Source organism: Pteronotus mesoamericanus, unplaced genomic scaffold (assembly GCF_021234165.1).
Source record: "Pteronotus mesoamericanus isolate MK-2021 breed Mesoamerican mustached bat unplaced genomic scaffold, CSHL_Meso_final scaffold_167, whole genome shotgun sequence".
Lineage (NCBI taxonomy): Eukaryota > Metazoa > Chordata > Mammalia > Chiroptera > Mormoopidae > Pteronotus > Pteronotus mesoamericanus.
The window spans coordinates 2108909-2169856 of record NW_026555308.1 but is presented as its reverse complement, the minus strand read 5'-3'; the positions used below and the strand labels follow the sequence as shown (position 1 = coordinate 2169856).

General features: G+C 49.3%; 3 protein-coding genes and 3 non-coding genes across 9 annotated transcripts; 1 reads left to right on the top strand and 5 right to left on the bottom strand.

The window, feature by feature from the left end:
* Positions 1–2285: 2285 nt before the first annotated feature.
* On the bottom strand, positions 2286–2358 carry TRNAR-CCU (transfer RNA arginine (anticodon CCU)). Its single transcript has one exon. It is a non-coding gene; the product is annotated as a tRNA-Arg (tRNA).
* Positions 2359–3795: 1437 nt separating this feature from the next.
* On the bottom strand, positions 3796–3868 carry TRNAR-CCG (transfer RNA arginine (anticodon CCG)). The gene has a single exon. It is a non-coding gene; the product is annotated as a tRNA-Arg (tRNA).
* Positions 3869–4533: 665 nt separating this feature from the next.
* On the bottom strand, positions 4534–9822 carry LOC129083282 (caspase-2-like). Its single transcript, XM_054589135.1, has 11 exons — positions 9561–9822; positions 9336–9476; positions 9054–9249; positions 8858–8946; positions 7923–8033; positions 7634–7801; positions 6870–7092; positions 6432–6548; positions 5949–6023; positions 5312–5415; positions 4534–4808 (listed from the first exon to the last, which is right to left on the bottom strand). Exons 1-11 carry the CDS (start codon positions 9633–9635, stop codon positions 4683–4685), a joined length of 1425 nt encoding a protein of 474 aa, XP_054445110.1. The 5' UTR covers positions 9636–9822; the 3' UTR covers positions 4534–4682.
* A 919-nt stretch (positions 9823–10741) lies between these two features.
* On the bottom strand, positions 10742–34669 carry LOC129083634 (zinc finger protein 213-like). 4 transcript variants are annotated; one of them, XM_054589493.1, is made up of 8 exons: positions 31870–31965; positions 31048–31187; positions 28472–28685; positions 28086–28177; positions 27586–27706; positions 25735–25833; positions 24508–25484; positions 10742–12121 (listed from the first exon to the last, which is right to left on the bottom strand). In XM_054589493.1, exons 2-8 carry the CDS (start codon positions 31102–31104, stop codon positions 11687–11689), a joined length of 1995 nt encoding a protein of 664 aa, XP_054445468.1. In that variant the 5' UTR covers positions 31105–31187; positions 31870–31965; the 3' UTR covers positions 10742–11686. The 4 variants fall into 4 exon arrangements, with proteins under 4 accessions (XP_054445468.1, XP_054445467.1, XP_054445465.1 ...); XM_054589490.1 differs by lacking the exons at positions 10742–12121; positions 31870–31965 and adding exons at positions 34002–34107; positions 34584–34669 and having other exon boundaries at positions 24314–25484; XM_054589491.1 differs by lacking the exons at positions 10742–12121; positions 31870–31965 and adding an exon at positions 31672–31787 and having other exon boundaries at positions 24314–25484.
* Positions 34670–36066: 1397 nt separating this feature from the next.
* Positions 36067–36216, bottom strand: LOC129083994 (small nucleolar RNA SNORA62/SNORA6 family). Its single transcript, XR_008530557.1, has one exon. It is a non-coding gene; the product is annotated as a small nucleolar RNA SNORA62/SNORA6 family (small nucleolar RNA).
* Positions 36217–47610: 11394 nt separating this feature from the next.
* Positions 47611–51796, top strand: ZSCAN10 (zinc finger and SCAN domain containing 10). The gene is made up of 4 exons (XM_054589217.1): positions 47611–47875; positions 48570–48634; positions 48807–48864; positions 50238–51796. The coding sequence occupies exons 1-4, from the start codon at positions 47623–47625 to the stop codon at positions 51794–51796; spliced, it is 1935 nt and encodes a 644-aa protein (XP_054445192.1). The 5' UTR covers positions 47611–47622.
* The last annotated feature ends 9152 nt before the right edge of the window (positions 51797–60948 follow it).

The following is a 60948-nucleotide window of genomic DNA, read 5'->3' as shown; positions in this document are numbered from 1 at the left end:
TCGTGATCAAGCCATGTATCACCTGGCTGATAATGATAAAGTGCTGACTGAAACAAGTACCCTGGGGGACCACATGACTGCTGCCCTTGACTGTTATGGCAGTAAAGGTGACTACAAGGACTGTGGCATAGAAAGGATTCTGAGTGTACTGGCTTGCTTGTCAAAGAAAATGACAAGATCAGGCCTTTATACTTTCAGCCTAAGTCACGTTCAAATGCGGGGGCATTTTATGATAGCCATAAAATAATCTTATAGCTGCAGGTCTAATGTTGTTTAAAAATCCATTACATAATTGAATTATGCATGTTGCAGAATGACAATGTAAATGGAGTTCATAGCCTCTGGAAATCTTTCGTGTGGAAGAAATGACAGTGATTATGAAGGAGTAGAGTCAAAGTCTTGAGGACATCTGGTTGAGTTCAGACAAAGTTGAGAATCTTTAACCAACTTCTAAAGCGGCCCATCCTCTGGTATGTGAAGAGAGTAGCTTTCCTGTGTTTGAATATCCTATAATAATCTCACCTGGAGCAGTTGTCTTGCAAGAGGATGCCAGTTCTCCTCAAAGCCCGCACCAACCACCCGAGTTCCCACTTGCCTCATAACTAGTCAGATCAGCATGCTTCAGGCAGTGAGTACAAATGCTAACCCAGGAGGAAATAGCTTATATGCCAAAAGAATTGCAAGTTTTGCTCATTTGTGCCAGCAAAAACCTGGAGAATATGTGTGAAAATGGATCTAAGGGTGTTAAGAGTAAGAATGTGGGATATAATTTTGCACCTGGTGAATTTATTGATTTGGGTACAATTTCCAGAAAGCCTGTATTTAGCATGTTATCTATGCAGCTGAATATGGTTCTGCCAGTTTTCTTGGTTGGTTGGCTGAGCACTGAATTCAGTGGTGGCCTGGGTTTAATGACATTAAAATGCGAGAATGTCTCTAGCAGCATGTAGAGAAAGGAATCCAAAGACTGGGAGAACCCAGAGGACACTCCCATCAATGAGGCATTGAGAGACCACATGCATGAGGGAAGCACCTGCATCCTGAGATAGCTCTGTGTTCATCCCTCTCAGGCCATGGATGATTGTGGGTGATACTGCATTGAAATGAGGTCCATGATTTCAGTAGGGATGATGGGGTCCCGGGTGTTTAGGAAAAGGGGAGAAGTAAGGCCAGAGCTGGAGAAACACAGGAGTCCCATTCATGGTTTTTAAAGGTAAAAGAGAACAATGTTTGGCCCTGGCCAGATATATCAGTTGGTTAGAGTTTCATCCCAATATCGATATCTGGTCAGGGCACATACAAGAATCAACCAATGAATGCATAAATAAGTGGAACAACAAATTGATAGCTTGTTCTAGCTCTCCCTCCATCTCTCTCTCTCAAAATCAATAAATAAAAATTTTAAAAAGAGAGAACTATGTTTTTGTATATATGTATGGCAAAGCTCCAGTGGTCATCTCCTCTTCAGGCATGTGGTATATACAGGAGGCTTCTGATCTTATTCTGTTATGTCCTGTAGTTTGGGAGAATTTTATATGGATTGCTTGGATTAAAAAAAAAAAAAAAAAAAACCACTTCCTCATAAATTATTTCAAACATGCACTAGAGCACAGAAAATTTTATAACGTGCCCCCATGTCCCCCAGCTTAAGCCATTATCAACTAATGGATAAGCTTATTTTGTCTATACCTCCATTCAGCTCATTATATTTTTTCCAGGTTTATTGAGGAATAATTGACAAATAAAAATGATATATCTTGAAGGTGCATAGTGATGATTTGATATACATATACATTGTGAAATATTCACCACAGTCAAGTTAATGAACACATCTAGCAGCTCACGGTTACCTTTTTTGTGTGTGAGAACACTTACGATCTACTCTTGTAGCAAATATCAAGTATACAATACAGTATTATTAACTATAGTTACCACCTAGCCCATTAAAGTCAAACCAGTTGTCATATAACTGAATCTCTAAATAATTGTGTTTATAAAATGTGAGGACTTTTAAAAATATATGTAACCACAATACAATTAACACACCTAGAAAAATTAATGATTCCTATATCATCAAGTAGAACAGATGGTCATTAAAATGGGATAAATGAAGCCAGCATTTACTCTGAAAGTGTGTAACAACCCTTTTGAGAAAGTAAGAACTCACCAAGTTGAGATGAGAGGTGGGTCTGGGCCATAAAAACCCTTAGTTTCTTTTCTATCAGGTGTGGGTAATCTTCTGTTCACTTTTCACCATTGGGGGTGGATTAAAACTCAACCCTCCATACCCCAGGTGGGACTCGAACCCACAATCCCTGGCTTAGGAGGCCAATGCCTTATCCATTAGGCCACCGGGGCTGACAAGCACAGTCCTGCAATAATCTTAGGGCAGTCTCTCAATCATCTCTCCTCGTGTTTCCTGTAGGTTATATACAGTCCTCTAGTTTGATCCCAGCTTTTCTTCAGCCTCTCCACTTCCACTATCAGTCCGCACTCCTTCTCAGATCTTTTGCGACACCCTTGGTACAGAAGAGACTGTGCACGTGGGGACCGAGCCCAAAGACCTGGAGCAGCAGGCGTTAACTCGACTCATTGGATTGGGATACGATCCTCATTTAGGGTGCAAGAAGTGAGGGGATTAATCTCTGAAGAACTCTTCCCTCTTCCTTTTAGGAAAATCCGAGTCCTGGGATAACTAGCAGTAGGAAGGCATTTGCAAATGCAACATGTGAGAGCCAGAGGAGAGGGGAAACAATCAGAGGTTTGGAAACGGTACAGGTCTTTGTCTCCTTCGTACTCCCCACATGGCCCCTTAAACCCAAAGTGTTCCCCGGGCCCAGGTCTCCACGGTTTTTAGCTGAGCCCAATAGCCTTAGGTCTTTGTCCTCAGGACTCTCCATAATGGCTCTGTATCTGCCGGGCTAGCTCAGTAGCAGAACATGAGACTCTAATATCACCAGAGAACCCAGCCTTTACTTTCTTGCCATAAGATGGGTGTTCTTTCCCATCTTTAAAATGTTTATCTTAATGACATTTTTCTTCTTTATATTTATGAGCCCTCAATAAACCACTGAAACTTCACCAAAATGTATAAGAGAAAGTGATATTCCACATGACCCCAAGTCAGCTGCGCCGGCCATCGGGGTGCCATTCTCGTAGCGCCCTCCTGACATTCTCCTGCTGGGGGAAGTTCTCATCACCTTGGTAACACTCGCTTAGCCAGAATCCCTTGGAGAGAACTCGGTTCCGCAGGTAGAGAGATTTTTCCTGGATAAAACGATGACTCAATCCTGGGCATACTCTTCACATTTAAATTTTAATATATACATTCACATACTAATTTAAGGGTGCATTCTCAGTGCAAGAAATGTAAATAATGTATTAGATTTCCTAAACATACTCTATTGTGGTAAATATATATAACATTAAACTTGCCATTTTAACCATTCTTAAATGTACGATTCAGTGGCATCAGTTACAGTTGCAATATTGTGCAACTGCTATTTCCAAAGCTTTTTCCTCGCAATAATCTCTTACATTTTAATATGCATCCTAGGGCAACTCCCCTACCCGACCCGTACCCCAACAGTCCCAACCCTCGTCTGTCACGGTTTTCTTCGTCTGAAGTATATTTCATGTAAAAAAACTTCCAGTGGGCTCCCCGGCCCCTGGGCCGGTGGATTCAGGGCCCGCAGTTGTCTGGCTTCTTCCCACCAGCGTGTCCTAGAACCGCGTAGGGAGCTGTCCAGAGAGGAGGAAAATTTTCAGCAAAGGGAGAAAAACCAACCTCAACAGCGACCACGAAGGGACTTGAACCCTCAATCTTCTGATCCGGAATCAGACGCCTTATCCATTAGGCCACGCGGCCCTGTGGAAAAAGTGCTGTACAGCTTTTTCCATAAAGCTTGTCTAAGCGCCTGCGTGGCATGCATTAATGTGCGTTCTCAGAGTGGATAGGAGTTCTGCTCTCCCCCATCCCGCTTCGAGCTCCACGTGGGCGGGGCTCTGAGCTAGGCTACTCCACTCGATTTAGCTCAGCTGGCCGGAGGACCATCCACGCGATCGTGTTGTTGCAAATTCGAGACCCGGTCTGGCCCTGGGTGAGACCCTGTCCGGAGAGGTCCCTTCGGATCTCCTTCCCCACGTGCTTCCAGCCCGCGTTGGGTCAGGAGCTGCCCACCGCTCGCCCGGCCACTGTGCTTTCCCCATCACAGCACCGCTAATGCTTTGTTCCGGAACTGTGGTCCCAAACTGGACTGTGACAGCCGTGAAGGCGGAGCCCAGGTCTCCTGCTTTTCTAGCGCTCAGCGTGTAGGTGCTCTGGGGGAGCGATATGTACCCAAAGCTGCCCCTTTCCCAGGACATCCAGCCCAGCCTAGCCCATTTTGGGTTCCTTAGTCTCGGATGCTGCCCACCCCACCCACCACCTGTTTCCCTCAGGCCCAGCATCCGGTTCCCCGGGGCACGAATGTGCCCATACGAAGTGGAAGGCACTTTGCATACATTATTTCACTTACTCTCCCATCTCCCTGAAAGCAGGCACTATTCATGTGTGCAGTGATCGACAGATGTTTATTTCCTGCCAGCTGAGCCCAGCACGCTGCTGTAATGCCCTGTTTACAGGTAAGGTAACCAAGAAGTGGGTGGAGTCAGTGGTGGCACCAGGGTGTGGCCACCCACTGTCAGCACCGACTGGGTAGCTGCAGAAAAAGCCGGTGCCTCAGCGAGCTGCGGATCTCCAGACAGGTTTTGCGGTACTCATCGCAGTCAGGACCCAGCACGTCCAGCTCACACACCTGACGATTGACCTGTGAGGACCACACTCAGGCTGTGCCGGGTTTCCTGGTGCCCAGCCTCGCACCCAGTGCATTGTAAGGAGAGCTGCCTTGACTTCTTTGGGCCCCATAGGACCCCAAAGGACTAGCCTTGAGTCCCCCTGCTCTTGGCAGATATGCCCCCACACTCAGCATGAAAGGCTCTGCAACCAGCTAGCGCCCCCTCCAGCCTGACCAGCTGCATGCCACCCCAGCCTCAATCTGAGGGACTTCAGTTCCCTGCCAACCTGCAAAACTATTCAGACAAGCCAATCGCCTCCTCCTGCAGGAACCAGGATATACACCACCCCCCTTACTATAAGCGTGAACCCCGCAGCTCCTGCTGGTGCAACCCTGAGTGTCCCTGCCTGGTGGGCTGTGTACTCTCCCCAGGCTGGGAGGACGTGACCCAAAACTGCTGTGGGAATCATGTGTTTGTCTGAGAAGGATGACTCTAGCCTTTTTTCCCTGTGGCCAACCCACATCCCCCAACACACCTCAGTCAGCAGCTCCAGAAGTTCTCCCCCAGGGGCAGCCCTGAGGACCTCCACCAGCGTCCGGATAAAGTCTGAACCCTTCTCATCCCGATAAGCTACACAGCCTAAGCCAGGGAACCAGAACCAGAGCATGAGACTGGCTGACCAGCTACATTCCAATCCCCAAAGGCCTCTTGATGGTGGAAGTGGGGGCAAGTATACAAGACCCCAGGGAGTCAGGCAAGGGAATGAGGCAGGGAGCAGAAACTTCTTGTTTCTAAAACAAGTTGTTGCTCAATATTTGTGGAGTGACTATATCATGGATTCAATATTGAAAAAACATTTGCTGTGGACACACAATGTGCTAGGCACTGGGCAGAGCCCTGCGACAGGCAGAACTGCCCTGCCCTCATGAAACTTACAGTCTGGAGGGAATGATGCAGGTACAGTGCGTGGCACAGTCAGCCCGCAATGCATGCTCACCAGCATTACTATTATTATAAATAATAAACATAAAAGGAAAATGGCCTAATTGCAACCGGATGGGTACCCCTATGCCACAAACGCCAAGACCCAGTTGCCACTAAAATCACCCCAGACCTCCAGCCAGGATGCTGGGCCCTGTATAACAGGGCTTCTTGATGGCCCATCCCCTTACCCTCGGCCGCTGCATAAACCATTAGGATGTCTGCTTGGTCACAGCTCCCTGGAGTGGGGCCCCTGAAGGAACTGCCTGCAAGAGGGATCAACTCCATTTACCCAGCATCCCAAGGCTCTGCCAGCCGCAGGGCCTCCCTGAGTCTGGCACAAGGGCAGCACAAGACCGTGGAAAGAGTGCAGAGCAGGAAAGAGACATCGGAGTTCAAATCTCAGCCCTGCCACTTACCAGCTGTGTGACCTCAGAAAAGCTATTTTGCCTTCCTGACTCAAGGGTTCTTTCAAGGTTCAATTAGGGGAGAAGCCCTTGATTTTCAAAAGCCCTCATGGTTTAAGATGGTTTTTTCTTCCCATCCTCTTGGCAGAGAAAGGACAGAGGTTGCAGCAGGACCCCAGCTAAAAGCCCAGGGAATGTGCTCTGGGCAGACAGCTCCCCGCAACCAGCCCTGCCCAAGCCCAGGCTCCAGAAGGAAGATAGACCCACCTTGGGCATCTGCATAGATCTGGAGGACATCGGCGTGAGAGGGAATGGCTGGTGCTGCCCGCAGCCAGCGCCAGAACCAGGGGAGAGATGTGGGTCCCACACCAGCATCCCTGTGTCCTGGTGAAGAAGGGGGAAGGCAGGTCCTTTCATTCAGCAGATTCCTGGAGGTGCCTCCGGGGATCCAGTCCCCAGCACCCAGAACTCTAGGCAGGCCTGCCAGGTTGGAAACATTCTGAGCACCCAATGAAAAGTGCTGAGGGTGGGGTGCTCAAGTTCATGGACTTGACCTCTAGGAGACACTGGAAGAGGGGGCAGGAAAAGGGCTAGTACTGAGGCTTCTGAGAGGAGGTGGGCTGGGTGAGGAAATTTAGGGCAGGATGAGTCAGCCTGGTGGCCAGGACCCAGCCAAGCCTCCAGGGAGCCCCAGACCCCACTCACTCCCGCGGCAAGCCTGAAGCAGGAAGATCTTGGGGCAGCCCCGCAGGGCCCTGCAGCGACTCAGCTCCTGCACCAGTGCCTCTGGCTGTACCTCTTGCCCATCGGCCCCCAGAAGCTGCCCCTGGGGCCCCCCATGAGCCATCAGAGCCACAAGGGCACAGCTCACGGGGCTTCTGCGGGTGTCCAGCTGCTCCTGGAACTGGGCCAGCTCCTCCTGGAAAGCCTGACATGGGAAGAAGATTGAGGCCTGGGCCATAGCCACTGCCTCTCTGGTTCCTGGAGGCCCTCCAGGTAGGCTTCCCCAGCCCCCACCCACCCTTCATTCCACCTCCTGCAAGCCTCAGGACCAGGATGGAAGTCCTTCTAACCCCTGCTGCAAGGCCTGGCATGGCCTCATTGGAGGTAACATGTGGTTGGTTCTGCAGCTGGTTCTCTGGCACCGAAAAGTTAAGAAATATGAGGGGAGGGCAGTGAGTTGATGAGTTTCTGGGAAGGAAACTGAGACCCTTCCAGAAAAAGCCTGAGGGTCCAACTGGCGCCTTGAGCAGGATAGCCGAGAAACAGCCAGTCTAGAAGCCTGGAGACTGGGCATCCAGAGGCAGGGAAGTGGATTCCCAATTCATGCAGCAGGGAAGATGGAGGCTAGACTTAGGGGTGCACTTCCTGCCCACCATGGCAAGAGGCCCAGGAGAGAGGCCCCAGGATCCTGGGGTAGGGGATACCTTCCCTTAGGGCACCACCAGGAGGTTTGGGCTTCTGCTCACCTGAGCTGTAGGGTCTGTCCTCAGGGTGGTCTCAAAGCCCAGGGCCTGGCACAGGTCCCCCAGTGCATCCACATCGTGCTGGGCCCCAGGCCGGTCCCGCATCACAGCTAGAAGGAGGGCGGCCCTGTCCCTGGACAGGTCATATTGACTGCTGGGGCTGGGTTCTGGCTACAAACAAATTAAGGTGCATTGAAGGTGGTCTGAGGACCTTTCATCTCCTTGCCCCTTCCACCTAGGTCTCCCACTTGCCACTGCTGCCACATGGTTGGACACTCTTCTACCCCCTCACCTCAGGCCCGCAGGGCTCCGTGTTCCCCAGGCACAGTGCCCCCCGCAAGGAGCTCCGAAGGACTGGGCAGTAGGTGACCCCTGAGGACTCTTCAGCTGTCCTGCAGAAGACCTGGGGGGCATGGGGCCAGAGGACCCTCACCGAGCTGTTCCATGGAAGCATGGTAGGAAGAAAACCAGGACCCTGGCTCCAAGGAATGACTCGGCCAGGCTCGTAGCTACTACAGTCTCTTTGGGGTCTCCTGACAGTTGAAGGGATGAGTAGACAAATGAAAGTGAAGGAGGGTACAAGGGGGGTTCTATTTCAGGCTCAAGGTCATAGGCTTCCCTAGATATAGATTGTACAGTGGCCATACCATTAACTACCACCTTTCAGGGGAAGGCACCGATTTGGGGAGAGCTGAGGAGCAGAGCTGGGGTCCAGCTCTCACCTGCAGGATTACCTAGAGCCAGTCAACTATCCAGTGAGAACTTTGGGTGTTGAAACCAGACCTGAACCATTCCCAGCCCTGCCCTCCAGGAATCTGCAGTCTGATTGATCAGTCTCTGCCTGGGGGAGTGTGAACTGTGGTGGGCAGAAGTATAAGCATTGACTCAGGGAGCATGAGGAAGGCTGTCACTGACGTTCTGGGACTGTGTAAGGCTGCCTGGGACAAGGAGGGCATGGCGAGCAGAGGGAGGAGCTGGGGCAAAGGCACGGAGATGTGAAGACGCTGGAGTGTCTGGGGGCGCCTGAGTGCGTGTGAGGAGGGGCACGGTGGGGGGTGAAAGGTGCGGCCACCAGTCTGATGCCACGTGTATAGACAATGAATTGTAGAATGATCTTGTAGAATAAATGGAAGGGGGAAGCATGTGAATGAGTCTAACTGTGTAACAGGCCCAAAGGGGGCGACTGGCACAGCCCCTTTCCTGGGACTCCCCATCTGGGGCTCCCACCTCTGTCAGCAGCTGCAGCAGGGACCAGTGAGGACAGCGGCGACAGAGTTCACCCAGGCTAGTGAGGAAGGCTCCGGGCTTGCGGGCAGCTGGGTGGAAAAACACAGCGTTGGCCTGGAGGGAAGGGCTCAGTCTCCTGTCCACCCACTGCCGATCTGCACTGCCCCACAACAGCGGTCCCTGCCCAGTCACTCACCTCCAGGAGCACTTGAGAGCAGGAGGAAGACTTTTGGGCAGCCCTGCAGGGCCCCACAGCCACTCAGCTCCCTTACCAACTTCTGTGGCTGCCTCAGCTGTCCACTGGGGGCCACCAAGGCCACTAGGACACAGCCCAGAGGAGCCCCATGGGCAACCAGCTGTTCCCAGAACCCAGTCAGCTCCTCAAGGAAGTCCTGGGGCAAGGATGAAGGGCAGGTCTGGGTCTGCAGAGGCCCCACATGGGGCTGAGAATGGAGGCAGCAGGAAAGCTAGGACTCACCTGGACCGAGGCCTCCCTCCTCCAGCAGCTCTCAAAGCCCAGGGTCTGGAACACACCCTCCAGGAGGGCCACTGTAGAGGCCGATACCTCAGGGCTGCTGAGCGTCAGGGCCACTCTTGGACCCTGCATGCCGTACTTCCCCTGGGGAGGCAAGGCCAAAGTCGTGCTTGGTGGGGCTCAGCTGGGAGCCGGGCGTGGGTTGGGCCAGGCAGCACCTCCCACTACCTTTCTTCCCAGGCTGTCTTGAGCATCTGCCACCTGCGCAGCCACCCGCAGTGTCCCGGACACCAAGAAGGCCATGGGTGTCAGGTGCTTCTTCTGAGCATAGAGCTCACCCAATGCATTGGGTCCCAATTCTTGCCTTCTCCCTGATCTCTGACCTATCAGCTACTTATGATCTGAGCTGGACTCTGCCCCCTTCCTTGGAACCTTGGGTCCTGGGCCCCACTCCTTGCTCTGCTCCTTGGGTGCAGCAGGCTATTTCCTGGCTGGCACCGACATGCCCCTGCCTGAGCCAAGAGCCTGTGCCCAATCCTATTCTTAGCTCCTGGGCCACCTCTTATCTGATCTCATTACACCCGAATGTCTCCCTTCTGAGCCAGCAATCAGCTTCAAAAAAGTTTGTACTGTTCCTGCCCCGTCCCCCCACTCACTCATGCAAGGTGCTCACATACACGCACACAGTAGCCTCAAGCGTAAAGTACAGGGAATGAAGAATACCATCCCAGAGGTAGAAACCCCTAACTGGAGTCAGCTGTGCATGGTAAGACCCGTTTCTTCATCTGGGAAGTGTGGTCTGTCCCAGCAACCTCGCGGGGAAGCAAGTATTAAATGGGGGGGCTGGCTGAGGAAAGGCCCAGGGGGCAGAAAGCCTGGCACACAGACCAGGGGACAGAGCATCTTGTCTCAGCCAGCCCCGCCACTCTTCAAGTGAGCCTGCTGAGGCCGCCACCAGCAGGGATGGGAGGAGCTCTGACAGGAGTGGTCAGATGTCAAGGGCTAGGTGGAGAACAGGGACAGGGTCCACTTTGATTCAGCAGCCCTCTTTTCCTAACGGATTTGAGCACACCACCACCCTGACCAGTCACCTTATCTCTAAGCCTGTTTCCTCATTTCACCAATATGGAGAAAGGGAGCGGCCTAGAGAAGACCCCCAAGTCCTGTTCAGCTGGGACAGGGAGGTACTGGCTCTCATCCTGAGCTGTCCCTGGCTAACACAGGATTAGAGTCCCAAGGCTCATGGCTGCCCTTTTGGGCCCAGCCCACCTGAAGTCAAGAATGTAGCTACGACTGGTAGCCGCCCCCGGACTACCAGATCAGGAGGCCAAGGGGTACAAATTCTAGGTTCCCCCACCCAGCTAAGAGAAGAACCTGGAGGAAGTTTTAAAGTGTTTTTATTTTTGAGAGGGGAAGGGAGAAAGATATTATTGTATGCCCAACCAACAAGCCACACCGGCCAGGGCAGTCTCCATGTTAATTCAAACCCTTTTGCTCCTTTGCTGAGGCAGGCTCCTTTGGAGAACCTGTGGTTGTTCCTGTGAATGCCAATCTGCAGACGATGCAGACATGGAATGTAGTGCCTAATGAGTCAGTGACAAAGCACTGACAGAGTGCTACTGTCAAATACCATAAACTCCACGTCTCTGCAGGTGAGTGTGGGGCCAGTGGATTTCCATTAGTCTGTTCAGTCTGCACAGTAGACCTCCAGCCCCTGAGGCCACCACTAGCCTCAGCAGAGAATGGTTCTCAAGGGGGAAATGGGTGGAGTTCAGTGCTGGGCAGTTTCCCTGTTGCCAGGAAAGGGCAGAGTGGTAATGGCCTAGAAATGGGAGGGAGTGGAGGCCAGAAAGCCCTTTTGGCCTTATGAGGACCTAGATTCTCACGGGTGTGGGTGGACTGTCCCTCCTGGAGCCTGTCAGCACCCTAGTGGTGAAAACGTGTCCTCCACCCCTGCAGGAAGGCACAGGTTAGCAGGCCAGGAGGCCTGGCCCATGGACCCATCCAAGAAAGTGGGGAACAAAGAGCCACAGAGCAAGCAAGGCTGAGGGGCTTCTTAGATGGAGGACCCCAGGCCCTGACAGTCCTCACACTCCCTGCTGCCTCAGCCTGTCTCCCATACTAAAGCCACCTGCCAGGAATGTGCTGGGGCTTTAGGAAGCCAAAGGGCAAGAGAAACCCCCAGGGCAGGAAGAATGGCCATGAAGCCATAGGGGAGTTCCATTACTTGGGAGTGATGACCTGGTCCTGGGGCACTCCAGGGCAGGCAGTAGGGGTTGTGGCTGCAGAAAGTAGCAGTTGGCCATCCTGCTGCTCCGCCTCCCAGAAGATCCCTCCAACCCTTATCCCATCCCTCAACCCATGGGTTGGGCCATCTTGGCATGCAGGCTCTGGTGGGCGATGAGGTGGGCGCGCTGCTTGAAGCTCTTGTCGCACTCGCCGCAGCCAAAGGGCCGCTCGCCCGTGTGCACACGCCGGTGGTCCAGCAAGTAGGAGCGCAGCGAGAAGCTCTTGCCGCAGTCGCTGCAGCCGAAGGGCTTCTCACCCGTGTGGATGCGCTGGTGGTCCGCCAGGTAGGCGCTGCGGCTGAAGCTCTTGCCACAGGCGGAGCAGGAGAAAGGCTTCTGTCCTGTGTGCACGCCCTGGTGGCGCACCAGGTCCGAGGAGCTGCGGAAGCTCTTTTCGCACTCCTGGCACTTGTGCGGCTTCTCCCCTGTGTGTGTGCGCTGGTGGCGCGCCAGGTCTGAGCCCCAGCGGAAGCGCTTGCCGCACTGGCCACAGCTGTGTGGCTTCTCGGCGGCCAGGTCCCGAAACTGGCGCCTGCGTGTGGGCGGCCGTCTCCGCCTTGACCCGGCCACCGGCTCCAAAGGCACCCCTTGCCGGGCCTCACTCTCCCAGGACTCAGCCTCCTCAGGGCTCCAGGCCACAGTCACATCGTTGCCGGCCTGGCCTGGGAGCACCCTCACCGCCTCCTCCAGCCGGGATGGCCCCCTTTGGCTCTTGAGCCCCAAACCTGCAAGCGGAGAGGAGGTGGCCTCTTCAGTCCCATCTGGTCTGGGCTCAGAGCTGAGGCAAGGCAGAAACAGGGCTCAGTGGCAAGTACCTTGGCTGTGAGAAAGTCCTGGGTGGGACAGACCTGAACCTCAGTTTCCTCGTTCATAAAATGGGGACATGATAAAAGGCTGGCAGAGAAACAGGGCAGAGGCAAGGAGTCCGCTTATCCAACCCCAGTGGCACTTACTAATTATACAACTAACCAATCTATGCCTCTCTTCCACACTGGGATCCAACAGTCCACCCTCTGAACCTTGGCTATTCCAACTCTAAAACTGAATAGATGAAGGTCAAGTTCATAAATGATCCAAACTCTCACTATTCATTATCAGAAACTGAGGACCCACATGGGTTCAGCTACTGTGGTTCCTCTCACTACACAAGCTCTTGTCTTGTTAACTCAAAACAGAGTTGGATCCAGAGGGATCCTAGCCCACACCATTGAGTCATGTGGATTAAATGAGATGATCCCCAAATAGTTCTCAGAAAGGCCCTGGCTTGGAGAGGGACCTGAGGGTGAGGCCAATAATGCACTGGGCCCAGGCCTTGGTGCACCGTATGCGCTTCACTACCAGCACCTCTTCACAGGGCAGCCTGGGGGCCTTGCGACCACCGTTTGGACTGAGTCCCAGCTCTGTCCCTTTGGTATCCATTGATCTGAGTGAGTCTCAGGTCCCGTCTATAAAACAAGGACATTTTTATGCACCAGGCTGTGAGAATCACCTGACAAAATGTTTATATGAATGCTCAGCACAGTGCTAGTACATTGCAAGCACCCATTGTATTTTAATACATGTTCACAGCCAGAGAAAAATGAACATTAACATGAAAAAAGAAATTAGCCAGGGTTCTGGAAGGAAGCTGAGGAAAGCCCACTTTGGAGCCAGCAGACAGGGAGTGAGGAGGAAGACTGAGGATTCCAGCAGGATGTGCAGAAGAATGTGGTCTGCCTGCACCCTCTCTCTGCTGCTAGGACTCCCCAAGGAGGCTGCTGCCTCCAGCTCAAAGGAGCCAGGGATCCCAAGGGTCCTGGTTACACTTACTGCTTACCCAGGGCAACATTCCGGGAGTTTTCCCGCTTTATGTCCCAGAAAAGATCCCGCTGAGCAGGGTCCAGGGACCCCCATTCTTCCTGGGAGAAATAGAAGGGAATCTCTCCAAACGTCACAGGTCCCTGAAATGAGAGAAACCCCATTCAGAGATGCCTTGCTCAAGACTCCCCAGGCATCCATGAGTGAGGAGAGGAAGCGGGTTGGGATGTGAAACAGGATGGGCCCAGGCAGGAGCAAGGTGGATGGAAGAGGCTTCAAGAAGGCAAGTACGAATGGCCTCCGAGGGAACAAATAGACTGGTAACTCACACGGATCTCAGAGGCAAAGCAGGCATTTGTTTTTTGTTTGGTACTCCCCTTTTTAAGTGCAGGAAACTGGACTGAAAGAAAAGAACAAGCCTTAGAAAGGCCAGCTCAAGCTAGGAGTAAGAAGCCCCACACACTCTTCTGCACACGTGCATGCACACACATGCACAAACATGCCTAAGCTTCATGGAACAAGTACCTTCCTGCTACTCTTAGGGCAATGCCCTGGCAGGAGCCAGAGCCCTGCCCAGCCGCTCCAAAGCCTACAAGCTTACTCACCACCATGGCTCTGCTGCTCCCAAGGTACAGGAGGCTGGTTTTGTGCCCCCGCCTTTGGGGGAGGTCCCTTGGCCTGGGATCCCTGGGCTGCAGCCTCGGGTTCTACCTCCTCTGAGGGCACATCCTGTGCAGGAACCACAACATGCTCATCAGCACCGAGACCAGACAGGGGAGACAGAGTTTAATCCCTGGGAAGGAGACATAGGACATATCCCTCAGGAGGCTGGGGTTTGGGGAGAGATCAATATAGGGCCCCAGGAAAAGTCCAGAGAAGAACGTGATACCAGGCATTGCCATGTGCCCTGATCAAGCACAAGGCAAGAACCAGCACCCAAAGGATAGAATCACAGAGCCATTTAGCAAGGGAGAGTTCGGGGAGACCTTCCTGTGAAGGACAGAACCCCACACCCCAGTCACTCGTTAGCAAATCCCCAGATGCTTCGTGTCAAGGGCCCAACACCCCACAAGACAGCAGGGTTCACATGTACAGCTCTACCTTCTCATGCCCCCTCTGGTGCTCTCACTACACACATCACTGTATCGCCAGTGCCTGGCCTAGAGCAGAATATGAATAAACGTTTGCAGAGCCTACATGGAGCTAATAGCTGCCTTCCTGAAACATGCCCACTTTGGTCATGCTCTGCCCTCCAAAGCCACCAAAAAGAAACCATATTCATTTGGACAGTGTCTTTCAGATAGGCAACACCAGCCTGTGAATGTTCCCTCTGGCTCTGAGTGTCCACCGCCCCTGGAAGACTCACGTGGGAGGGGCCCCTCACCTGCGGCCATGCTTTCGCTGGCTGTTTCTGCAGGTCCTCCACCAAGGCAACAGCTTCCTCGCCACTCCCTGGGCACCGCTCCCGCACCCAGTCCTGGACACCCCCAGGCAGCACACTCAGGAACTGCTCCAGCACGAGCAGCTCCAAGATTTGCTCCTTGGTACGCAGTTCAGGTCGCAGCCAGCGGCAGCAGAGCTCCCATAGTTGGCTGAAGGCCTCATGGGGCCCACCCACATCCCTGTAGCAGAACTGCCGGAAGCGTTGGCGGCAGGCCTCAGAATCTCTGCCATCCTCTTGTTGGGCAGAGTCCTGATCCCAGGAGGAATCTTCCACCTTCACAATTAGAAGCCCTTCTCCCTCCCCTGGGGCCTGGTCCTGAGGCTCCAAGGGGGCTGCCATTCCCCTGACCTAATAAGGCTCAGGGTTGGTGGGCCTCAACCCAGGAGCCTGCCCTTCAGTCTCCCAGAGGGATTTCCTGTGGCAGTTGGGCCAGCATCTGGACTCCTGGGGAAAGAGCAAAATAGCAGGAGCAGGGGAGGTACAGGAGCAAATACGAGCCCGGAGGGACATCCAGCGACTTTAGCTTCTATCCTTTACCGGCCCTGCGGCCTTTTTTAGGCTCTCCAGTAATGCCTTGTTCATGTGACACTCTCCTACCAATACAGGTCCACAGCGCCTTATCCTCAGCTCTGAAATCCAAAACTCCCAGGTTTTTACCATCTGGTCTACTGAAATGAGCAAGTTTGTAATCTCCATTTATCCCGCTTAATGTAAATGTTTGTATGTTTTATGGCATAAATATTAATGTATTTGTCTACTCTGTAAAAATTCATCAAACTGTCCTTACCATGCCTATTTCTGTATGTGTACTGTACTTCAATTAAAAACAAAATTAGCACATTTGACTACTGAGTGTTGCCCTAGATTCTGCTGGCAGGGGTTACCTATATACCATGTATACTGTATTATCTTTCTCAAATTTGAAAACTTTTTTTTAAATTGAATTTATTGTGGTGACATTGGTTAATAAAATTATACAGGTTTCAGGTATACAGTTCTATAATACATCATCTGTATGGTGTTTACCAACCGAAGCGAAGTCTCCTTCCATCACCATTTATCCCCCTCTATCTTCTTCTACCTCCTTCTACCACCCCCGCCCCTTCGGCATTCATCACATTGCTGCCTGTGTCTGGAAGTCTTTCTTTTTTTTCTTTACTTAATCCTTTCACTCTTCTCACCTAGCTCCCTACCCCTCTCCTTTGACAGCTGTCAGTCTGTTCTCTGTATCTATGAGTCTCAAACTTAAAAACCTTTCAATTCCAAACACATGTGGCCCAGGGGTGTCAGCAATGGGCTCGCAGACACCAGACACCTTCCTAAGCCATTTACCCACAGGTACATATGAATATATGACATATATTTATACCTTACATTGCCAGTCTTCACAAAAGTCCTGAAAAGTGTGTATTTTGGAACTTTGTTTTTTTTTTTCTTTCTATATGAAAGTGACACGAACCATTGTAATAAAAATGGGGGGATTTACACAATACAGAAATACATAAAGGAGAAACTCTCCATTCCACAATGCTGTGTACCCTCCCATTAACGGTCTGACATTCGCCCTGGCTGGTGTGGCTCCATGGATTGAGCGCCGGCCTGCGAACTAAACAGCCTGACATTTGACCTCCCAGACCTTTCCCTGTGTATTTACTAAAAATGTAACTATAGAAATGAAAAAAAAGTGTTGTTTTTGTGTGTTTTCACATAAATGAGGTCTTATTATACAAACCATTTTGTAATATGCTTTTCCACCTAACAATGCTGCTTCATTATTAGCTGCTTTGGAAGATTTCGCGGTTTGGATGTATTCCAGGTTCTGAACTAATACGAGTAATGTATTCAGGTTGGTTCCAGTCCCTTTCTCTACTACACACTAAGCACTTTGTTGTTGTTGTTTTTAATTCTTATTGATTTTAGAGAGAGAGGGAGATGAGGCAGAGGGGAGAGAAACAGATTTGTTGTTCTACTTATATGTGCACTCATTGGTTGCTTCTTATATGTGCCCTGACTGGGGATTAAACCAGCAACCACGGCGTACCCGGGGGACAGTCTAACCAACTGAACTATCCGGCCAGGGCAAGCACTTTATTTTTGTACTCCTCACAACACCCCTCAAAGGTACGCGCTCCATTCTCATCCTCTAGTGACCAAGGACGCTCCGCTCGGAGAAGGCCAGGGACTCACCAGGGTCGCTCGGCAGGACGCGGCGGGCGGGAACGCGGACCCGGCCGGAGCCCCGTGCTCGGTCCCCAGCAGCCTCGCCTGCGCGGAGCTGAGAGTCGGAGGGGAGGAGGTACATGCGCCCGGGCTCCCCCCGGCACTTCTCAGCGGTGCGCCCCACCTCTGACTCGGGGCGCGGACCCCACCCGCCCACAGCCTCCCGCTAGACCTCGGATCCCGGAGATCCGCATCGGCGGTCCCGCCCCCAGGCCACACACCGCCCACAGCTGCCCAGGCGTTCCCAGTTCCGCCGCCAGAGCCCGGCACCGGAAGTTCGCGCGGAGCTCTCCGGGAAAAGACACGGCTCAAGAGTCGCTCTAAGCATTAGGAACTACATGCTCCAGAAGGCCGTTCCCCCATTGAGTATGTCTTCGCCTTGACAAATGGCCAATGAACTGGGAGAATTTCCAGGACTGACCAATCAGAAGGCAGCGATACCATGCGCGTGGACACCCATCCCAATGGGTTGCGGTCTGCGTCTGGATTCCTCCTCTGCTTGTTCTTGCTTTGTCTTTATTGTACTTTTCGTCTGCTCTGATTCTCGGTGAGCATGGAGCTTCATGGGAAATGCAGCTCAGTGAGGGGTGTGGAGGCTCCTGCGGCTAGTCTATGTCCCCGTCGGTCGGGGTTGCTCAGCAGGACTCGGCAGGCGGGGATTCTGAGCCCAGGGAGTCCCACGCTCTCCTACCAGCAACTTCACTTCTGGAGCAGCGGAGTCCCCGGGCCAGGAGGAATCTAGAGCTGGCGAGCGGTGTCCGGGAAGTTCTGTGTTCAACTTTCCACATATTTGGACCTGCTCCTAACCTCTCTACTTACTCCTCTACCTGGAGATCTGAGACGAAGAAGATTTATTGTTTTGATTATGCAAGCATTGCATGCTTAGTGTGGAAAAAAATTAAGAAAATATAGAAAATTGTAAAGGTATCGATATCCACAAGGCTACGTTCCTCACTCTGCTCAGATGTCACTTCCTTAGATTGGCTTTCCCTGACTCTGCAAACAGCACATACACAGTCTTATTTTTCTTCCTTTTACCAGTACCTGACATATTTGTGTAATATTCGTCTCTTACTACTCGACTATAAGCTCCATGAAGTCACACTTTTCATTGCCCTACTCCCAGCACCTAGAATTGTTCCTGGCACAGTATTTGTTGAGTAACTGAAGGTTTAAAGTGTTTCTAATAAGGCCATTCAGAAATAAGCATTATTAATATTTTAGTCTGTTCTTAGAATTCTACATCTATGAATATTTCCTTTTAGAAAAAGATTTCATTATTTTTTAGAGAGAGGGGAAAGAAGGGAGAAAGGGAGAGAAATGATGTTTTCTCTCCATCGGCTGCCTCCCGCACACCCAGGCCTGTGGCCACGCCAGGAATCCGACCGATGACCCCTGCATTTGCAGGAGGACGTCCAGCCCACTGAGCCACACCAGCCTGGGCATGAATATTTCTAATATAAATCTGAAATCATTCTATATAAGTTTTTTTTTCCTTTTTATTAACTCTATTGGGGTAACACCAGTTAACAAAATCAAGTCTCCCTCCATCACCATTTATCTCCCCTATACCTTCTTCCTCCATCTAGTAAAGTTTTGTTGACTCAAGTCTATCAGGGATATTTTTTCGTATCAGCATTTATAAATAAAAGAATTTATCTTTTTTGCAAGCTGCATAGTATCCTATAGCATAGAAGTTCCATATTTTATTTAAAGCCTCTTACTTTTAGACATTTAGTTTCCATTTTTCTGTATTTCTACATACACTTTGCTGCATTTGCTTGAGGAACTTGCTGGAGGGCATGAGCCAAGACTGTTCTATTAAGACTGCTGAAGTGGACATTACTGGGTTCCCCCTCCCTTTACTGGCCTCAATGGAAACCCACATGGGGAAGAAGGAACTCGAAAGTCCCCTTTTACAGGTGTGGGCCTTACAGTGTTCTTCCAAATCCCTCTATTGGCAAAAGCTAACATCAAATTGGCTAGCAAAGGAGAAGTGTCTACAGGACCCAGCCGGCTTCAGTAAGCCAAAAAGAGTGTATTGGGGGCTAAGAGAGAAACTGGCACACCTATCATACATTCTATTGGACACTGTTGGTAGATGATAAGTTAATTGTACACAAGTATATTGAAATTATCAACCTAATTGCACCTTCTTTTCCTCTGATAGTGTTTTAGTTTATTTTTCTAGCTAGAAAATATAATCTATAATTTAAAAAGTAAAATTTCCATAAAAGTATATTCATTTCCAGAATTTATATTCATTATGCTCTTAGTCTTATAGCATGGTCCAGAACTCCCTAAAGAATGTTAGAACAGCAGACGTTATTGTCTTGGTTAATGAAAATACTTTTAAATGATTTATGATTAAGTGTTTATTGTTTCTCTCTGATATATAGCCATGATCATATTATGAAGTACCTATTCTCATTTGTAGCAAAAAGACTACTAGTTGTTCCCCAATATCAGTTTTCCCCTTCTATAATAAGAATTTTTCAATGGACATCTGTCCATTCAGAGTAAAGAACATATTTTCTCAGCCTCTCCTACAGCTAAGTATGGCCATGTAATTAAGTTGAAGCCAATGAGACGTCAGCAGACGTGATGCATGCATCTTATTGGAAAGGGATGGATCATGTCTTTCTAGTCTCTTCCCAAACTGCTAGCAGGAATTTGGATGTAGTGGCATGGATCATGCATATGAGTTACACCCAGAGGTGTCAAAGCAGTAAGACGGAAGGTGCCTGGACCCCTGATGACTGTGCAGCCACCAAACTAGCCCTAGATTTATATCCAGGCAGGTGATGTGAGAGAGAAAGAGATACCATGTTTAAGCCACTGTTATTTTGGATCTCTATTACAACCAGAAAGTATACCCTGTCAAGCAATCCTGCCTACTAAAAGTCCTTTCATTAAAAATAGAAACAGAGCCCTGACAAGGTGGTTCAGTTGGTTGGAGAGCTGTCCTGTGCATCAAAAGTTTGCAGGTTCAATCCCCAGTCAAGGCACATACCTAGGTTGCAGGTTCGATCCCCAGTCTGGGTGTGTATGGGAGGCAACCAATCGATGTTTCTCACATCGATGTTTCTCTCTCTCCTTTCTTCTATTTCTAAAAATCAATAAACATATCTTTGGGTGAGGATTTAAAAAAACAGAAAAAAATCAATATTTTTATAATTTCTCCTGTGGGATATTGAATATTCAGAATTTCTATGTCTTCTTGACTAAATTTTTACTTTTTCTTTTGTTTGACTAGATGTTGATAGTTTTTTTTTTCTAGGAAATCATCCCTTTTATCAACAATTTGAAACTTATTAATGTAAAGTTGTACATAGTATTCCCATTTGATTAAAAAAAATGAAGGCCCTGGCCAGGTAGTTCAGTTAGAGCACTGTCCTGATATGTCAAGGTTATGGGGTTTGATCCTTGGTCAGGGCACATATAAGAATCAACTAATGAATGCATAAATACGTGGAACAACAAATCAATGTTTCTCTCTCTCTCTCTAATTGATAAATTTTAAAATTTTTTAATTTAAGCCCTGGCTGGTGTGGCTCAGTTGGTTGGGCATCGTCCCACAAACCAGAATGTTGCCAGTTCAATTCCTGGTCATGACACATGCCCAGTCAGGTTGTCCTCTGGGGTGTGTATGGAAGGCAACCAATCAACATTTCTTGCCCTCTCTTCCTCCCTCCCTTCTGAAATAAAAAAATATATATTTAAAAATTTTAATCTAAAATCGGCATGTATAAATCCTTGGCTTGGGATCCTGAGATGGCACTTTTAATGGTGGTGGAGCAGCAAGCAGGCTAGGAGTCTGGGTTTCTTTTGACTTTGTAGATTAGAGCTCCCATACCCATCCTGCCCATAGGCTGCCTACCTCTGGTCCACCTCCACACATTATCTTGAAAAATACACTCAGTCTTGTTTAAGACCCTCCTGTTTTGGATGTTATTTGGAGTTGACTAACTACCCCATAGGGTTGTTATAAGGATTAAATAAATGAGAGAACACAAATAGTCCAGCATTAACTCCTAACATATAGTAAGTGCTCAATAAAGAGTCATCAGCCCCAGGGAATTATCATCACCAGGAACTTGTCATGGACATGACCACAGGAACTTAAGAGTATGTGAGAGGTTATAGGAATTAGGCCCTCCAGGCATCTTTTCCACTTTCCCCTCTACATTTCAGCCCAACTTTGTTCCAGTCAGTGGCTTGTTCATTTGTATTAATCTTCACACCTGTCCTGGAGCTTTATTAGTTGAGAACAGAAAAACTGGAGTGCTCTAGGAGTTGCAGGTCACAGAGTACTGCATTTGGAACCCAGGTAGGAAGCCTACCTGACCACATGTCACAGGCTGGATCAGGAGCATGAGTATGAAGAAGGTTGGACCATCCTCATAGTCTCCCATTCAATGGCCCGGGGCGGGCTCTGAATGCTCAGGCTGGCAATGAAGCCCAGGAGTCCAACCCCAGGTCCTTGGTTATTTCTGCAACTGAAGCGGGATGAAGGGGAAAAGAGAAAGCCCAGAGCATCGGGATAATAGCCCCATGAACCGTGTGGCTTGGGGGCTGGAGGGGAAAAAAAAAAAGTCGGCTCCAAGGTTGTTAGCCGTGGTTGGCTAGTTTTACACCTCTCTCTTAGCCTGGACACTTGATTGGCTAAAGGCAGAAGGAGCAGCAGGGCCTTCCAGAATAGGTCCTCCCGGCAGTGAGACTACTGATTGTGGCGGGCTCCCGGGGACCCCCGGGGGGTTTCCAGACCTCGCTGCCTGGTTTGGTTACTAAAGCTCAGGAGGAGCTGTCCCAGACAAACGCCGTGTTAGCGCCGACGCCCCCCCTTGGCGAGAGCTCCGTGACCATCTGGCCCCTGGGAGTCCTTAGCCAGGACGTGGGCTGAGCCTTGGGCCACACAAAGAGAGGGTGGGAAGCCCAGAGGAAATACTCTCCCATTGCCTCCTCCTGACAGCGTGCAGGTCAACTGTGAGTATCCAGGTTGGGTTCTTCAGTGCCCTGAAACTGGTATGTCAGGTGTGAGAAGCAAGAAGGAAGCAGGCTACCACTCTAAGCCTTCTCAACCGATGCCCAGAGATACCAAGACCCTGGTGACCTCCCACCCCTAGACTGCAATCTCTCAGTGGCATTCCATCAGTCACCAAATCATGAACACTCTTCACCCTGACATTCTAGGCCCTTCCACGATGTCCCAGCTACATCTTCAGTCTTAGTTCTTGTCAAATATTTTCCAAACTGCCAAGTCCCACTCTTAAAATGCTCTCACCTGATCTGTGCCAGAATGGTGACTTCTACATAGACACCTGGGAAGGAATGGACAGAGACCTGTGGGGTTCTCAGAATCACATTCCTCTGCACTGTGCTATGAAAAGGGAAATCCGTTTTTCCTGGATACTGTGGTCTCTGAACTCTTCACTCATAGGCCAGAGTGAAGCCTTTTAACGACTCCTTGGCTTATTTGACAGACCTCTGAGTGGTTCAAGTCCTGACATGCTAGCCTTGAAGTGCAAGGAAACAAATAGCCACTGTGCAAATGAATATTCCTTGCTAAGCTTGTGCCAAGTGCTGACAGCTCCTAGTGTTGTTTTATGTCTCCTCCCCACTTCTGTCTCCTTCATTAGAAAACAAGCCCCTGGGGGTAGCAAGCCTGCTTTATGTGGATGAGCCCCATCAGCCCCTCACACTGAGCCAAGCTGAGAAATCCCATTTCTGGCTGTTACCAGAGCCATGAAGACAAGCTGATGAGAAGGAACTGCTTTTTTTCTCACCAGCAACTTACCCCTAGATCCCACTGAGACCTCCCAGATACCACCAAGTCCTGCCTAGGCTCCCACTAGCCAGCTGCTTCCTAGCCTCCCAATGATTATATGCTCCTCCCTCTCCCCATCTCCCACTGAGTCCAACACCCCAGAAGGTCTAGTCTGCCGTATGTCTTACTTTTAGACAGCCCTCCCTCATAATATCATCCGTTAATTAGACAGTCAGAAGCTGCTGGGGTGCATGGAAATAGGGGTATTCTTTACATGGTCAAATCCTTGGTCCTTAACTTCAGCTTCCAGCTTTCTGGCTGTGTGGCTTTGGAAAAGTTAATGGACTTCTCTTGCAGCCTGAGTTCCCTCGATAAAATTAAAACATCCACCGCTCAGCGTTGTGGATAGCAGAGGTTGCATATATATGGTGCTTGGCCCCAAGCCTGTCAGGGCAGCTGCTCAACAACTGGCAGCTATTATTATTATTCTCTCTGCCATCCTGTTCAAGCCACTTCATCCCTTAGAAGCTGGGAGCCAACCAGGGCTGCAGCCACCCTGGTGGCTCCATGATCCACAGAGACAGGTGGTGTCTCAATGACCTCCCTGATGCGACATCAAGGTCAGAACTGCATGTTATCTTAGAAGCTAAGCTGCAAATCTTGGATAAGAAGCAGGCTGAGCCCACCCCTCCCTGGAAAAAGAGTAGAGACTAGGAAACAGAAACTACAGAAGTCAAAAACCAGAAGGTCAGGAGCAAAACAACCAAGCATGGGTGAGTAGGGCAAATTATAAAGGACATGTATGAAGAGGCCAAGGAGGAAAGAAGTAGCAGGAACTGGCAGCAGCCTCAGAAGGGACCGGGAAGGACAGTGATCCCTGGCAAATGTGGAATTCTCACTGGATTACCAATGGACCCCAGTAGAAGCAGATGCAAAATGTCCAGTCACAAAGCTCGGCCTTGGTGCCTGAAACAGGAGACAGGGCGGGCAGGAGACAATTAAGTATGAGCTCCCAAGCTGGCTCTGTCCCACTCCTGGCTCCCAGAGAGTCAAGGGAGGTTCCAGGGCTCAGTGGGCAATGCCCCAGGGATGAAAGTGAGGCAGCAGGAGCGCACCCATCGGGGGTCCACAATTCCAGAAGTGGCTGGTTGGATTCAGGTTTTAAAACCCCTGTATGCTAAAAAGTCTCTACCTGGAGAATTATGGTCCTGACCGTCTGGATTGGGCTCCAAGCCAGGTCAAGGATCGGGAAGAGGGTGCCTAAGCCCTGAGAGCAATGACTCAGGGGTGCGTTAGTAAGGACACGTGGTACTCCTTACCAAGAGCCTCCCACAGTCTGGGGTCAGCCACCAGCTCCCCCAACCACCCCATACTCCCCTACCCCCACCTACCCAAGATGGAGCAATAGGCCATGGTTTGAATTCCAAGGCCTTTAATTTACAGCTAGCCTGCCTGCTCTTCCTCCTAACTCATCCCAGTGTTACCATGCCCCACCCCCATGCCAGCACCTCCCAAACTCCCTAGGCCGCCGTCTCACTGCCATTGCAGCTGCCCTCACTCCTCCCCAGGGCCTGGCCCCTCCGTCTGGGCCTCCTAGGTGGGAGTAGGTGGGGGTGCTGCAAGAGCGCCCGCCGCCCCCAGCATCAGCATGGCCAGGGCCTTGGGCCCTGTGGTATGAATCTTTTCATGCCGGTGCAGGTTGGAGCGCCTGCTGAAGCTCTTGCCACAGAGAGGGCAGGAGTAGGGCCGGACGCCGCGGTGGGTGCGCTGGTGGGCGGTGAGGTGCGAGCTGTGGCTGAAGCTCTTGCCGCAGTCAAGGCAGTGGTAGGGCTTCTCCCCCGTGTGTGTACGGTTGTGTGCGATGAGGTTGGAGCGCTGGCTGAAGCACTTGCCACACTCAGGGCAAGGGTAGGGCTTGACCCCTGTGTGGGTGCGCTGATGGGTGACCAGGGCTGAGCTTTGTGTGAAGCACTTACTGCAGATGGGACACTTATGGGGCTTGGCACCTGTATGTGTGCCCTGGTGGGTGACCAGGTCTGAGCGGCGGGTGAAGCGCTTGGCACAGCGGTCACACACGTAGGGCTTTTCACCTGTGTGGATGCGCTGGTGCTGGATCAGCGTAGAGTGGTGGCTGAAGCTCTTCCAACAGGAGGGGCAGGTGTAGGGCTTCTCACCCGTGTGGATTATCTGGTGCTGGATGAGGTGCGAGCTGCGGCCAAAGCACTTGCCACAGTCCGTGCAGGCATAGGGTTTCTCACCCGTGTGGGTGCGCCGATGCGTCACCAGGTGGGAGTGCCAGCTGAAGCCCTTGCCACACTGCTCACACTTGTAGGTCTTCTTGCAGGCGTCACCATCAGGGACCAGGCCCTCCTTGCTACTGTCAGGACCGCCTGCCCCCTCATCACTGGGTTTCCCTGGGAGGCCGGTGTCGGACAGGGCTGGTTCCGTCTGTCTCTCCTCCCGGGGACCTGGCTGCTCATCATCTTTGGCTGGCCCCAATCTCTGGCCACTCGTTGCCTGCCGTCCACACTGCAGGACATCCTCCTGGGCTCTCCCTGCCCTGGTCCTGAAGGACTTCACATCCCCAGGGACTGCTGGGGATGAGGTCGGCTCTTCCTTTCTCACCTCCGCCACGCCTGGAAAAAGGGTTTCCAACCAGAGAACTTTTGTGAGGGGCTCAAGGGAATTCCAGAGATGGAGAAAAGGGCAAGAACCTGAGGGGGACCTGGGAAATGAGAGCCACCCTCTGCTGAGGAGGAAAGGCTAGCCCTCTGCCCCAGGAACGGCCATGTGTCTGCACCCCACAGGAAACAGAGCCTGTATCGACAAGGGGCACCTGGAAGTGACAGCAACAACCCATTGCCTACCCACCACCTCTGAACGCACCTCTCTTCTCCTCTTCATCTCCCATCTGTAGGCACGAACTTGAGGCCTCACCCTTGCCCTGCACTTGGGAGGCCCAGAAAGTTGTGCTGAAGGGAAACCCTGGCCGAAAAGAGATGCAGTGCTCAGTAACAGACCTCCTGGGCTGCCCAGCAGGAGATACCACCCCCTGAGAAGTGACAGAGCAAAAGGGGAACAGGTACAACTATGGAAACCCCAGGTAATACCATGTGACCTTTAAGAGTGCTTGGGGTCACCTTCCCATCCTTTCTAGGAAGCACATTCCAGGGTCACTGCTAGACATACTCTTTTCAGGGCTGAGGCAGGGTTCTGCCTTGTTTCCCTGAATGAGCACCAGAAGCAATGGAAAAGGGACTGGGCCAAGTCAGCTGCCAGCAACCCCCTTATTCACAGCCCCAGCAGTGGGCTCAGCAACGTTGGAACCAAACACAGTCTCCCATTCCTGCACCTACACCTTCCCAGGACCGTGAGCAATAAGGGCTCCTGGGAGTGGGCCAGGGGCAAAGAAAGGCCAGGTGGGAGGGCCTGAGAAAAGAGGGGCCAGGGACACTGACCACCCAGAAGTCAGATCAAAAGGTCCATTTGCCAAGACCCTGGATAAGGGCCCAAGAATTCTGGTCAAGTCAGTAAGACAGCAAAGGGCCTGGCCTCCATGCCCTGATCCAAGCCCCACGGGAGGAAGGGAATGTACTGGACAAACTAGGTGGTTTAGGTCAGTGGTCCCCAAACTTTTTGGCACCAGAGACTGGTTTTTCCACCGATGGGGATGGGGGACGGTGTGGGGAGGTCAGGAGGCAGAGCTCAGGCAAGCTTCCCTTGGGGCCTGGCCTAACAGGCCACGGACCTGTATCAGTCTGCAGCCCAGGGGTTGGGGACCCTTCGTTTAAGTTGTTCGTGAGGACTGTCATGAGGCCACAAATGGGTGCTAGGTTCCCTGTGATCTCCGAGAGCTTGCCCAGACCTGCTGATCTGGGCCCTGGGAGTGTTAACAACAGGTGGTAAACAAACCTGAGATAATTAAAGGAGTGAGCAGAGTGGCTGTGATCTTAGGGCCCAACAGGGACAAAGTGTGGTCTCAGCCCACCACTGAAGTCACGAGGTGGCATTACCAAGGCCCAAGCTCTGCTTGTACTAGCACGTGTGCAACAGATATGTATTGACAGATAAACTGAATGAATGGATAACAATGAATGAACACTGAGTTTTCCATAAGATCTCATAAAAATCTGCCAAGAAAACTAGAGTCTGAAAGTGAGGCTTCAAAGCCCTGAGACATAACTATTTACTGTGAGAAAAACCAAGAGAGCCAAGGGCCCTCTGAAAAGAGGACGTGCCCCTCAGGGCAGATGTTACTGATACCACGTCCCCCTACTGCAGGCATGTAGCCGTGAGCCAGAGCCCAGTTTTCTGCTCAGACACTTCTAAAGCTGGGCTTCGAGAAAGACAAGGGTGAAACCACAGGAATAAGCACCACAGAAGATCCAAAGAGAAGCAGAATTTCTAGATCAGCACTGTCTAATACAGTAGCCAACTAGCCACATGTAGCTATTTATCAGTTTGAATTTGAGGTGATGAAAGTGAAATAAAATTAAATACTCAGTTAATCTAGCCACATTTCTAGTGCTCAACAGCCATATCTGGCTCATGGCTACCATCGCAGCCTATATACAGAGCATGCCTGTCACTAGGAAAGTTTTATAGAAAAACAGATCTATGTGAACAATGAGAAGGTTTGAAGCCCTGGAAAGCTGGGAGATGATGGCACAACCGACCCCACCTCTGACATCCAGGGCCTCAGGAAGTGGTCACCCCAGCACAAGTGCCAGCCCTTACCCAAGGCCAGCCCACTTCGCTTCTGCAGGACATCCCGATAGAAACTCTGCTGTGGGTGGTCCAGCCGCCCCCACTCCTCCCGGGAGAGGTACAGAGCCACATCCTCAAAGGTCACTGGCATCTGAAACAACACAAAATGCCTACTCTATAGGACATGCCACAATATGATGGAGGGGTCTGTTGGGGCCAAGCTGAGGCCAAGAAGAGATCCTGACTCCTAACCTTCTGCCCAGGTCTATGGGTGAAGCAGGAGTTACCCAAGGATGGCTTTTTTTGGGACAAGAATAAGGCAACTGTGTATAGCAGAAGACAGGAGGCAAAAAAAAAAAAGAGAGAAGCCTTCTTTTCTGACATCACAGCCAAAGCTCAGGATCTCTAGTACCTCCCCCTCTTGCCCTCACCCTTAGGTCCAGCACTGAGATCCAGAGGATGATTCAGTCAGAGACACCCTCCCTCCGTGCCTTTCTATTTCCCTCCCAGACTTGGACAGGGGCACTCACCTGGGACCAGGCAGTGAGGAGCGCTGCAGCCATCTGCCGGTCTCTGGTCCTCCCCTCGTGGGAAAGCACAGGCATCTGAGGGGAGGGGAGGGCTGAAAGAGGACAGAGGTCCTGAGGGAGGCCACCTTATCTTTGCAGTCCTGCTGCTCCCTGCACGAGCTCATGCCTGGCAAACCCACAGCTGCCTCAAAGCCCACCTTGGACCCACCCAAGAAGAGGGTCAGTAGGCTCTGAGACTGTGCCAGGGCGGCCTTCGAGAGGCAAGTGGGCAGACATCCAGGCATCTCTTCTTACTATGGCAGAAACCTCTTCCCCTTCCCACCTGTGAGCCTCCACCTCTCCCCACATCTGCCCAGAAGAGCACCTCTCCACATCCCTCTCCTCACCTCCACCAGGTAGAAAAAGAGCTTTCTCCTTAGAGCCCTGGCCCAGGCGCCTCCAGCTCCAAGCTCCTTGAGCCCTGTCCTCTTGTGACACCCCCTCAGCGTGCAGCTCTTGCATTTCTGTCTTAATGTAGGGTGACTCCCGAGTGGCTCCAAAAGACACCATCTCCTTTGACTCAGAAAGCACTTCTTGACAAGGATGACCATGACCTGGAACCTAGGAATGGCATCCGCCATTAATACTGGGATGGAGACTGGGAGACCTAGCCAAGCTCCATGTCCTCCACACCCAAGGGTTCCTGCAGGGGAAGACGCCTAGTGTGGCCAAACACACAACCAAATATAAGACACAGCTTGAAGGACTGGCCTTGCTTCCTTCTCCCATTCCCAGGGACCTGTTCATCTCCTGCTCCCCAGTGAAAGGGAAGAAAAGCAGGTTTGTAAAGGCCCTGCTAGGTTCAGGCTGGCCAAGTGCCCACAGGGCAGCTGCCTGTTTCAATTCAAGACTTGCACTTCTAACAGTAGTGTGGATTATTATTTTTATACATGAGGAAACCAAGTGAGTGAGTTGAAAATCCAATGACTGGTGTTCTTATAAAAAGAGGAGAGGACACAGAAACATGGAGGAGCCCATGCAAAGACAGAACAAAGATTGGTGTGATGCTGTCATAAGCCAAGGACACCTGGAGCCCCCAGAAACTGGAAAAGGTAGGAACAACCCTCCCTTAGAGCCTTGCGAGAGAGCCCTGCCAACACTTTGATTTTGGGTTTCTGGCCTCCAGAACTGTGAGAGAATAAATTCTGGTTGTTTTAAGCCACCAAGTTTGTGATCCGTTGTTATGGCAGCCCTGGGAAACTTATACATCCAGGCTCAGAGATCAGACAATAGCCCAAGATCATGGAATGGCTTGGCCAGGAACTGAACTCAAGTGATCCGACTCCCCGTCTCTAAGATGACAGGCATCATGTGGCATTGGGCCATATCTGGCCTGACTCAATTTGATCAGAGCAGTTGGAGATTTTTGGTTTGGAGAAAAAAGCCCAAGGGTACCACAAGCGTGCCAAAGCCTGGTGCCCATCTTGGTCTGACAGGAGAACTCCTCTGCAGCTCACCCCCTTCAGCACCGCCCCACCCAGTGGGACTTCAGGGTCCTCTCAACTCATCCCTTCTTCATCACACCAACATCAGCCTCAATGCTCTGGAACAGTAAGGAGCAGGCTTTTGTCAGGTGACTGGGGCTCAAATTCCAGAGCCGTTCCTCACTAGCCATTCAACCCCAAGCAGGCACCACCTCCACCCAAACTTCAAGAGCCTTGGTTAAGTCACTTCCCTTTTACTGGGAGGCCCTTGGTGAAATCTCATGGTCATCCACTGCATGGGGACTGGCCAGCCTTCTGCTGGGAACTCATCCCTAACCCTCTTGTCCCTCGACCCACTCCACTTCCATTTGTTTTAGGGTCTCAAAGGGAAAGACCACAGGGCAGGAGTCAGAGTGCCTGAGAGCCACGTGTGTAAGGCAGCCTCCAAGACCCAGCTGCTACACTTCCCATACAGATAATGCATGACAGAGCTGCCTGCTCCAGAAAGTTCTGGCTAAACACAGAACAGTACCTGTAATTATTATTACTCTACTGCGTGAACTGACAAAACCCAGCATCAGCAGAGAGTGTCATGGACGTGTGAGGTCTGTTGGTTTTTCAAAGGCATTGTGGAAGGGAAACCAAACAATGGTAATAATTCTTTGTGACTCTATGGTAGGAAAAACATAAAACTAATACTTGATTTGGATGTGTACTTAGAACCACTGGAATTACTAGATGAGGGGATACAGGTCTCTCTGACCTAGGTTCCAGTTGCTGTGAGTGTTCTTTTATTATGTGTTACAATAATGATCTCCTGCAGGCTGGCCAACTGCTTACAGAGGACTCTTGTGCCCATTATCTCCTCTGAGCCTCCCAACCACCTGGGTTACACATTTGGAACAACAGGTACATGATCCACATTTTATAGATCACACTCCTGGTTCCCAGAGGCCAGGGTACTTGCCCAAAGTCACCCATCTGGCTGCAACTGACTCATGTTCTTCTGATTCCAAGTTTGGTGACTCTGGTCTTCCCACAGGTTGTAATTACACACACACACACACAGACAACAGGTACAGGAAGGCCTAGATGCTCAGACCCAGAGAGAGGAGAAGAGGTCCCAGGCCAAGGACAGAATATGTGTGGGAGGGAGGGGGGAGACTGAGGCTCCTTTGTATGCTCTGGGTGCTTTTTGGAGACTTAGCTTCACCGGTAGGACCCCTACACAGCCTAACTGCTACCGCCTATGGCCTTTATCTGCTGACTATGGAATGTACCAGGCCAAGCAATGCAGTTCCACAGAAGTCGATTCCCAGGTAGAAGGTATTTCCCATCATACCACCCTCTCTTCATTTCCCCTTTCACCCCCATCCACCAGCCCACCAGACCCCAGTGAGTCTAACTCTTCCATTGGTCTGGATGCCTTGCTGTGAAGATCCCATCCAACTCCAGTTTTTTCCAGAGCATACCTCCCTTACCTGGCACCACATCCATACCTCTTGGGCTCTCTCTTTGTCCTGGGGAGCGTGGGTGCCTCCACAGTCTGCAGACATTTTCTATCTCAGAGCTACAAAGCAGAGCTGAGTCGTTTCTCCTTCTGTTTTGGCCAAGCCCCCTCCAGCTTCTGGCCAGGAGCCTGGAAGAGCAGAAGGAAATCAGCTAGCGTCTCCTGGACACTTCTGAAGTGCCCCAAAAATCCCATGTAGGGCCACACTCATCCCTATTCCCAATCAAAAATAAATCCTTCTTGATGCCATCCAATAGCCCCCCTCTCTGTTTTTTGGTCCCTCGCTTCTACAGAATGCTATTTTGTATTGTTCCCTTTGTCATCAAAAGAAGAACGCTGCACCTCAGAGCAATCAGCTCAGGGAAAGCCAGGGCTGACTAGGAATCTGTATCTCCTGTCATCAGAAGCTGAAAGATCTGCAGAGATCCTACAAAACAGGTGCTGTGTGGGGCCCCAGCTGCCACAGCCAGCTCAGCTGAGGAATCCAGGCCCTGCCATCTCCCTGGTCCAGGACACACATACACCCTGTGCTCCACCTGACTCAGCCCTGCCTGGGATCCAGAGACTGAGCTGCCCACTATCAGCAACCCTCCCTGCGGCTGTAACCTCCCACCTGGACTTAGGAGTCCATCCGGCTCATGGTCCTGGACAAAGGATGTCCTTCCCGTCCTTCCCTTTCTTCCCCTTCCCCAGGCTGGGTCCAGGCCCCCTTCTCTCCAAGCCCTCCACCTTTGACCCTGTCCCTTCCTGCCGGCTGGCTGCCTGTGCTGCTCTCTGGATCCACGTTCCTTCCCCAGCCCCCCATCCTCACTGAGTTGGAGGTGAATGGGACACCTCAGGCAGCGGAAAGAGGGCCCCTCCCCTGGGAAGGGATTCTCAGCAGCTTGCACCGGGGAAAAGGAGACGGGTGGAGACTGGGATTAAGGACAACAGGAAGTCCCTCCCAGATCCCGTTCCCCACGTAGCTACAGTCCTAGAGGGTTCCTGGCTTCCAGCGTTCCGGGGTTTAAGGTCCTGAGCCCAGCTGCACCTGCTCTTGGCCAGGTCACTCCCAGATCCGCATCGGCAGGTCCCAATCACTTTTCAGGGCAAGTACTCCTCGTAATGCCAGCCAAGCAGGAGCGCCAACATGGAAAAATACATTTTATGGGAGGATTTTGATATTTGACATTTCAGAGAGAACATTGCAGCTGCCCTCACAGGAAAAAAGGCACTTTGCTGGGTGGAGAGTTATGATGCTCCTTTTCAGCACCCTTTGGATCTTCTGAAGGTCTACAGAGTTTCCATAAAGACATCCTGGATTTTATTTAAAGCCTCCAGGCTGGTCAGCAAGTCCTCTGGGTTCTCCACAAGACTGGCACAGAGTTCTCTTTCCATAAGATGGAACTTAGGAGGAGTAGGGTCGCCCCTCTACCCCCACGCCCTACACCTCCAAAATATGTGGAATCAATCTGATTTTTCTAAATGCTCCCTACCCCCAGCTCCCTACCCCCAGTTCCCTCTCAAGGCTAGCATTAGCGAGGGCAAAAAGGTCTGACCCAACTATCCATGGGGTCCCAGACCCTCAGACATCTCTGGTGGCTTCATATTCCACCTCCCAGTCAGGAATGGGGTTGGGGCCAGACCTGGGGTCAAACCCCAGGAAGGTTCACTTCTCCCAGAAATGTTTCCATGCCCACTGCCTTCAGCCCATCAGTCCTGTGAGACACACCCACTTCACCCAGTAAGACAGGCATGACTGGCCCCTGTACCAGTCCACAGGCATGATGCAAGGGCTCAACAAGGGTTTTATTTTTTTTTTAAATTAGTTTCCAACATTTAAAAAATGAGAATAATTATAGTAAAAATTGATTTTACTGAAAAATTAGAACATCTGGCAACCCTGGACCCAAATTGCCCACATTCAGGGCCTGCTCTCAAATCACCACTGCAGCACTTTGAGTTTGCAACTCTACTTTTGGAGGTAAACATGTTTTAGGAGTCCTAGGATTCTGATCCATTCTATTGTCACTTTGATGAAGTGACAAACTCCTAGGGGTTTCCAGGTGTTTTAATCCTCAAGGTAAAGAAAGATGTACAAAGGTACAGCAAAAGTCCATATTATTTTTAAGCCAGAGAGAGCTACAAAATGAGAAAAAGCCGCAGGGAGCCCTGGAAAAGATTAATCGCTTTGTGGGCATTTTTCCATCTAAGAAGAGCTCAGCCAGTGTCCAGAGAAGGGGCCTTGCTCCTTAGGTGGATTATTTCAACCCATGGCAGTCCCAGAAGTGCACCAAGTCCAAAAAAGAGGGGGTGTGTCCTGATTCCTGGGCAAAAGTTTCCCTACCAGACAAAAGAGACACTTCAGGGATACTGGGGAAGCTCAGAGACTTGGATCCCACCAGGGAATCGCCTAAACCTGACCAAATAAAGTCTTAACATTTATTTAACTGTTCAAAAAATATTTATTGAGCGCCTGCTAGCCGACAGACATTAGCCCCTTCTTGGAAATGAGAGGAAACCCTATCAGGGCTGTCTCTAGGACCGAGCAGGTCTAGGAGGAAAAGCTCTCACATTTGCTGTGTGGGAATTTCTGTCCCTGAAAGAATTCATAGAGGCACCCAGGCAGGGTAGTAAATAAGTAAAGCAGAGATCAAAACCTAAATGCATCCAGCAGCCAGACAGTACCACAAATGACTGGTTCCTTGGGTGTAAGACCAGCCATGGGGAGGGACTTCAGAGGCCTCCAGAAACCATATTTTGTTTAAATGGGGGCAGTTGGGGGCCCAGTATTGTCAAAGCTTGAGGATTTTTCAAGAGAAGCCAAAAAGAATTCGATTTCTATGTGAAATGTACTGACTTTTAAATGTTGATGACTAAAATTTTTTAAAAAGAACTCCATATAATTCCAGCAGAAAACACCTGGGCCCAGCTCACAAGCCACCAGTTTAGAGATGTACTCACCTCAGGAGGTTGTCACAAGGATGACTATCATGGATGAAGACGTTTATCCAAGCTTCAGGCACGGGATACACAAATGCCAACTTTGATGTCAGGCAGCTTCATTGAGCTTAAGTAAGGAGAAAATGCTACCTTTAGGAAATAAATCATGAGCTACTCTCAGAGACTGGCCTGAGAGCTAACTCAGGTCTTAAAGAGGACTTCACAAAAAAAAAAAAAAAAAAAAAAAAACCCAGAATAATAAAAACTAGAACAAAGAATCATTTTAAGTAATAAAAACAATTTTGTACTAATTAAGGTGGCCCAGGCTGAAGACAGGACAATGCAGATGATCTAGCCTTAGGAAGGAAAGACCACAGGGGGGAAATAAAAGAATGCAGGAGAGACCATGAAAAACAGGAATAATCGAAAAAACGGCAGAGAAAATGTTAACCATCGCAACAGAAATAAAGAAAACCAGTGTAAGTGTTAGATAGGAGGGGCCCCAGGAAAAAATAAAAACGTTTTTCAAAGAAGAAAAATAAAAACCCCCAAAGCTGTCGGAGACCAGGTTGTGAGAGCTCACGCAGCCGGCGGCACTCTCACCACAAGAGGCGCAGAGGCAACTCCGCGACGCGGTCTCCTAATGCGAAGCAGCCGGAGGGGACGTATTCGGAGCCTCGGAAGGCCCGGGAGGCCGGTTCTCACAGTCGGTGCCGCCCTCTGCTCAGCCCAGACCGCGGATGCTGGAAGCATGTCGCCCAGGCAACGACGCTGCCCCGCCCCTCGGAGACGTCGGTTATTGGCTGACGCCCCGCCTTACCAGGGCACTACCTAGCTACTCACACCTGCGCGCTCTGGTCCGCGCCCCGGAGGGGCTGCACCGCCGAGTGGGGTCAACCAGGTGCCTTCTGACCGTGAAAAGTGTGCCGGCGTTTTCCGTCCGACTCCCCCATTCCAACTTCCGGTTTTCCCGGCTCTCTCGCGGCGCCAACTTTGGACCCCGGGTGCTGGGCCACCCGAAGCGGTGATAACCGCGAGGCAGACACTCCCAAGCCCTCGAGTTCTGCTGGGGAAATTGAGGCGGTCTGCGCGAGGGCGTCCGCCCGAGAGTTCCAGCGCGGGGCTACCATGGTAGAGACCCAGAGCAAAAATCCGGCCCAGCCTGCCACACTCGCCTATTCTGAGCGTTGTTTGAAAAATGAGAGTGTACCATATGCCACTGACTTGCCCCCACTCTGTGTGTCTGTGTGACACATCTTAGAGATTGTTCAATATAAAAAACATAGAGAAAAAAACATACAGCGTGTCAAAAACAAACACAGCCGAAAATCAGTTGAACCGGCGGAAAGATTTTATTCGAAAACTGCTGACAGCAGGGGAAAGAGCTGACCGCCATCCAATTCGGGCGTTTAGGAAAGGTAAAATGAGGGAGTGAGAGAACCAGGCTCAGTAGGATCAGAGAAGTGAAAAAATCACAAAAAGCCAGTCAGTGTAGATGTGATTAGGCCAGGTGTGTCTGTGTTCCTGTATGCTAGCCGTGAGATACAGAAGTCAGTGGTCTACCCTCTCTCGAAGCAGGAAAACAAAGGGCCTGTCTTTCCTGGCGAATACATTTCAAAGGAGTGACTCTCAGGTCCTTGAGAGATGGCATCTGGGTTTGTAAGAGACATATGTTCACAATTATAAGCTCTGTTTAGTAAATGCTCTAAGAAAGGGAGGTCAGGAGCCAATCATCAGGTGTTTGCTAGAACAAACAGTAAATTCTCCTTGGCATCAGGGCAGCGTTGAGTTTTTTCAGGCCGGCATATTATTGGCGGGACAGGGGTGGGGGGCTGGCGGGGGCGGGGTTGGTCCTGGGTAGGCCGGGGCTCGGGATGTCCTAGACTTAAGCTGTTAGAAGCTAGACAGCAGTATGGTCAAGTCCCTTAGTGCAGGTTTGGACGGAATAGTTGTGTGCCAAGAGTTCTGCACTTCTCCAGTTGTGTCTTGCTGTTTTTTAGCCATGCAATATTCCATTGTATGGCTACATCAGTTTCTTTTTTTTTTTTCTTTTTTTTTCTTTTTTTTCTTTTTTTTTTTTCAAATCACTTGTTGCAAGGATTACTATCAAACTCCACTCATGGGGCCAGAGACCCTCGTGGTGTTTGCGAAAACTTGCCCCTCGTGTAGCACACTACCTACACTTGTGAGTTCATCGGCCACGAGCAGTACATCAGTTTCTTTAACAAGGTCCCTATTCTCCACCCACATCGTGATGCCCTTGTCTTGCAATAACTGGAACTACCCAGCAGCTATTATCATGAAGGCTTTGTTCCTTCCTAGTGGGCAAGCAAGACTAACATCTGATCTTGCAAACAGCCCAGGCAGAGAGGCTGCCAACTCCAAGCCTGGCTCCTCATATCAGCCATGATGCTGGCCTGTCAGACTGCCCATCACAGCCACCTTTTCCTGCCCTGGGCAAGTTCCAGGAGGACAGAAGTCTCCTTCCTATGCAGAACACCTAGTGTTTCCTTCCACAATTGTCAAGGCTGGCATTTTAGTTTCAGCCAAGCAAGCCACCAAATTTAACAGGGTAGACTGGTTACGTTCCCCCAAACACCTTCATTCCACCTTCCTGAACACTCTTTCTACCTGGAAGCTAAAACACCTTGCAGTTCAGGGAGGGAAGTGACACTATTGAAACTAAGCTCAATAGTCACTCTCGTTGGCCCTTTGAGAGTAAACTAAATTACCTTTCCTTTAGAGGTTGGTACATTTTTAGAAAACTAGGACATTGCTATCATCCCAAAATACCCGTAGCTGCTGGTGCCACCACCTAATACTATCTGATACCTAATATTCCTCAATCTTGGGTGGAGTTTCAGGCTACATTCGCTCATATAAGATACTGAAGCAGGTGGAAATGGGGGCATTCAGAAGCCTTTCTGACCAGCTCGGCATCAGAATGCCCCTACTGGAGGTTCCTCACAGGAGTAGATGGCAATGGCACCTAGGAACCCATGTTTGTCGTGCTTTTCAGTTCTTCATCCTGCCGCAGACTGTGACCCCACTCACCAGCCCTCAAGCTCACTCCTCTACATATAATGTGGTTTTTCACAAGAATCTTTTATATCCCATTTACTCCACTGAGTGTGAAAGAGGTGTAGATGTTCCATTTGTTTTTACTTAATTTCATCCTTTTAAAAAATTCCATTTATGTGACTTTTATAATGTGAAAAAAAAATCAGCTAATGATAAAAATCAGGACTCCTTGGAGAAATGGCTGATCCTAGACCTGAGGCAAGAAATGTACTAGATGAGTGTTGGGGACCACTTTGTGTGGTGTCGGGAATTGTAACCCAGTGCAAGCCAGGCCTTGAAAAAGGGCCCGTAAGTCTCAACCAGAAAACTGGGAATGCTGGGAGGCAAACATGATCTGATGCTAACACCGAAGGTTCCTATGGGAAATCTGGCCTAAAGAATGCATTGCACCCACTGAAGCTTGCTCTGCTTTGCACTGCCCTGATAAGGAAAAACCAGATACTTAAGCTCCAAACAGGAATGAATTCCTAAATTCAGGAGCCATACCTTAACAACCACCTGATGTCAGCATGTCTTACAGACCTTGACCTGAGGCAAATCTCTGTGTTCCTTCAATTGTTATCTATGATCTCTATCTGTTTTCTGTAAATATAGCCTTTAGGCATTGATTGATAGGCTTTGCACACACGTATACATCTGCACAAATCTTTCTCAATAAAAGCCACTTCAGAGAAGGACTTAGGGTTTTCCCCACTAGAGGGAATTGCCATCCCCTTTCCTTGACAGACAACTGGTGTCTGGAATGACTCGGTATTTCATCCGCGGCGAATTGGAGGACTCCGCAGGATGGGGTCCGCCACAGATGAGCCCTGGCTAGCTAGGCTCAGTGGGCTGAGCCCCAGCCTGCAAACCAAAAGGTCACTGGTTCAATTCCCAGTCAGGACACATGCCTGCGTTGTGGGTCAGGTCCCTGGTTGGGGGGGTATGAGAGGCTGATGAGAAACTGGTTGATGTTTCTCACCCTCTCTTTCTCCCTCTCTTCCCCCTCTCTAAAAAATAAATAAAACTTAAGGAAAAAAGAAAGATACTAGATGAGTTTTCAGGTGGTATAAGGGGAAGTAGTTTAAATTCTCTAGATAAGTATGTGGCAGAGTCTTCTAAGGCTGAACACCTACCTACCCTGTGACACAGCAGTTCACTCCTGGGTACAAATCCAGTAGTAATTCACATGTGTGGTCACCAGAGACATACAAGAACTACTTGATGTAGCCCCAAACTGAAAACCACCCACTGTCCAGCCTCAACAGAACAAATTCATAATGCAATGGGGTAAACAACACATGGATGAGTCCCCTGATGTGGAATGAGTAAGACCAGAGGAGTTCCATTTGTGTGACTCCATTCACATGAAGTTCAAAAACAGACCAAACAACTTGGTTGTAGATGGAAGAATAGTGATGAAGGGGGAGGATAAGTGAAGAGAGGGGGGTACAGAAAAGCCCCACAAGTGTTGGTAAGTTTTGATTTGATCCAGATGCTGGCTAAAGGGCTGTTTTCACTTGGTAGAAATCCATCATGTTCTCCATTTTTGGTTTGTGTACATTTCTGTATGTTACATTTAAAACTTTAAAAAACAAATAAAGTAAATAAAGAGAAACCAGTTTGGTCTTTGTTATGGTCCAGGCAAGAGATAATGGTAATCTGGACTTGGGCAGTGGAGGTAGAGAAACAGGCAGATTTGAAAAATATTAAGGATATCAAACCTATGGAACTTGGAGACTGATAAGATGTAAGAATGCAGTAAAGTGAGGGGGTAAAGAATAAACCCAAATTTCTGGTTTGAGTGACTAAATGGATTGTACTACATTTACTGAAATATAAAATACCAGAAAAGAAGCACGTGTGATGTGAAATATTAATTCATCTACATTTAGTGAAGATTTACTATGTGCTGGGAATTCGGGATGTATCAGTGAACAGCAACAAAGCCACTATCGTGGCATTTGCATTTATTTATGTGGCTGGATGAGTTTGTTTTGAACCTGAAGTCTTTGAAGCATTTATGAGACAACCAAGTAGCAAGGTCAAGTGGACAGAGAATTGAGAGGCAAAATATAAATATAGGGGTACTGGTAGGGAGAATGCTTACAGAGGCCACAGAGGCTATAAAACCATCCAGGGAAGTGTATTAGTTATCTCTTGCTGTGCAACAAATGATCCTAAAACACTGTAGCTTAAAATAAATACTTGTTGTCTTAAGGTTTGTGCACCCAGCAGGGCTTAGCTGGGTGCCTCTAGCTCAAGGTCGAGAGTTATATTCAAGTTGTCAGCTAGGACTATGGTCTCACCTTAAGGCTTGACTGGGGGAGGAGGACCCATATTGGCTGGCCTTGATTTCTCAAAACACGGGCCTCTCTACAGACATGGCTCCTCCTGGGTGAGCAAGCAAGAGAATGAGAGTGTGCATATGAAGGCCCCCAAGAGAAACCGCAGTCTGTTTACAACCTAATCTCAGAAGTGACTCTCCAAGAGTAACCAGACTGGACTCTGTTTATTAGAAGCAATAATTAATCCTGCCCACCCTCAAGTGGAGTGGATGCCACTAGGCTGCAAATAACAACAGGTAGGAATCACTAGAGGCTGAAAGGAAATGGAGTGAGAAGAGGCCCTTTAGGCCAGCACCCTTGTAAGATGCCAATAGTTAATGGTCAGGCAAAGAAAGAAAGGTTGATGAAGAAGAGGAGACACTGGAGAGATAGAAAAATAAAATAAAATAGAAGAGTGTGAGTTCTAAAAGTCAATAAAATTCTAAGGAAGATGGAAGTTTAAATCCACTGAGGTCAGGCTCGGAACCAATGAACCACAAGACATGGTCCATGGCTTACAGTCCAGTGGAAGAGATAGGCAAAAGCCAAATAAACAAAAAAGAAGCAAGTGAATTTCAGACTGTAATAAGTGCTATGAAGGAAATTGGAGTGCAGAGAGAGAACGCTTTTTAAAGAGCAAACAGAAGCCGTCTTCTGAATGAGACTGAAATTTAAGAATGAAGAGGAACTGGCAAAGTGGGGGTGGGGGTGAAAGCATCCATTCCAGGCCAGGACAGTGAGGTCGGATCAGATAGGCATGTTCAGGAATTGAAAGGTGATGACTGCAATGTGTCAGGTAAAGGAAAAGAAGTTAGATGAGATCCATGGTAGAAAGAGGCCTTAGATGGGCCCCAGGGTGAGCAGTTTGGGAAGAGCTTGGAGCAGCAGAGTGAAAGAAGTCCATTAAATGGCTTGTCAAAGCCAACAGCAGCAAATGGCAAAGCTGAGACTGCAGCTCAGGCCTTTGGATCTTCAGACCTCCTGCCAATGAGAGACAAGGAGATGAGAAACTTGGGGGACAGCAAATTTGTAGACACCAAAAAAAGACAGCCACAGGCCAAGGTTCACCTTGTGTTCTTGTCAATATCCCTAGCATTCCTGTACCAGGCTTAGCCTTCAGTGAAGGGATGTTGGTGTGTATCCTCAGTGAGGGGTTTGGCTACACCATAAACACCCTGCAATTACTCCTTCAAGACTGTGACTTTCCAGAAGAAAATGTTAGTGTTACAGCTGCAGGAAAATAAGTTATTAATGCAGTTTAGAGACACACACTTAGGTCACTGAATTAACCAAAGGCTATTAAAGGGATCATAGCATGTTTAATAGTAATTTTTTGTAGAGTTGGAGAAGGAGTTTTCCCTTTGTGCTGAATTTTTCTAAATGGAGGAAGCCGATAGATATCAAAAATACAGGAAAATTTGTTTTTCTTTTGAAATTTCTGAAGATGAAGACACCATCAGGTGCTTCTTGCTGATCTAGCTGATACAAAAAAATTCTAAGGTCACAAAGAGAATAGTTGAAGTTTACATTTTCAAAATAATTTTAGGAGATAATGAAACATATCCCAAATAGGTAGATGAATATTAAAAGTCCCTTATGGGCGTTTATCACTTACTAAATAGAGATAAGTAACAATTCAGCAATTTAACAAGCATTTTTGTTGGTTCATGGATAATACTCTGGGAGAGAGGAATGTATTTTCAAAGATCAAGAAGAATTTGAAGGGACTTAAATATTCATTAAGCCCTTTTTTTTTCTTCCTGCAAAGTAACTTCAGTTAATAAGAGAAGTCAAAAGGGATCTCTCCTACAGGTACCTAATCCTGTCCAGACTGTAAGCCTCATGGGGGCGGCACTTGTCCATTCCACTCAGTCCAAGACTCGGAGTCCAGGACAGTGCCGGACACAAAATAGGAACGCAATTTTCCGAATGAATGAATGGTACAAGCACGTGGTGAGCCAGGAGCAGCAATGTTAGTCAAAGCCCACATGTTGGTGGAGGTTTATGGACAAAGAAGGCCAAAAGTTAGTGTTGATCTCTTCTCACTTCAGGCCTTTCTGCCTGGCTCATATTTCTGGTAGTTGGGTCAAGCAGGTCTCTGCTTTTCTAACATACTTCAGGAGAAAGTGTGCGTCTGAAGGTGAGGCTGGGGAAATCCATGTTAACAGTAATCCCTGAATCTTCCCGCTGTACTCCCAGCCAGCTCCCCCAGGCTCTCACCTGGACACTCCAGGCCCAAGGCCGGAGACAACCAGGTCAGACAGATCCTCTCCCGGTCCAGCCGCGCCTGCCCCTAGGGGTCAAGTACATGACCACGGCCTCGAAGGCCATAGCCATGGGGGCACAGGTAAATTCTGGGGTTAGGGCCAGAGTCAGCAGCACTGAGGGCGGGTCTCAGGACCCAGATCAGGTAATGAGGAAGGTGCCTCCTCCTTGCCTGCCTCCCTGGTCCCGCCCAGGTGTGGGGTGTCCCAGCCCCGCCCAGAGTCTGGCCGCTGCACCCCAGGACCCAGCGGGAGAAGACCGCACGCTGGGGAGCCCTGGGTCTGGGGCTCGCAGTAAACCTCGGAGTACTTTGGGCTCCGCTGGGCTGCTCCTCAGCCAGTTCGCCCGTCCTGATAAAGTGCCAGGCGCTGGGCTAGGCAAGGAGGATGTGGAGCAGAAAAGGGAAATGCCACTATCTGTAGGGAGTTTGTGGTCTAGGGAGGCCCGTACTAGCCCCAGCGCTCCATACAGAAAGACAGTGACCCTGAAGAAGAGCCAGGCCGAGCACAGGGTCTGGCTCCAACAGGCTTGGGCCGAGGGGCAGCTAGCCCGCTGCCTCTGGCCGCTGTGTACGGGGCCCCGGGGCCCCAGGACAGGTGGGGTGGTGTGGGTGCAACTTCTGGGCTGCCACCTAGAGCACAACCCAAAAAGGCCCCTTAGAGCAAAGGGAAAAGTTTGACTTTGTAGTTAGAGTCAAAGGTGAGTCACTTCCCCTCCTGGGAGCCCCTGCTTTGTCATTGGTAAAGCTGGGGTCAAAAGCCACCTGGCAGCATTCTTGGGAGGATTTTAGGCGGCAATGTTGATGGCTCCCTCCCTTCCCCCATTACATAGGCCTATTTTCTTCTTAGCGCCTACCACTGTTTTCTCCTGCACCATGGAGTGTAAGCAAGCCCCTGAGGTCAGGGCCTGTTTACCTCTGTGTCCTCAGCACCTACAACTGTGCCTAGCACAGGGCAGACCCTTGGCAAAGACTTGTTGCAGGAATGAAATGCTTAGCAAGGACTCCAGCACACAGCAGGCATTTTTAAATGGTAGCTCTTATCTGTTCCCCCCACTCCCAACAAAAGTACAGGCAGACCCCCAAGGGGCATAGGACCAGTTTTAATAAGGAGGGGGGCAGTTCTTACTTGGAGGGGTAGGTACATTCACAAACAGTCTGAGGTTGGAATCTGAATTAGTTCTCTGTCTTTATTTCCCTGGCCCCGCCCTGCCTGCTCCCCACCATGCTCCCAAACTGGGAAGTTAAGGGTTAACTCTAGGATGCCCCCTCATCATCTGGATGGGACTGGAGCTGGGAACTTCCTGTTGCATTTTCCTGGAGTCCTTCCCCAGGCTGGCTGAGCCTGATTCTGGTCCTGTGGCCCTCAGAGAACCCCAGCACCTCTGTCTCTGGAGTGGGGACCCTGAGTGGTGAGTGGCAGGGAGTCCTGGGGTGCAGGCTGCCAGGACAAACATAGGGGTCATAGCAGCTTGAGAGAGAATTGGGGGCGGGATGGGGGTGAGTGTTCCAGGCCTTGATGGGGAATTAGGGAGCTGGAGGAAAGCCTTGGGAGGGCGTGGGTGGTCCATGCTGGGGAGGAGCCCAGAACCAGCCGGATCTGTGGACCTGAAGAGATGGGGGCATCAGGGAGGTTGCAGGACTTCCTATAGCATGGGCTTGCTGCACCCGCCAAAGAGGGAAAGGTAGGCTCCACGTGCCCCCAGGAGGACTGACCAGCCTCATCCACTCAGCGGAGCACTAGGAGCGGAGCCAGCCAACAAAGACAAGGCGCTCCTGCCAACTGTGTCCAAGGAGAAAGGACAAGTTCCTGGCTGAGGAGCCCCCTCTCTGGGCTCTGCTATCGTGTGGGTGGGTTTCGTGGCAGCAGCTCTACCCTGGGCTGGTCCAGTCTATTTGCCCCAACTCTCCGGGCTCCAAATTATGCTGCTCAAATATTGGAGGGTGAGTGTAGCGTTTCCCTTCTTCACCCAGCCCAACCCCCATAGATATGCATATTAACAAAGCCTTTGTGCTCTGAAGAAGTGGGGTGGGGGAGACTCTAAGGCCAACTTCCCTTGAATTTGAATCCCACTTCTTTCAAAAACCTTTTGGTGAGACCTCACCTGGAGGTTCCGGCACCCCTGGGTACCTAGGCCTGAAGACTGGAATTTGGAAAACCCTTACAGTTTCTGATTCACACTATGATGTTCTGGCTAAGACAAGGCAAATCACACAGGGCTGGAGGGAAACTGGGTCCTTTTCTGTTTCTGAGCTTTTGCACAGTGGTCAAGATCAGCATTCTCATCTTAGAGCAAATCTTGTCTCCACCTGGGGCAACAATGAAAAAATTACTCATCCTGTCTGAACATAGCCTTTGCAGTTGTCAAATGGAGAAAAATTTTCCCCATTGGCTGGAGTGAGATTCAGAACCTCCCAGCTGTTAATACTGGGTTCCTGATTACATGTGATTGGTTCTCTATTTTGCTCTTGCTACCAAAACACAATGAAACAAAAACCCAGTTTTTTTTAATATTTATTAAAGACTTTTTCTGCACAATTTTGTATGCATTCATCAAAAATTACAACTGCGAGGCAACCATTACATTCTCATTTTGTTCTTTCTGCTAACATTGAAGTCACCGCAAGCGCTGGGTGAACAGTTACTGAAATGAACCAGTCTGTATTCAAAGGCCAAGGGAAGAAATACACTCAACCAAAATTGTGGCACAGAGTGACACTGGAGGGGGAGAAACAGGTGGCTGGTGTGTTCTGGAGTCTCAGAAGTGAGGGGACAATGGGTAGAAGGAGCCAGAGATAAAAGGGAAAACCCCATATAGGGTCAGATGACATAGTGCAGGAAAGAATGAACATTAGAGAGGCTTGGGGGACACTGAGATGCTGGAGAGTCTGGAGAAGTGCTGGAGGAAGGAGGGGGAAAGACTAGAGAGAAGCAGAAAGCGGAGTAAGGGGAGGGAAGCTGGGGAGATGCAGGGCTATGGTGGGGGAGGCTGGGGAGATGGGGGCGGGCCTGGTTAGGTGGTCAGGATGTAGGCCTGAGTCTTTGTTTTAGCTTCTCACCCTTCTCCCCTCTCCTCTGAGTCTTTCAAATGAGCCCCATGTTCAAATTTTCCCAACTGACCGCAAAATATCTTTGAAAGCCTTTTTTAAAAATGAGGATATAATTAAGTTTCATGCATTTAGGTAGGACCAGACTTTTTAAAAAAATACAAGTTTTGTATGTTTTATTATTTCACGCCCCACTCATCCCACCTGAAAAGGAGGTTTAGAGAACCCTCAGCCCTTTTCTCTCCTGAGCCCCATATTAAGAGGGCTCAACAAACTGTTCAAAGCTCTGAACTAAACCGCCTTTCCCCTGGCTCCATTGACAAGGCTGGGTTACCTTCTTGGGCAAATGTTTGTACCTCTGAGCATTGGTGTCCTCGGCTATCAAATGGGAACAACTGTTAGCTGTGCTCATTTGTATTATTACCTAATAATACAAATAATAAGAATGACAATAGCTAGCCCTTATGCACACCCACCATCTACTCCATTTAGGTGGTGGAAAGTGATGCTGAAGGCTTTCTTCTCATCCCGGTCCCTGGGACATCCATGGGGTGGGGGTGGGGTGGCAGGTTCGGGAGAAGCTCACCTGAGCCCTGAGGCTGGAGAGCAGGGAGGGCAGAGAGTGGTTGGAACTTGGGTTTCCATATCCATAAATAATTCCTGCCTGCATTAAAATATGAGTGTTCCGAAGTTCTGTAACAAAAGTTCAGGCCTGTTCAAAAAAGGATAACTTTTCTGGGCTGTGCCGAAGGATTAAACAGTGTCTCTGTGAGCAGGACCGAACTTGGGAGCTGGGTTACCTCACAAAGGAGGGAGTAGCCAGCCCTACAGAGCCCTTAGAGGCTTGGGAGGAGAGGCGGGTGCAGTTGTCAGTCACGTGGACCCAGTGCCCCCTGGTGGCCAGTGAGAAGCGCTTTTTATTGCCAGACAGACTCACAGGGATGGATTCCTCCCAGAGGAGACCAAGAAAGACTCCAAAATTAAAAAAAAGAAATAAAGAAAGAAAGAAAGAAAGAAAAGGAAAGGAAATGACTGCCTCTCTTGCCCATTACCCAGCTCCCATGGGCACACCCACTACAGACCTCTGAAATGGGCAAGGCAGCTTTGGCCTGCCTTGGGGACACCTCTGACAAATTTATGCAAACTGTAAACCTATCTCACATGGAGACCCACCCACCAGGCCCAGTTCCTTGGTTTATCTTGACTTCAGTCTCTGGGGATACGTGAGGAGGTGAATAGACTGGAATAGCAGGTGGGAGGTAGGCCCTACATTGGTCAGCTGGGTGGCCTTGGCATTGACTGCTGAGAGCCACCTCCGCAGCCATAAAGTGAGGGTCAAGATGTCTAGTCAAAGAGAGATCATACGAGTGGGGACCCAAAAAAACCCAGAATTTATTTATTTAAAAACTGTGTATTTATTCTTTCATATTTAAGCTTCAGTCACCTTCAAAGTACTCTCCATTTGATGCAATACGCCTACCGAGACGTTTTTTCCACTGCTCAGAACAGTTTTTGAACTAGTTAGTTTTGATGCCTTTTAGTGCTTCTGCCAGTTTTTGTTTCACTTCCACATTGGCAAAATGCTTCCCTTTAAGGACTTTTTTCATACAAGGAAACAAAGAAAAGTCACGTGGGTGAATAAGGGGGGTGGAGCACAGTGATCATGAGTTTTGGCCAAAAACTGCCAAACACTCATGTAGGCAGGTGCGCTTGTAAATCACCCACCATGAAATGGGCGAACTCATTGAAAGAGTCTTCCAAAAAACTCACTGAAGCCAAACACAGCCTCTCACAACACCACCATCTGGTGCACTGATACAGATGGGTTCCCAGAACACTCACCTAATGGGGGAAGCCTATACTACAAGAGGCATGCCCTCCATAAGATAATGCTGGTTTTTTGGGGTCCTTCCTCATATGCATGAGCTTTCCCTCTAACCTTTTATCCTTAAAATTCTTAAACTGCCAGAGGAGTTCAAAGAGCAATTGCTGTAATTTTGCATGTTGGTCCATAAATATGGCTGAAACCTCAAGCCCCTTTACTTCCAAACCCTTCAATATCTACGAATAAAGACATTTCTTACATACCATAAAACTGAAGTCCCATCTCAGAAATTCATTTCCATTGTCATCTAGTGCCCCATGTTCAAATTTTCCCAACTGACCGCAAAATATCTTTGAAAGCCTTTTTTAAAAATGAGGATATAATTAAGTTTCATGCATTTAGTTGTGAGGGGTGTTAGTCTCTGGAGCAGCGCAGTGCGCCAACTACAGGCACTTGTCTTTTATGACATAGACTTAAGAACCTGGGCCAGCTGTTTTGGGTCATATTCTGTGTTTAGGATTTGTTTCATTGTTTCTTTGAGGTCATTTGATTTGTTCTCCTTCCCTACAATGCCCTTTATACTGGAAATTGGGTCTGAAGGCAGAATTGGATTGTGATGGAACATTTTTGGTAAGGACTCATCTTCGGTGGTGCCATGCTTTTCCCTGGCATGACATCAAGAGGCAGGAAAAGCCAAATTGCCCTCTCGCAGGGGAGTGCCAACTTTGATTGCTGGGGTAATGTGAGGCAAAGTACTAACTGCTGCAGGAGAGAACAGTAATAGAGAACTGTCCATTTTCTCTGCCTTTTGGTGCATTGGTCTGGCTGAGCCATTACCCATGACCAGTGTGAGAAACAATTCCTCTGCAGGCCACATCTTTAGGCATCTCTTAACACCACAGGTGTGGGAGCAGAGAGAGAGAGAGACCCAAGAGTGGAAACAGCTGTGGTGAGGTGTCCCCCAAGGTGAAGGATGCTTGTAGAAACTGTCTCTGCTGAGCGGGAGCCAGAGCAGCTTGGAGGAGTAAAACTGGAGGAGGAGGAGGAGGCTGCCAGCCAGGAGGACCCCAGGCGGCCAGAGATAAGGATCCGGCCGGAAGTGGCTCACCAGCTCTTCAGATGCTTCCAGTATCAGGAGGACATGGGGCCCAGGGCATCGCTGAGCCGGCTCCGGGAGCTCTGCAGCCACTGGCTGCAGCCGGCGCTGCACAGCAAGAAGCAGATCTTGGAGCTGCTGGTGCTAGAGCAGTTCCTCAGTGTGCTGCCCCCACACCTCCTAGCTCGGCTGCAGGGCCAGCAGCTCAGGGATGGAGAGGAAGTGGTGCTGCTGCTGGAGGGTATCCAGAGGGAGTCCATCGACGTGGGGCCACTGGTAAGAGTGTGGCATCCAGGTGGGCTGGACAGCTGGTGGGAAAGACAGGAACTTTATGGCCCCATTAAGAATCACTGAACATTCCACTTTCCTCCCTTTGCCAATTCCTTCTTAATCTCCTAACTCCTTCCTTGTCTGACTCTCACCTTTCCTTTGCCCTGTTTCCCTTGGGAGTCAGCAGGACATGGATTACCACCCTGCCTGTTGCCTAACATGGTATGTTTTTAACAGGATTTTAGTTTTAACGCTGGCAAGAATTGTCCCCGTGCAGACATCACCTTGGAAGAACAGGGGGATGCTTCCCAGGTCTCTATCCATAGCCCCAAAAAGGAATTGCCACCAGAAAAGCCTCCAGCCCCAGAACCATCAAAAGGACTCCTGCCAGCCCAGCCAGGGCCCTCCAAGTCTGCTGAGCTGGGGGCCTGGAGACGTCCTGCAAGTTCAAAGCAGCCCCTGAGCCCAGGTCCCAAGAGGACATTTCAGGCCCTGCAAGAGAGTGGTGAGCTAGTGCCCAGGGGAAGGTGGAAGCTGGGAGCCGAGGTGGGGAGAGAAGTGGGCAGCCTCTCTGGTTGACAGGAATAGATAAGAGCCAAGGTGTCTCTCACAGGGGCTTGGCGAAAAGTGCATGTCCTTACAGCCTCGTGGTGGATACGGCCGGCTTCTCACAGCTCTTTCTCTCTCCCAATGCTGTCAGCCCCCCAGGACCCTGAGCTGTGGCCTGAGGAGAACTCCCATGATCAGGAGCTGGCTGCTGTTCTGGTGAGTTAGACTTGTCCCCTTACTCCAGGACATTCTTCTGTCCCAAATGTTCATTGCCTCTGTAGTTTTAGCAAATCCATGTCTTCCTGAATTCAAGCCTAGAAAGTTCATTTCCCTCAGGTCTCAGAGCCTTGTTCCTCACTCGTGTGGGTTCCTGCCCCTCCTTTTACAGGAGTCCCTGACCTTTGAAGATGTCCCAGTGAAGAACACATGGCCTGTGCACCCCCTAGGTAAGAACCCTTCCCAGGGCTTACAACCACTGAAACCTCTTTCTTTTTGTTGGGATGTGATTCCTGAACCTCAAGACCCTCCAGATATTTGGACCTCTCTGGCTAAAAATGGGCTATTTTCATGAGAATATATAAATACTTTCTGGACAGACTAATATCCATATATTATACACACATATAAATATGGGTATTAGTCTGTCCAGAAAGTATTTAGACATGTAATATGAAAAATAAAGGCATTTATTGAAGAAAGTACAGATACAAGAAACATGGTACATAGGAAACATGGTACATGATGCTTCAGTCCCCTTCAAAGTAGGCACCTTGGGACCTCACATAGTTCTCCCAACTGCCATCAGCTGCCCCATCGTATTTTCCTGAGTCTCAGTAATGGTCTGAAATCTCTTCTCTTTCAAAGGTGATTTTAGTTTTGCAAAAAGACAGAAGACAGTAGTTGCTGGGTGCCAAATCTGGGTTATAGCAGGGCTGAGTCACTGGGGTGATTTGATGTGTGACCAAAAACTCTGCACAAAACCTGATGCATGAGTAGGCGTGTTGTCATGATGAAGCTGCCAATCACCAGTTTTCATAACTGCAACCTTCTGAAATCATCCAAATAGTTTCTGCAGAGGAATGTTCAAGGTTAACTCAAAATTTGATGCAGAGTCACTGCTCTACTCTCTCAGTCATTGTGAATGCAACAGCCACACAGTACACACGCTCACTCAACAGCATCTACTGCCCCCACTGACTAGTACAGTGAAGTCATCTGTGTTCACACATGCACACTCCGGTCTACTTTCCTTGGCTGCCAGGTTACATCAATGCCCCACAAGTCATCCTCATTATGTTAACAATGGTTGGATTTTCTTTGGACAGATGTCATATATATAGATATATAGCTATAGATACACACACACACACACACATACACAGGGTGGGGCAAAATGTGTATGTGAAACACAGGGTTTATTTCTCTATTTATTATTGTATTATTTTCATACAAACAACTGTAAACCTATTTTTACGCTACCCTGTATATATTCAAAGACTTACTGTGTGTGGTCTAATCATCAACCCCTTTAACTCTGAGCTTTTAAAATAGATGGTCATGGGAGTGCTTGCTAATGGTATGGGGTTTCCATTTCCAGTGTTGCACAACATTGTGAATGTATCTATGGACAGGAATTGTACACTGTTGAACAGTTACAGTGGTAAACTGTATGTTACTTGTTTTTTACCCCACACCTTCTGCCACCCACCAGCTTTGCAGGATCCTAGGTTTCTTTCCACTTCCAGGTAATGACATATTGGCGATTCCTAGGAGCACTGGGAATAGGCCTGACCAATCCTGTTTTTTGCTTCTTTTACAGGATTTGGAAGCAGAACCCCAGACGAGACGTTTCAAGAAGAGCCCAAAGGGGTTGCCTGGCCTGCTGCTGTCTCGGCAGAGTCTCAGGAAGGTAGTCCAGGGGTGACAGAAGAGCCCCGTGCACAGTCACTTGGGCAGGGTCCTGGAGTGAGCAGCTCCCATGAAGGAGAGTCCCCTGATGCTAAGAGTGATGCTGTAGTGGCCAAAGTGGCCGGAGGGGCCTCCCAGTCGGAGCCAGAGACGAAGTTCATCTGCACAGAATGTGGGGTGAGTTTCACGAAGCTGGCCCGCCTGGAAGGGCACCAGCTGAGGTCTCACCCCGGCTCGCGGTCCTTCCCGTGCTTGTGCTGTGGGAAGACCTTCGGCCGCAACTCTATCCTCAAGCTGCACATGCGCACGCACACTGATGAGCGGCCACATGCCTGCCACCTCTGCAGCCACCGCTTCCGCCAGAGCTCACACCTAAACAAGCATCTGCAGACACACTCTGAGCCTGCCTTCTTGTGCGCCGAATGCGGCCAAGGCTTCCAGAGTCGGACCAGCCTCCTCCAGCACCTGCTGGCGCACGCCCAAGACCAAAAGGCACCCTGCACCGCGGAGACCAAGACCAAAGCTCCAGAACTGACCGTAGTCCTGTGCTCACATTGTGGCCAAACCTTCCAACGCCGTTCCAGCCTCAAGCGCCACCTGCGGATTCACACCAAAGACAAGGGCCACCAGCGCTCCGAGAGCTCGGACAGCATGCGCCGGAGCCCTGAGCGCAGGCCCTATGTGTGCAGCGACTGCGGTAAGGCTTTCCGGCGCAGTGAGCACCTGGGAGCCCACCTGCGTGTGCACACAGGCGAGCGGCCTTTCTCCTGCCAGGTCTGCGGCCGTAGATTCAGCCAGAGCTCCCAGCTGGTCTACCACCAGCGGGTGCACACCGGCGAGAAGCCCTATGGCTGCCAGCAGTGCGGGAAGCGCTTTGTGCGCCGAGCTAGCCTCGCCCGCCACCTCCTGACCCACGGCGGCCCAAGGCCCCACCGTTGCACCCAGTGTGGCAAGACCTTCAGCCAGACTCAGGACCTCGCTCGCCACCGGCGCAGCCACACTGGCGAGAAGCCCTGCCGCTGCAGCCAGTGCGGTGAAGGATTCAGCCAGAGTGCCCACCTAGCGCGCCACCAGCGCATCCACACAGGGGAGAAGCCCCACGCCTGTGACACCTGCGGCCACCGCTTCCGCAACAGCTCCAACCTGGCCCGCCACCGCCGCAGCCACACCGGTGAGCGGCCCTACGGCTGCCAAACGTGCGGCCGGAGTTTCCGGCGCAACGCCCACCTGCAGCGGCACCTGGCTACCCATGCAGGCACCGGGGACGAGGCGGTGTCCGGGCAGGCCGAGCCCCCGCAAGAGTGCCTAGAGTGTGGCAAGAGCTTCAGTCGTAGCTGCAACCTACTGCGTCACATGCTGGTGCACACGGGGGCTAGGCCCTACTCCTGCACACAGTGTGGCCGCAGCTTCAGCCGCAATTCCCACCTGCTCCGCCACCTGAGAACCCACTCCCGGGAGACCCTGTACTAGCTTCGCTCAGGTTCTTCCAGGCCTACCCTGTGGGCCTCTCCCTGGCTTCCTCTGCAGCCAAGGCCTGAAGGAGAGGTCCCTGTCCCCACCCCCGCATCCCTCTGGCCCCAGTTAACCCTGCATTAGTTCTGCCCTTCCCGAGAGGCCTCTCTTCCTGGCCTCAGGAATGTATTTCGAAATGCCCAAGTAAAACAGCCTTTTTCTTTTTTTTTTTAATGATTTTGTATTTAAGCACTGATTTTACAAAATGTGGTATACAGATGAACTACATTTACACCTTAAATTGTTCTTGTAAATTGTCTTCAAAATACATTGCACCTAAGATGTTTATAAGATTTTATATGGATTTTAGAAGAAATGACACGGAAGCAGCTGCTTTTTCAATGAACTTAGCCAGTTTCACATCTCTTTTTGTCAGTCCACCACAGTCACGCGAGGTGATTATTATACGGTCTTTGTTGTACATATTAAACCGTTCCCGGTGATGATTTATCTTCTCTACTTGTAGGGCAACTCGAGTCATGGAGCTAATGACTGATTAAAAGTTTTGAAGGAGAACTCTTTGTCGATGGCATCTCTCATTTAATTCCAGCCATCCTGCTGCTCCATGGTCAAGCATAACTGGTTCCTCCCCTCTGCTCTTGTGGCCATGAGGCTTGGGCTCCAACCACCCAGGGCCACCAACAATCTCTGTGTTGCCCTCAATACCACCATCATGGCCACTGCAGAGGCCTGTCCTAAAACAGCCTTATTAAAAGCGGTTCTTCTTTCTTTTTTTTACATTCACCCTAATGCCCTCTGCTCTCCTCCCCACTGTGTCACACTGTGGTGGCTTTCTCCCTCCCCCACCCCGGTGCCTTCAAAGGCAGGCTGGATGGGAACAGATCTGAGGAGCATTCTCCCACCCAAGAAAGGCCCAGAGTGGGGTACGTATGAGAGGGAGTGGCCAGATGTCACAGCCAGCCATGGAGAGGGCCAAGGACTCACCTTGGAACTTATTCTCTGGAGTCGATCTTAATCTGTGCTGTCCAATATAGTATCCTCTAGCCATATCTTCCTGTTTAAATTAATTAAAATTGAATAAAATTAAAAATCACAGACTCTGGATGATTATAGAAAACCTGTTGTTTTGGAATGTTGGTCCCTAATTCAAATGGAAAATGCTAGCAATTGAAATGAAAACCACCTGCTGCCAAGTTGGTTATCAGTTGGGGGCCCATAACTACCCATAAACCTCTAAACCCAAAGCTGAATTGTCAGTGCCCCACCTTCTTTTTCCTACTCATCAGGTATTCCTGGCCTGCCTCCCTTTCCTATGGACATTTTTTTTTTGTTTGTTTTTGGGTAAAGCGGAAACTTGTACTTAACAAGAGTTAAAGTTCATCATACATTAACCAGCTACTAGAGCTTAGTATCTTTTACTTTGGTGGTACAATACTGGTAGTTTTCTCTCCCTCTCTCTCTCTTTCTCTCTCTCTTTATTTTTTAAGATTTTATTTAATTATTTTTAGGGGAAGGAGAAGGGAAGGAGAAAGAGGGAAAGAAACATTGTGAGAAACATCATTGTGAGAAACATCCATAGGTTGCCTCTCTTAACTGCTCTGATTGGGGACAGAAACCTAGACATATGCCCCAACCAGAAATCAAACCAGGGGTTTTTGACCTTGTAGAACAATGCCCAACCAACAGAGCTACACCGGTCAAGGCCTGGTAGTGTTCTCAATCAGGAATAAAATCAAAAATAGAAGAGAAAAATATTTGATCAAAAGAGAGACAACTGTATAAATGTCTACTTGTACCAGAAGTGTCTAAGGCAGTGATTTTAAAACTGCCACAAGAAGCACACTGGTAGGCCACAAGATTTTTTAAAACATGCTGTACCTGACTATTTAGTCAGGGGCACTGGACTCTTTTCCCTTAGATTGTCACATAAAGAAAAATGACAACAGTCAACACAGTAGCTGTTTGGTGTGAATGAATCAAAATTATACCTAATTTTTGTCAGGTTGGCAAAAAATATAGCATATTTTTTGGTATGCTGCAGAATTTTAGTAATTAGTTTATGTGTGCCATGATATGAAAAAGGTTGAGAATTAGTGGTCTAAGGGACAAAAATTAAAGGCATGATGCAGAGAGAATTGAGGATGAAGAGGAATTAAGTTCACTAACTTGAGCCCTGGCTGGTGTGGCTCAGTGGACTGAGTGTCGGCCTGTGAACCAAAGGGTCACCGGTTTAGATTCCCAGTCAGGGCACATGCCTCGTTTGTGGGCCAGGTTCCCCACTAGGGGGCGCTCGAAAGGCAACCCGACACTGATGTTCCCCTCTCCAAAAATAAAATAAATAAAATCTTTAAAAAAAAATTCAGTAACGATGACAATGACAGAGAGGAAAACAAAACAGTCAGTTCCATATTGATAACAGGGATTAAAAGAAGCAAGAAATAATCTCAAAGAAAAAATGTCCAAAATATTGAAGTGGCTTTATATTTGCCTTAGACACTGACTCAAAACTAATAACTAACATGGTAAGGAATATGGCTTTTGTGGGCATCACATTCCTTATCCTCAAAGTGAAAGCTCTGGATTAGATTAGGGATATCAAATGCAATCCTATTCCTTTGGCCTTCCTTTCTAGCACACAGGACAAGCAAAAAATGAAGAGATTTCCTTGCTGAGACTAGATAGAGTGTGGTGACCCTTCCGTACATATCCAGGTAGCCACTACCCATTAACCCCTTTGTTGCTTAGATTGGACTCCATTTGCTTTTAGTCTGATACTATATTACATGCCTTCCAGTGATAGAGTGCTATATTCATATAACAGGTGTACTCATAATAGAATTTTAAAATGTTTCATTTGGAAATTTCTTACAGTTTTTGAAAAGAAATATAAATGCTAGTAGGATCAATAGAAATCAGTTTAATTTATAATACAGTCAAAGATAAATTCTCAATTAGGTCATATGATTAGCATTATCAATTCAAATTTAACACCTACAGAAATCCTACAGGCACACTGTGAACTAATCTATTATTTGTAATACAGATTACACAATGGTGTATTTCCACATAATTTACTTAGGTCCAAGCAAAACTTTTCAAATAATAGAACATTACCAATGTCTACAATTAATTAGGATACACAAATGTATTGGATAATACATAATATACAAGCTGATTTACTACTTTTAAAATGTAATCATAAAGCAGAACAAACTACAAGCCCCTTGAGTGAACTCAAAGATTCAAGTAACTAAGAGCATAACCACAACATTAGTAATTGAGACAGGACAAGTGGAATAGGGCCACCGACAGACAGCTGAACAAACTGCCCTGGCAAAGAGCAATTTACAGCCAGATACAGATGGTCACCTCCCTAGAAGTAACATCTGGGCCCCCGTTGTGTTTCAGTTGTGTGTCCAGGATGAGAAAAGCAGCAAAGCCAGGTGCGCAATGCCAGGACCAGCCGCTGTGACTAATGACCCCCTGCCCTCATTTTGATCAATCACTGGAGACCACAGCCCTGAAAGCATACCTGGAAAACTGATGAATATTCTACTATGATCTCTTCTAAACTTCCAGCCAAAGAAAGAAAGAAAGAAAGAAAGAAAGAAAGAAAGAAAGCTTCCAAACAAAGAACCCAGCTCCTGCTCTCACTCCCAGGAGCATGCTCTCACCTTTCCCTTCCTCCTCTTCTGCTCCCACAGGGATGCATCTCCTAAACTCTAAGGGACTCCATAAGACATGCAACCAGGGGAGCAATGGGCAGCAGCGGCTCATCCCAGGCTAACCCCTTAAGTGTCTCCAAAACCTCCTTTTCTCTAACTTCTCAGTGATCCAAAGCAGCCCCACCTACTCTTTCTCCTGTTGCTTCTTCTGTCCTAGGAACTTCCTTTTTCACTGTCCCCAGCTTTAATAAATGTACTCTCAAAATCACCTGGACTCATGTTGTAAAATCTATGGTTGATTAGTATGCATGAAATTAAGGGCAGACCTTTGGCCACTATGCGCTGGTCCCAGAGGCCAGGAGGCCAGGAGGCTAGTGCCAGAAAGGCTACGACCTCCTTAGCTCTCAGCCACCCCTCCGTGCTTACCCCACCCTACCCAGGGGCTGTGTATACACATGGAAGCACCAAAATCAAGGGAGAGCAGAAGTGAAGGAGAAGCACAGAGGGCTGTGACAGGTGCCTCATACTCACCTGATTGTTATTCTGACATTGAGCAAACGTGGTTTGTGAAAAAAGGTCTCATTGATGTTGTTCTGGAGAGAGGAGTGTGGGTAGGTGGGTAGACCTGCTCCTGCCTGCTGTGGTTTGTGGTCTCCACTGTGATCTTCATAGGAGCCAAGAGCTCACCTCAATAACCTGGCCCAGGTAACTAAGTTTTGGAGGAGAAGCAAGACCAAAACTCACCTCCAGATCTTCCAGGGGTGTCCAACCTGCAACCCATGGGCCGCATGCAACCCGAGATGACTATGAATGCAGCCCAACACAAAATCATAAATTTATTTAAAACGTTATTAGATTTTGTGTGTGTGTGTGTGTGACTACATGTCGTAATGTATTTAATGTATGGCCCAAAACAACTCTTCTTCTTCCAGTGTGGCCCAGAGGTGCCAAAAGGTTGAACACCCCTGTTAGGCCTAACCTGACCTATTGGGGAGAAAAAAAACAGTTGGTTTATGTTGCCCCGTGCTTCCCTCACTTTCTGTCTTATCCCCTGTTCTCAGTTCGCCATCTCCCCATAACTAGTCAAGCCATGTGCCTGGGGACCAGGTGCCCGGCATTCCTGCTCTGTCATCAGTATACCCTATGACTTGGACACCTCCCTCAGGCTCCCTGGGCCTTTGTATCCCCCACCTGTGCACTCACCGACCACACAGCTGTGAATTTTGTCCAGTGTAAGAATGAACCAACCAGAGGTGGCACCTTCATCATTATCAACATTGTGAAACCACCCCACCCAGATTATGCAGAGCATGGGAGTGGGGACATAACCCACTTGGTCTTCTCCTTTAAATTGGATATTATCATAGAATGTGTCTACAAGTCTGTGCTGTAAAGAGATAGAGTTGGAGCAAAGAGACCTGATCCTTCTCCTTCCTGGACCTCAGGAGGGCCAGAACATCATCAGCCTCCCACGGGAAAACCCAAACCCCAACTCAGCCCCCACCTACACAGGAGAAAGAGCTTCTTCCCCAATTCATTTCTCAGACTCTTATTGTCTTCTTGGAATATCTGTGGAGGTAACAAGGACGCTCTGGTCTTATATGACTTTCCAAAATCCCAGACCTGTTGTACACGTACACACACACTCACAATGATACACAAACGTGCAAGTATAAAAATTGTTCTGGAGTGTGCAGGGTGACTTGGTTCCCAGATACCCAACCCCCTGTGGTACAGGTAAATGTTGGCCAAGGGAGGAATTGGTGGTGACCATCTCTCTCTGAAGCAGCAAATGACACAGCAGTGCCTACATCCAGCTGCTCTTCCTGGCTGCTGACTTGCATGCCCATACTACCCCAGGCCCTTTCATACCCCTAGACCTTTGACTCAACCAGAGAGGCAGGGGGGTGGTACCCCATAGACTTCCTCTTGTGTCTCCACCTTATGGCTCCAGTCGGGCCACTGAGCCCTTAGTGGATCATTTCATTCCTCAATGACCACTCCACGATTCCATTGTCATAAGTCCCAGAGCACCTTGCAGCATCAGATCAATGCCACAGTTAGGGTGCGGGGGTCAGGGGTTAATAAGGTACGGGGAGGTTGGAAGGCATCACAAAAAGGAGGAATAGACACTGAGGCCAATGCCAGTCCTGGGCTGCTGGTCCAGGCACCTGAGAGGAATTTTAAGCCCCCAGGAAAACACAGTCCACCTCCCACCTCCAGGGTTTGGGATAAAAAGAGTCTACTAGGACTGGTGTTTCTTCTCATGTACGGACCCTTCATTCTCCAGCTCCTCCCACAACAAATCAGATCTCACTGTTAAAGTAACACATTGTCCCATAAGACTCATTGTTTCTCAGTGCCCCTGACACATACATACAACTCTTCTCACACACACAGAGCTGTCCCCATAATTTCTCTCCCAGACAGGAGTTTTGGCCCCACAACCAGAACCTGCTACATGAAGTGAAGGGCTAAATGCAAAATGAAACGGTGGGGCCATTTGTCAATAATTATTCAGAATTTCAGGGTAGTGTTAGCATAGCATTTAACCAACCAGGCTCAGGGCCATTATGATGACCGTACAGGTCACATTCTTATCACATCCTGCTTCTCCAGGGGTCTCTTCATGGCCCAGGGAGGATGTAAGAGAGCCAGGTGCATGTGGGAGATCAGCCAGGGTGGGGACGGTGCTGGAGGGAGAGGGGAACATGCAATGGGACATGGGACTTCAGGGCTTACCATCCCCTCATCATTTGCTCTCATTCACCTTGGAGTTGCCTGTGGCTGTTCAGAGTTCAAAGGCCTGCGGCCTGGTTGGGAGGAACAGGTACGAGAGGGGTTTCAGAGGAACAGTCCTTCCACTACTTCCACAAAGTCCCTTTGGCCACATCTCCCTTTGGGGCCTTCACTGAGCCAGCCTCCTTCTCCCAGATGTTCCCAGCACCAAGTCCAGCCGGCGCTTCTGTACCAAAGGGAGGTCCACCTGGTTTAAGAGTGGCAGAGGAGGGGCTGCCCTAAGGAAGGATCCAGGGCTCACAGACCATGTATGTAAGTTGGTGGGGAAACAAGGTGATCGACAGAGACAGAGGAAGAAAGACAGGAAGATGGGAGTGTGTGGGCTCTCAGCGGGGAGGGCACATCCCTTACACTCAGACTGTGGTTCCTCCACTTGCGGAACTAGGGAATCTCTGAGACCAGGAATAGGGCTCTTCCCTCACCCCCATCAGCCTGAGACAAAGAAGGGGCCAAGGGAAAGTCCAGATTGTGAAAGCACATTGGAGCATTTCCCAGAACTTCCAAGAATAAAGTCATACAGTTGGGGGTCAAGGTATAGGGGAATGGGCACCAGGTCCTTTGAACAGAGTGCATGGACCCCAGCTCCGAAGTTTAGAGAAGACTCTATAGCAGCTCCAGGCTCAGGACATGGCAGGACCTACAAGACCCCTTATGTGGCTTTGTCCCACATAGCCCTGCCCACCTCTCAGCTCCTCCCTAATATCTAATTTTGGACCAAAGTCCCACATAGCTCAGCACGGCCATTGTTGTGCCCTATTAGTGTCCCGAGGCTGCCAGAATAAAGCACCACAGACTGAGTGGCTGAACAACACAAATGTAATTTCTTACAGTTCTGGAGGCTAGAAGTCTAAATCAAAGTGTTGGCAGAGTTGGTTCCTTCTGAGGGCTGTGAGGGAAGGATCTGTTCCCAGTCTCAGCCCTAGGCTTGCAGATGGTCATCTTCATGTTCACATGGTATTCTCCCTGTATACAAGTCCGTCTCCTAACCTCCCACTTTTATGAGGACACTGGTTATGTTGGAATAGGGCCTATCCTAATGACATCATTTAACTTGATCCCTTTATAAAGACCCTGTCTCCTATTAAGTTGATATTCTGAGGTACTGGGGGTTATGACTTCAGCATATGAATTTTGGGGGAGGAACACAATTCAACCCCTAACATCCTCAGAGAGAACCTGGGCTCTTGAAAGAGGCTACTCATGGGAGCCCCACAGGGACAGACTACCACATCACACTTCCTGGGTGAAAGCCTCATTTGGGTTACCTAGACACCAGGTGATGTTTCCCTGCCCCTTAGGAGCCCATTCAATTGTCTGAAACCTACTTTCCACACCTACAAAGTGTGGATTCTTCCCTGAGCTTTGAATTCTAGGGTGGGAAAGAGGGAGCTTCAGGTACAAGTATTTTGCTTCAGGTGTAAGTATTACTTCTGGGCCTCATCTCCAGAGGCCTGGCTCCCTGATGCCACATAACAAGTGCCTCACAAAGGCCACCAACGGAAGACATTTTGTCTTTCATAGTGCACTATATACCATTTTTTAATAGCTTCAGTGAGGTATAGTTCACAGACCATACAATTTACCCAGTGAAGTGTATAATTCAATGCCCAGAACTGTTCAAACATCACAATTAATTTCAGAGCACTTTCATCCTCAGAAAAGATGTGTGCCCTTAGCCATCATCCCCAAATCACATGTCCACTCCCTACCAGACCTAGGCAACCACTAGTCTAGTTTTTCTCTATGTTTGCCTATTCTGGACATTTCATGTAAGTGGAACCACACAGTATGTCACCTTTCTGTACCTGGCTTCTTTCACTTAGTGTAATAGTTTTAAGATTCATCCAGGTTGCAGCATGTACCAGTGCTTCATTCCTTTTATGGCTGAATATTTCACTGTATGAATAGACTGTGTTTTGTTTAACCACTCATCTATTGTTTCCATCTCTTGGCAAGTATGAATAACACCGCTATGAACATTCATGTGTAAGTATCCATGTGGATATGCTTTTTCTCTTGAAGATATATATCTTCCTTGAAGAAATGAATATGCTGATCCTTTGCCCATTTTAAAATTGGGTTATTTGTTTTTTTATTAAGCTTTAAGAGTAGTTTATATATTCTGAGTATAAATTCTTTATCAGATATATTGTTTGCAAAGCCTTCTTCCCATTCTGTGGGTTGTCTTTTTACTTTTTGGTGTTCTTTGAAGAACAAGAGTTTTAAATTTTGATTATGAGACTACCATTTTCAAAATAATCAATTTGACATATTTTTGCATAGCAGACAATAAATTCTTAAAGGCAGGAGGAAAAATATCCATGTAGCACTAAAAGCAGCCTCAATTTTTACATTGGATACTCCTCCTCTGGGTTCTCCCCAAACCAACCAACTTTTGGGTTCCTCTCTCTGCTTCCTCCTCCCATTCAATCTCCTTCCATCCCCCATCCTGTGGCCCTTCAACTCTGGATTCAAACTCCAGAATGACTCAAGTCTGTCAAGTTCCTGCCACCAAAGGGCCATCCATGCTCAGAAGAAAAGGGCTTTCTCTCCAGTTATTTTTATTGTCTTTGTGGGTGAGGCTAATAAGCTTTGAAAATACAAGTCTCCCTTCTCCTCACACTTTGAAAGAATCCCCACAGAGGATTCTTTCTAGATAGTTTTCTAGAGACTTAGAATTCTCAT

Bases quoted from the DNA above. Each gene is read 5' to 3' on its own strand.
- LOC129083282 (XM_054589135.1), bottom strand. From the start codon at position 9,635: ATGGCCTTCTTGGTGTCCGGGACACTGCGGGTGGCTGCGCAGGTGGCA. The intron at 9,250-9,335 runs GTGAGTCCTAGC...TCCTTGCCCCAG, and splicing joins GGAGGGAGGCCTCGGTCCAG to GACTTCCTTGAGGAGCTGAC. The intron at 8,947-9,053 runs GTGAGTGACTGG...TTTTCCACCCAG, and splicing joins GCTCTCAAGTGCTCCTGGAG to CTGCCCGCAAGCCCGGAGCC.
- LOC129083634 (XM_054589493.1), bottom strand. From the start codon at position 31,104: ATGTCTGCAGACTGTGGAGGCACCCACGCTCCCCAGGACAAAGAGAGA. The intron at 28,686-31,047 runs GTATGGATGTGG...TGCCATTCCTAG, and splicing joins ACAAAGAGAGAGCCCAAGAG to GTTCCAGGTCATGGTCATCC. The intron at 28,178-28,471 runs GTGAGGAGAGGG...GTCCTCTTTCAG, and splicing joins TCTTTTTCTACCTGGTGGAG to CCCTCCCCTCCCCTCAGATG.
- ZSCAN10 (XM_054589217.1), top strand. From the start codon at position 47,623: ATGCTTCCAGTATCAGGAGGACATGGGGCCCAGGGCATCGCTGAGCCG. The intron at 47,876-48,569 runs GTAAGAGTGTGG...CAATGCTGTCAG, and splicing joins CCATCGACGTGGGGCCACTG to CCCCCCAGGACCCTGAGCTG. The intron at 48,865-50,237 runs GTAAGAACCCTT...CTTCTTTTACAG, and splicing joins ATGGCCTGTGCACCCCCTAG to GATTTGGAAGCAGAACCCCA.